Below are 72,089 nucleotides of genomic sequence, written 5' to 3'. Positions count from 1 at the left end.
CAACAAACACATGAAAGGATGCTCAACATCACTAATCATTAGAGAAATGCAAATCAAAACTACAATGAGGTATCACCTCACACCAGTCAGAATGGCAAGCATCAAAAAATCTACAAACAATAAATGCTGGAGAGGGTGTGGAAAAAAGGGGACCCTCTTGCACTGTTGGTGGGAATGTAAATTGATACAGTCACTGTGGAGAACAGTATGGAGGTTCGTTAAAAAATTAAAAATAGAACTACCATATGACCCAGCAATCACACTTCTGGGTAGCTGAGAAAACCATAATTCAAAAAGAGTCATGTACCACAACGTTCACTGAAGCCCTATTTACAATAGCCAGGTCATGGCAGCAACCTAAGTGTCCATCGACAGATGAATGGATAAAGAAGATGTGGCACATATATACAATGGAATATTACTCAGCCATAAAAGGAAACGAAATTGAGTTATTTGTAGTGGGATGGATAGACCTAGAGACTGTCATACAGAGTGAAGTAAGTCAGAAAGAGAAAAACAAATACCATATGCTAACACATACATATGGATTCCAAAAGAAAAAAAAAAGGTTCTGAGGAACCTAGGGGCAGGACAGGAATAAAGACGCAGATGTAGGGAATGGACTTGAGGCCATGGGGAGGGGGAAGAGTAAGCTGGGACGAAGTGAGAGAGTAGCATTGACATATATACGCTACCAAATGTAAGGTAGATAGCTAGTGGGAAGCAGCCGCATAGCACAGGGAGATCAGCTCCGTGCTTTGTGTCCACCTAGTGGGGTGGTATAGGGAGGGTGGGAGGGAGACACAAGAGGGAGGAGAAATGGGGATACATGTATATGTAACTAACTAACTAACTAACTAACTAACTAACACACCATTGTAAAGCAATTATATTCCAATAAAGATGTTAAAAAATAAGAAAGATTTCACTGATTCATATTTCTTTGGATGTTATTAAGGCTGAAAAGATTTTAAGTGTTAAGTGGTGACCTGTAGATAGCTTTATATCATTAAGTATTTTAGTGAATTGATATATATCAATTGTATATCATTTACATTTCAAATATGGTTAAGATGTCTTATTTCTTAATGGAAGATTGTGATGATGATGTTATTTCTGAGATATTTCCACCTTTTTCCTATCATATGGGTGATAAGACTTCTCAGATAGGACTTCTCCAAAATAACAAAACTCTCCTTGTGGTAGGCAAAATAATACCTCCTCCAGTGCTGTGCCACCTGCCCCCCCAGCAAGAGATGTCCACGTTCTAATTACTGGAAACTGTGAATATGTTATCTTATGTGGCAAAAAGGAATTAAGGTTGCAGATGGAATTTAGATAGCTAACAGTTGACCTCAAAATAGGAAAATTATCCTGGATGATCTGGTGGTCCTAATGTAATCACCAGGGCCCTTAAAAATAGAAAAGGAATGCAGAAGAAAAGGCCAGAGTGACACAATGAGATGTGAGAAGGATTAACCTCCATTGCTGGCTTTGCAGATAGAGGAAGTGGCTAAAAGCCAATGAATGCGGGCGGCCTCTAGAAGCCAGGAAAGGCAAGGAAACAGATTCTCCCCTAGGGCCTCCAGAAAGGAACACAGCCATGAGACCACCCTGATCTTAGTCCAGTGAGACCCACATCAGATTCAGAACTGTAAAATGAAAAATTTGTACTGTTTTTAAGCCACTAACTTTGTGTTAATTTGTTACCACAACAATAGAAAACTAATATAGATAGTAAATTGGTACACAGATATTACCAAAAAATGTGGAAGTGGGACACAGAGTTTGGGAAGCACTGTATGCTAAAAGAATACTGAGGGACACACGTGTGTCTAGAGTTGTAATTGGCAAGTAGAAAGCAGGGTTACCTTGGAGGTGGACAAAATTAGGAATTTCAATCTTTCTGTTTCTTTGAATTTTATTTATTTTTTTATACAGCAGGTTCTTATTACTTATCCATTTTATACGTACTAGTGTATATATGTCAATCCCAATATCCCAATTTATCACACACACACCCGGCCACTTTCCCCCCTTGATGTCCATATGTTTGCTCTCTACATCTGTGTCTCTATTTCTGCCCTGCCAACAGGTTCATCTATACCATTATTCTAGGTTCCACATATATGTGTTAATATGTACTTGTTTTTCTCTTTCTGCCTTACTTCACTCTGTATGATAGTCTCTAGATCCATCCACGTCTCTACATATGACCCACTTTTGTTCCTTTTCATGGCTGAGTAATATTCCATTGTATATATGTACCACATCTTCTTTATCCATTTGTCTGTCGATGGGCATTTAGGTTGCTTCCATGACCTGGCTATTGTAAACAGTGCTGCAATGAATGTTGGGGTGCATGTGTCTTTTTGAATTATAGTTTTCTCTGGGTATATGCACAGTAGTGGGATTGCTGGGTCATATGGTAATTCTATTTTTAGTTTTTTAAGGAACCTCCATACTGTTCTCCATAGTGGCTGTATCAATTTACATTCCCACCAACAGTGCAAGAGGGTTCCCTTTTCTCCACATCCTCTCCAGCATTTGTTTATAGATTTTCTGATGATGCCCATTCTAACTGGTGTGAGGTGATACCTCATTGTAGTTTCGCTTTGCATTTCTCTAATAATTAGTGATATTCAGCAGCTTTTCATGTGCTTCTTGGCCACCTGTATATCTTCTTTGGAGAAATGTCTATTTAAGTCTTCTGCCCCCTTTTTGATTGGGTTGTTTGTTTTTTTAATATTGAGCTGCATGAGCTGTTTATATATTTTGGAGATTAATCCTCTGCCATTAATTCATTTGCAAATATTTTCTCCCATTCTGAGGGTTGACTTTTCATCTTGTTTGTAGTTTCCTTTGCTGTGCAAAAGCTTTTAAGTTTCATTAGGTCCCATTTGTTTATTTTTGTTTTTATTTACATTACTCTAGAAGGTGGATCAAAAAAGATCTTGCTGTGATTTATGTCAGAGTGTTCTTCCTATGTTTTCCTCTAAGAGTTTTCTAGTGTCCAGTCTTACATTTAGATCTCTAATCCATTTTAGGTTTATTTTTGTGTATGGTGCTAGGGGTGTTCTAATTTCATTCTTTTACATGTAGCAGTCCAGTTTTCCCAGCACCACTTATTGAAGAGACTGTCTTCTCTCCATTGTATATCCTTGCCTCCCTTGTCATAGATTAGTTGACCAATGGTGTGTGGGTTTATCTCTGGGCTTTCTATCCTGTTCCACTGATCTATATTTATGTTTTTGTGCCAGTACCATACTGTCTTGATTACTGTAGCTTTGTAGTATAGTCTGAAGTCAGGGAGTCTGATTCCTCCTGCTCCGTTTTTTTTCCTCAAGACCACATTGGCTTTTAGGGGTCTTTTGTGTCTCCATACAAATTTTAAGATTTTTTGTTCTAGTTCTGTAAAAAATGCCATTGGTAATTTGATAGGGATTGCACTGAATCTGTAGATTGCTTTGGGTAGTATAGTCATTTTCACAATATTGATTCTTCCTATCAAAGAACATGGTATATCTCTCTATCTGTTTGTATCATCTTTAATTTCTTTCATCAGTGTCTTATAGTTTTGTGCATACAAGTCTTTTGTCTCCCTAGGTAGGTTTATTCCTAGGTATTTTATTCTTCTTGTTGCAATGGTAAATGGGAGTGTTTCCTTAATTTCTTTTTCAGATATTTCATCATTAGTGTATAGGAATGCAAGAGATTTCTGTGCATTAATTTTGTATCCTGTAACTTTACCAAATTCATTGATTGGCTCTAGTAGTTTTCGGGTCGCATCTTTAGGATTCTCTATGTATAGTACCATGTCATCTGCAAACATGACAGTTTTACTTCTTCTTTTCCAATTTGTATTCCTTTTATTTCTTTTTCTTCTCTGACTGCCATGGCTAGGCCTTCCAAAACCATGTTGAATAACAGTGGCAAGAGTGGACATGCTTGTTTTGTACCTGATCTTAGTGGAAATGCTTTCAGTTTTTCACCATTGAGAATGATGTTTGCTGTGGGCTCGTTGTATATGGCCTTTATTATTATGTGGAGGTAGATTCCCTCTATGCCCACTATCTGGAGTGTCTTTATCATAAATCGGTGGTGAATTTTGTCAAACGCTTTTTCTGCATCTATTGAGATGGTCATATGGTTTTTATTCTTCAATTTGTTAATATGGTGTATCACATTGATTGATTTGCATATATTGAAGAATCCTTGCATCCCTGGGATAAATCCCACTTGATCATGGTGTATGATCCTTTTAATGTGCTGTTGGATTCTGTTTGCTAGTATTCAGTTGAGGATTTTTGCATTTATATTCATCAGTGATATTGGTCTGTAATTTTCTTTTTTTGTAGTGTCTTTGTCTGGTTTTTGGTATCAGAGTGATGGTGGCCTCAGAGAATGAGTTTGGGAGTGTTCCTTCTTCTGCAATTTTTTGGAAGAGTTTGAGAAGGATGGGTGTTAGCTCTTCTCTGGATGTTTGATAGAATTCACCTGTGAAGCCATCCGGTCCCAGACTTCTGTTTATTGGAAGATTTTTAATCACAGTTTCAATTTCATTACTTGTGATTGGTCTGTTCATGTTGTCTATTTCTTCCTCATTCAGTCTTGGAAGGTTTTGCCTTTCTAAGAATTTGTCCATTTCTTCCAGGTTGTCCATTTTATTGGCATAGAGTTGCTTGTAGTAGTCTCTTAGGACGCGCTGTATTTCTGCGGTGTCTGCTGTAACTTCTTTTTCATTTCTAATTTTGTTGATTTGAGTCCCCTCCCTCTTTTTCTTGATGAGTCTGGCTAATGGTTTATCAGTTTTTTTTATCTTCTCAAAGAACCAGCTTTTAGTTTTATTGATCTTTGCTATTGTTTTCTTTGTTTCTATTTCATTTATTTGTGCTCTAATCTTTATGATTTCTTTCCTTCTGTTAACTTTCAGTTTTGTTTGTTCTTCTTTCTCTAGGTTCTTTAGGTGTAAGGTTAGATTGTTTATTTGAGATTTTTCTTGTTTCTTGAGGTAGGCTTGTATTGCTATAAACTTCCCTCTTTGAACTGCTTTTGCTGCATCCCATAAGTTTTGGATCATCTTGTTTTCATTGTCATTTGTCTCTAGGTATTTTTTGATTTCCTCTTTGATTTCTGCAGTGCTCTCTTGGTTATTTAGTAACATATTGTTTAGCCTCCATGTGTTTGTGTTTTTTACGTTTTTTTCCATGTAATTGATTTCTAATCTCATAGTGCTGTGGTCAGAAAAGATGCTTGATATGATTTCAATTTTGTTAAGTTTACTGAGGCTTGATTTGTGACCCAAGATGTGATATATCCTGGAGAATGTTCTGTGCGCACTTGAGAAGAAAGTGTAATCTGCTGGTTTTGGATGGAATGTCCTGTAAATATCAATGAAATCTATCTGGTCTATTGTGTCATTAAAAGCTTCTGTTTCCTTATTAATTTTCTGTTTGGATAATCTGTCCAACGGTTTAAGTGAGGTGTTTAATTCCCCCCCCCTTTTATTGTATTACTGTTGATTTCCTCTTTTATAGCTGTTAGCAGTTGCCTTATGCATTGAGGTGTTCCTATGTTGGGTATATATATATTTATAATTGTTATACCTTCTTCTTGGATTGATTCCTTGACCATTATGTAGTGTCCTTCCTTGTCTCTTGCAACATTCTTTCTTTTAAAGTCTATTTTATCTGATATGAGTATTTCTACTCCAGCTTTCTTTTGATTTCCATTTGCATGGAATATCTTTCTCCAACCCCTCACTTTCAGTCTGTATGTGTCCCTACGTCTGAAGTGGGTCTCTTTTCGACAGCATATAGATGGGTCTTGTTTTTGTATCCATTCAGCAAGCCTGTGTCTTTTGGCTGGAGCATTTAATCCATTCATGTTTAAGGTAATTATTGTTATGTATGTTCTTATTACCATTTTCTTAATTGTTATGGGTTTGTTTTTGTAGGTCCTTTTCTTCTCTTGTGTTTCCCACCTAGAGAAGTTTGTTTAGCATTTGTTTTAGAGCTGGTTTGGTGGTGCTGAATTCTCTTAGCTTTTGCTTGTCTGTAAAGCTTTTGATTTCTCCATCGAATCAAATGAGATCCTTGCTGGGTAAGGTAATGTTGGTTGTAGGTTCTTCCCTTTCATCACTTTAAATATTTCATACCACTCCTTTCTGGCTTGTAGACTTTCTGCTGAGAAATCAGCTGTTAACCTTAAGGGATTTCCCTTGTATGTTATTTGCTGTTTTTCTCTCGTTGCTTTCAATAATTTTTCTTTGTCTTTAATTTTGCCAATTTGATTATGTGTCTCAGCAGGTTTCTCCTTGTGTTTATCCTGCCTGGGACTCTCTGCACTTCCTGGACTTGGGTGGCTATTTCCTTTCCCATGTTAGGGAAGTTTTCGACTATAATCTCTTCAAATATTTTCTCTGGTCCTTTCTCTCTCTCTTCTTCTTCTTGGAGCCCTATAATGCAAGTGTTGTTGCGTTTAATGTTGTCCCAGAGGTCTCTTAGGCTGTCTTCATTTCTTTTCATTCATTTTTCTTTATTCTGTTCCGCAGCAGTGAATTCCACCATTCTGTCTTCCAGGTCACTTATCCATTCTTCTGCCTCAGTTATTCTGCTATTGATTCCTTCTAGTGTAGTTTTCATTTCAGTTATTGTATTGTTCATCTCTGTTTGTTTGTTCTTTAATTATTCTAGGTTTTTGTTCTCTAAATCTTCTAGATCTTTGTTAAACATTTCTTGCATCTTCTTGATCTTTGCCTCCATTCTTTTTCTAAGGTCCTGGATCATCTTCACTATAATTATTCTGATTTCTTTTTCTGGAAGGTTGCCTATCTCCACTTCATTTAGTTGTTTTTCTGGGGTTTTTACTTGTTCCTTCATCTGGTACATAGCTCTCTGCCTTTTCATCTTGTCTATCTTTCTGTGAATGTGGTTTTTGTTCCACAGGCTGCAGGATTGTAGTTCTTCCTGCTTCTGCTGTCTTCCCTCTCAGGAATTTCACCCTTTGGCTGAAACTTTCTGTTAACCTAACTACATTAGAGCAAACTGAGGTTAACCACAGTATGAGGCACCTTCTCTCTCTAGCCTTTGACTACACTGAGAACAACCACCACGGCAATTCCAAAGTCTTTGTGTTACATTCAAAATTGCACCTGGCTATCTACTAATATAATTTCAAGCATACAACATGATGCTCCTCCAATAGCAAAAAGCAACATGGGAGTGGTAAAAAAAAAAAGTTATTAGCTGCAGTTCAGGAAAAAGGGCACTATAAAAAGGATTGGTAATCTGCTAAAGGGCTCTAGTAAAACCCCAGTAAACTGAGATCACATATAACATCTAAATTATAGGGAAGATCCTCTATTCTCTATTTTTTGATTAGCTATGTACGTTGAGAAGCCAAACTACTCTCCTCTTTATAAAAGTTCACTTACTAAGGTAAGGAAGTGGTAGACTTGCCATTTTGCCTGAAGCAGTTACCTGATCTAAGGATATGTTTTTGTGTATAGTAGTCATCTGTGCTACTAAAAAAATAATGGGGAGAGGAGAAGGAAGTAACACTGATAGGGGAAAAACCTTGATTCCTACAAAAGAACAGAAAAAGAGTTGAGACTAATTTACTAATGTTTTTCTTTTGGGGGGAAAACCTATCTCTCTTTGTGTATACACATAGACACACACAAATATATACATATATATTACATATATTTGACAGATAATATTTTCCAAAGATATCTCCCAACCCACATTCTCTTACGCTAGGTGACCTTGCCATTCTGCCATTAAGAGATGGAGTCTTGTGACATCAGCAGCATGGCCAAGTGACACAGTCTCTCCCCTTCAATCTACAACCAGTAAAACACCCACAGCTCAACAAAGGTGCCTCTACCCAACATACCAGGGTGCCAAAGAATTCCACACACCTGTTCACCTAAAGGTGCATGGAGTGGAACACACAGAGGAGGTGGAAATAGGGGAATCTTGGAGGTGGTGCCTGCAATCCTGGCATTCCAGAGAACGCAGTAGTTGCAGGGGAGGTGGTGCATACAACTCCAGTCTCTTGGCCACAGTAGCACCTGTGGCCACAGGTAACTGGGCAGCAGTGGCAGTGGGGTGTGGGACCCCGACACTCCAACCACTGAGGTGCCCACGATGCCAGCCCCTTTCCTCTAATCCTGCAGCAGCAGAGCCCATGGAGCTTAAAACACCAGACACAGCAGAGGCTCCCATGCATCCTGACTCCCATCCTCTAGCCTCCCTCTCTCCCTGCAGCAGCAGAACCTGACACTCAGGGGAATCTGCACACAGCAGAAGAGCCCACCATCCTGGTGCCCCAGGCAGCAACACCAGTGATACTGACAGTAGCACAGCACCAATGACCCTAGAGGCAGAAGAAGCCATAACAAGGGCTCAGGGCAACACCTCCGAGAGGCAGTGGAGGGCATAAAGGGCCAACTCTCAATTCTAACCAGAGGCAGCTCAGGTAAGAGAAAACAAAAACCTGTGCTATAGTGCCACCTACTGGAATACAGAAGAAAAGCCTTTAATTTCTAACCTGTTGAATCATTAGAATCAAGTAGAATGGTGTTTGCTACTTCAAATGCATCAGTAGATAAACAACTAACTCATCAAGCACCATGAATACCCACCACAGTAACACTGTACCACAAAGAGAAAATGACAGTTCTCCAGAATCCAAACTTAAAGTCATGGAATACTGCAATCTAACTGATAGAGAATGCAAAATAGCTGCCATGGGGCTTCCCTGGTGGCGCAGTGGTTGAGAGTCCGCCTGCCGATGCAGGGGACACGGGTTTGTGCCCCGGTCCGGGAGGATCCCACGTGCCGTGGAGCGGCTGGGCCCGTGAGCCATGGCCACTGAGCCTGCGCGTCCGGAGCCTGTGCTCCGCAACGGGAGAGGCCACAACAGTGAGAGGCCCGCGTACCACAAAAAACAAAAACAAAATAGCTGCCATGAAGAAACTCAATGAGATACAAGAAAACTCAAAATCACAGTTCAGTGAACTCAAAAATAAAATTAATGAACAGAATACTTTACCAAAGATATTGAAACTCTAAAAAAGAAACAAACAGAAATTTGGGAGTTGAAGAACTCAATATATGAGATGAAGAATGCATTAGAAATCACTGGAAATAGGGCAGACCATAGGGAAGAGAGAATTAGTGAGCTCAAAGATAGAAGTGTAGAAGTGATACCAGTAGAAGAAAGAGAAGTGCATACTTAAAAAATGAGGAAATTCTATGAGCGCTATCTGACTTTTTTAGGAAGGGCAACAGAGTAATGGGTATCCCAGGAGAAGAAAGAGAGAGAAGGGAGCGAAGAGTGTATTTAAAAAAATAATAGCTGAGAACTTTCGAAACCTGGGGAAGGAGCTGGATATACAAGTCCATGAGGCAAAGAGAACACTTAATTAGCCCAACGCAAAAAGACCTCTTCCAAGACACACTGTATTAAAACTGTCAAAAGTCAATGACGAAGAATTTTAATGGCAGCCACGGAAAAAAGGATGGTAACTTACCATCCAGTAGGCTATCGGCAGATTCCTCAACAGAAACTCTACAGGCCAGGAGGGAGTAAAACAACACTCTCAAAATACTGAAAGATAAAAATTATCACCCTCAAATACTCTATCCAGCAAAGTTCCATGCAGATGTAAGGAGAAATAAAGACTTTACCAGACAAACAAAAGCTAAGGGAGTTCATTAACAGTAGACCTGACTTACAAGAAATGCTGAAAGCAGCTCTTCCACAAGAAACAAAAAGGCAAGAGTACACAAAAATTTGAGTAAGGTAATAAATAAACAGGCACAAGCAGAAAATCTCAACTCTTTATCAGAATAGGTTTTTATTTTTTATTCTTTTTGGCCATGCCACGTGGCCTGCAGGATCTTAGTTTCCCAACCAGGGATTGAACCCAGGCCCTCTGTAGTGAAAGCACAGAGTGCTCACCACTGGACCACTAGGGAATTCCCCAGAATAGGTTTTTAAACACTTTATTATAGCATAAAGTTTAAAGCAGAGGGGAAGAAGAAAAATAACTTTAGCTACTTCAATTTGGTAATAAACTTGCAATATAAAAAGGGATAATTTGAGATGACAAACACAAAAGGCAAGGGGAAAAGGATGAAACCCATATAGGTAAATAAAGATAAGATGCTATCAGCAGAAAAAGGACTATTTTATCCAAGAGAAAGTTTATACAACCTCATGGTAACCACAAAACATAAATCTAGAGCACAGACATGAAATAAAATATTTAAAAAGAGTAAACTGAGAAAAACATCATAGAAAACCTCAAACCAAAATGGCAGATGGAAACACAAGGAAAAAGAAACAATGGAGATATAGAGCAATTAGAAAACAAAAGATAAAATGGCAATACCAAGTTCTCATCTATAAGTAACTACTCTATGTTTAAACGGATTGAGGGAACCAATCAAAAGACAGAGAGTGCTTCAATGGATTAAAAAACAAGACTCAATGATATGCCGCCTCCAGGAGACTCACCTGAGCTCTAAGGACAAATATAGGCTCAAAGTGAAGAGATGTTATATGATACTCCAAGCAAATGGGAACCAAAAGAAAGCAAATGTAGCCATACTCATATCAGACAAAGTAGACTTGAAGCCAAAAAAAAAAGGTAACAAGAGACAAAGATGAACAGTATATAATGATAAAGGAGATAATTAATTGAGAAGACATAATAGTTATTAATATGTATACAACTAACATAGGAGCACCAAAATATATAAAACAATTATTAACAGACCTAAAGGGAGAAATTGACAGCAACACAGTAATAGTAGGGGACTTTAACACCCCACTTACATCAATGGATAGATCATCCAGATGGAAAGTCAACAAGGAAACAACAGCCTTAAATAAAGCATTATACAAAATGGATTAGATAGATTTGTACAGAACATTCCATCCAAATGCAGCAGAATATACATTCTTCTCAAGTGCAGATGGAACTTTTTCAAGGATAGACCATATGTTGGGGACAAAACAAACCTCAAGAAATTTAAGAAGACTGAAATCATATCAAACATCTTTTCCAATCACAATGGTATGAAACTAGAAATCAACTACAGGAAGAAAGCTGGATCAGTCACAAACATGAAGACTGAACAACATGCTGCAGAACAACTATCAGGTCAACAAAGACATCAAAGGAGAAATACAAAATTACCTGGGGCTTCCCTGGTGGCGCAGTGGTTGAGAGTCTGCCTGCCGATGCAGGGGACACGGATTCGTGCCCCGGTCCGGGAAGATCCCACATGCCGTGGAGAGGCTAGGCTTGTGAGCCATGGCCGCTGAGCTTGAGCGTCCAGAGCCTGTGCTCCCCAATGTGAGAAGCCACAACAGTGAGAGGCCCACGTACTGCAAAAAAAAAAAAAAAAAATTACCTGAAGACATATGAAAATAAAAATATGATACACCAAGACCTGTGGGATGCAGCAAAAGCAGTATTAAGAGGGAAGTTTATAGCAATACAGGCCTACCTCAAGAAACAAGAAAAATCTCAAATAAACAATCTAATATACACTTAAAGGAACTAGGAAAAGAAGAACAAGTGAAGCCAAAAATCAACAGAAGGAAGGAAATAATAAAGATCAGAGCAAAAATAAGTGAAATACAGTCTAAAAAGACAATAGAAAAATCAATGAAACTAAAAGCTGGTTCTCTGAAAAGATAAACAAAATTGATAAACCTGTAGCTAGACTCACTAAGAAAAAGAGAAGGTTCTGATAAGTAAAATCATAAATGAAAGAGGAGAAATAACGATGGATATCACAGAAATACAAAGGATTATAAAAGAATATTATGAACAGCTATATGCTAACAAACTGGACACCCTAGAAGACGTGGACAAATCTTCCAAGACTCACTCGCAGAGAAATGGAAAATCTGAATAGACTAATCACTAGTACAGAGATTGAAACAGTAATCAAAAACCTCCCCTAAAATAAAAGTCCAGAACCAAGTGGATTCACAGGCAAAAATTCAAAGACTTAATACCTATCCTTCTCAAACTCTTCCAAAAATCTGACATGGAGGGAACACTTCCTAACTCATTCTATGAGGGCAACATCACCCTGGTACCAAAACCAGACAGACACAACACACAAAAAAAGAAAATTACAGGCCAGTATCTCTGATGAACAGATGCAAAAATCCTCAACAAAATATCAGCAAACTGAATTCAACAATACATTATAAAGATCATATACCATGATCAAGTGGGATTTATTCCAGGGATGCAAGGATGGTTGAACATCTGCAAATCAACATGATACACCACATAAACAAAACGAAGGATAAAAACTATATGATCATCACAACAGATGCAGAAGAAAAAAAAAAAACGTGGCAAGGTTCAACACTCATTTACAATAAAAACTCTCAAAGTGGGTACAGAAGGAATGTACCTCAACATAATAAGGGACATATACGATAAACCCATAGTTAACACATACTCAATAGTGAAAAACTGAAAGCTCGCTCTCTAAACTCAGGAACAAAAAAGGATGCCCACTCTCACCACATAGTATTAGAAGTCCTAGCAAGAGCAATTAGACAAGAAAAAAATAAGTCATCCAAATTGGAAAGGAAGAAGCAAACCTGTCACTATTTGCAGATGACATGATATTATATATTGAAAACCCTAAAGACTTCACCAAAAACCCTTTGGAACTAATACATGAATTCAGTAATGTTGCAGGATACAAAATCAATATATAAAAATATACTGCAGTTCTATACACTAATAATGAATCATCAGATAGAGAAATAAAGACAACAATCCCATTTACAATTGCATCAAACAGAATAAAATACCTAGGAATAAATTTAACCAAGGAGGTAAAAGACCCGTACACTGAAAACTATAAGACACTGTTGAAAGGAAATGAAGGAAACACAAATAAATAGAAAGATATACTGTGTTCGTAGATTGAAAAAATTAATATTACCAGAATGTCCGTATTACCTAAAGAAATCTACAGATTCAGTGCAATTCCGATAAAAAAAAAAACAAGGACATTTTTCACAAAAATTGAACAAAAATTTCTACAACTTATATGGAATAACAAAAGGCCCAGAATAGCCAAAGCAATCCTGAGAAAAAAGAACAAAGCTGAAGGTATCACACTCCCTGATTTCAAACTATATTACAAAGACACAGTAATCAGAAGAGCATGGTGTTGGCAGAAAAACAGATACATAGATCAATGGAACAGAATTGAGAGCCCAGAAATAAACCCACACATATATGGACAAATAATTTATGACAAAGGAACAAAGAATATACAATGGAGAAAGGATAGTCTCTTCAATAAACAGTGTTGGGAAAACTGGACAGCCACATGCAAAAATACTAAACTAGAGCACTATCTCTCACCATACTCAAAAATAAACTCAAAATGGAGTAAAGACTTGAATATAAGACCTGAAACCATAAAACTCCTAGAAGAAAACATAGACAGTATGCTCTTTGACATCAGTCTTAGCCACATTTTTCTAGATATGTCTCCTCAAGCAAAGGAAACAAAAGCAAAAATAAACAAATTAGACTACATCAAATTAAAAAGCTTATGCACAGCAAAGGAAACCATCAACAAAACAAAAAGACAACCTACCAAATGGGAGAAGATACTTGTAAATCATATATCCAATAAGGGGTTAATATCCAAAATATACAAAGAACTCATACAACTTAACACTAAAATACCCCCAAACAATCCAATTAAAAAAATGGGCAGAGGAGCTGAACAGACATTTTTCCAAAGGAGACATACAGATGGCCAACAGGCACATGAAAAAATGTTAAACATCACAAATTATTAGGAAAATGCAAATCAAAACTACAATGAGATGTTATTACCATATGATCCAGCCAGCCCACTTCTGGGTATTTATCAAAAGAATACAAAAACACTAATTTGAAAAGATACCTGCATCTTTATGTTCTTCGAGGCATTATTTACAATAACCAAGATGTGGAAACAACCCACCAAGAGATGAATGCATAAAGAAGATGTGAGATATATACATATACATATACAATGGAATACTACTCAGCCATAAAAAAAGATGAAATCTTGCCATTTTTGACATCATGGTTGGACCTTGAGGGTATTATGTTAAAGTAAATAAATCAGATGGAGAAAGACAAAAACCATATGATTTCACTCATATGTGGAATATAAAAAAAAACCAACCAACAAACAAAATAAATGAACAAACCACACAAAAATGTAGATACATAGAACAGAGAAGTGGTTACTAGAGGGGAAGGTGCAGGGGGGAGGGCAAAATGGGTAAAGGTGGATCAACTATATGGTGAAGGATAGAAACTAAAATTTTGATGGTGAGCACCCTGTAGTGAATACAGAAGTAGAATATAAGGTTGTATGCATGAAACGTATAATGTTACAAATAAAATCTACCTCAATCAAAAATAAATTTTAAAAAAATCAGGAAATTCCCTGGCAGTCCAGCGGTTAGGACTCGGTGCTTTCATTGCCAAGGGCCTGGGTTCAATCCCTGGTCAGGGAACTAAGATCCCACAAACCAAGCAGGATGGCCAAAAAATAACCAAATGACAAAACAACAACAACAAAAGATAAGTCTTTTAAAAAATATTTTAATTTTAAAATCTTTTTCTCTATTTTTCTAAAACACTTTATTTTATTTTTTATAAAATTTTTAAAGGTTACTTTCCATTTACAGTTATTACAAATTATTAGCTATATTCCCTGTATCTTACACCCAATAGTTTGTACCTCCCACTCCCCCAGCCCAATATTGCCACTCCCCTCTCCTCCTCAATGGTAACCACTAGTTTGTTCCCCATATTTAAGTCAGCTTCTTTTTTTTTTATTCACTAGTTTGCTGTATTTTTTAGATTCCACATAGAAGTGATATCACACAGTGAGAGAGAGATGGAGTTTTAATTCCTCTCCTCTCCCCTTGAATCTGGGTTCAGCTGGCCTGAACAGGTACATGGTTTGCATGTACCTAACAGAATGCAACAGAGATGAACATGGGTTACTTTCAAGTCTAGATTTTTTTTAAAAAAAGTAATAGTTTCCACCTGGTTCACTTGGAACTCAGTCTCCAGATATTCCCTCTCAGAAGGTTCCCTTTGGGAATCCAGTACCATACTATGAGAAGCATGGAGGGTCACATGGAGGAACCATGAGTAGGTACCACAAAAATCGTTCCAGCCTAGGAAATAAATATGTGTATGAAGAAGCCTCAAAATATCCTAGTCCCCAGTCATTCAAATTTCCTTCCCATTGAGTAGGAAATGTGAGACTCCGAGTAGAAATATAAGACAAAACTGAGGACCAAGAAAGTGGGTAAAGTAAACAGGTGATAGAATAAAGAGACATTAAAGACACAAACTGAATAAGACCTTGGGGAACTCTGGTGGTGGTGGCTGAAGGAAGGTGAAGAGTGAAGAACAAAGCTTGGAAAAGAAATCAAATTTGGTTTTGAACATATGGAATTAGAAATGCCTAGGATGGAATACTGAAAAATACAGATTAATGAAAAGACCAAAGAAAACCATGAAGAAAAGTAAGAAAGAACTGCAAGCTAGAAAAAAGAAGAAGAAGAAGAAGAAGAAGAAGAAGAAGAAGCAGCATAATGGGTTTATGTAAGACAACAGGGTTTTTGAAAAGCATGAAGTCAGCATTGGTAGCATATACTATATAAAAGAGGGTATATAAAGTTGAGAAAGTATTGGATTTAGAAATTAGTGGATCACTGATGATACCAGTAAATGGGTAAGGAAGAAGCTGAAGCAACAAATTCATTATTTTTTTTTCAAGAGGTTCATAAGAGAAGGAAAAGAGAAAATTATTGGTGTATACCTGGTACTTTAAAACCCTTTTCTGTATGTTGTACCATAAAGATTACTAACATTTATCAGAGGATACAGTCCACTTTGAAGTTATTATAGTAATTATGGGAAATATACAATAATATGCTGTTCTTTACATAATATTCCTACAAGGAAAAGAGAACGTATAATATTTACTTAAGTTCATTCCAGTAGTTTTGTTGGGTTTAAGAGTATTGATTCCAGTATTTTCTGTCCGCTTGACTCCAACTGTGCCAACAGGTCAATTAGTATATTTGACAGGCCACCAGGGATAAGGCTTATAACCCTTCCCAAACACAGACTATTTTGTGTTTTAAATTAAGTGGCCTTTCTCCTTGGCCTCATTAGTATAATTAACTCAGATTGGAAGGCCTACCTCTGTTCCAAACCTTTATCCAAATTATGCTGCTTATGGACAAGACTGAGGATTGCAAAAGCAAACAAAGTGCCCAAGGTCACAAAGCAATTAAAGAAACTTATCTGGATTCCAGCTGGGGTATAACTAATTCTAAGACCTAATCCTTTCACAGTCATACCAGTGTCTACTTGCATTCCCTTGAGCAATGGAACAAGACCCCATACTCAGGACACTCAGTGTAGAACAGGGCACAAATACATAAGGAACACAACTGAATGTCATATATGCAGTGATACACAAAGCGTACGTAAAAAGAGCTGTAGAAACACAAAGGATAACTCATTGTAGTTTTGATTTGGATTTCTCTAATAATTAGTGATGTTGAGCATCTTTTCATGTGCTTTTTGGCCATCTGTACATCTTTTCTGGAGAAGTGTCTATTTAGATCTTCTGCCCATTTTTTGACTTAAAAAAATTTTTTTTATTGAGCTGCATGAACTGTTTGTATTTTGGAGATTAATCCCTTGTCAGTCACTTTATTTGCAAATATTTTCTCCCATTCTCTGGGTTGTCTTTTCATTTTGTTTATGGTTTCCTATCACCTCACACCAGTCAGAATGATCATCATTAAAAAGTCTACAAACAATAAATGCTGGAGAGAGTGTGGAAAAAATGGAACCCCCCTGCACTGTGGGTGGGAATGTAAATTGGTACACTGTTATGGAGAACAGTATAGAGGTTCCTTAAAAAACTAAAAATACAACTACCATATGATCCAGCAATCCCAGTCCTGGGCATATATCTGGAGAAAACCATAATTCAAAAACATACATGCATGCCAATGTTCACTGCAGCACTATTTACAATAGCCAAGACATGGAAGCAACCTAAATGTCCATCAACAGAGGAATGGATAAAGAAGATGTGATACATATATACAATGGAATAGTATTCAGTCATAAAAAAGAATGAAATAATGCCATCTGCAGCAACATGGATGGACCTAGAGATTATCCTACTAAGTGTAGTAAGCCAGAGAGAAAGACAAATATCATATGACATCACTTACATGTGGAATCTAAAAAAATGACACAAATGAACTTATTTACAAAACAGAAACAGACTTACAGACTTTGAAAACAAACCTGTCTTACCAAATGGAAAGGTTGGAGGAGGGATAAATTACGAGTTTGGGATTAACATATATACACTACTATATATAAAATAGATAATCAACAAGGACCTACTGTATAGCACAGGGAACTCTACTCAATATTCTGTAATAACCTATATGGGAAAAGAATCTGAAAAAGAATGGATATATGTATATGTATAACTGAATCACCGTGCTGTACACCTGAAACTAACACAACATTGTAAATCAACTATACTCTAATATAAAACAAAAATTAAATTAAAAAAAAAAAGAATCATCTGAAGGTCTTGTTAAAATACTGGTTCCTGGCCCCTTTCCCCAGAGATTCGGATTCAGAAGATATGAGGCGGGACCTAAAATTTGCACTTTTAACAAGTTTGCAAGAGATGCCGTTGATGCAGGTCCAAGGACCACCCTTTGAGACGTACTGCTCCACTTCAGTGCTTCTCAAACTTTCCTGTGGGAATGCCACTGAGAGCAGTGAAGGGGGAACTAGACCCCTGGGAGAAGTGGGGCATGGGATAAATAGACTCATTAAAAACTCAGAATTCCTTTGGGAAAAAAAAAGAAACACAAACAACACAGCTACCACTTTGGGAGTCCCTACCCTTTGGCAGACAGGGTGCTAAACACTGTATATGTCCTTACAACAACTACGTGAAATACGAACTAGGCCCATTTCACAAGCTAGGAAACTCACTCCTGGAGATGCCGAAAATTGTACAATTATTAAGTAACTAGATTTAATCCCAGAGGTCCTGAGAAGAGTCATGGTGTAGTAAGTAGAAGAATACAGGCTTTGTAATCACTCAGACTTAGGTTAAAATCTGCCTCTGATATGTTAATTTTGTTGCCTCCGGCAAGCCTCTTACCCTAGAAAAGACTAAAAAGTCCCAATCCACGGACTGCGGCGTCCCAGTCTTCTGGCCTCTCGCATTGCAGATTCCCTACAGTCTCCATCCGGCCAAGCCGGAGGCCCCACCCCTTCCGGAATCCCGCTGGACACTTCTTCCTCCAGACTCTTACTCTCACCTCTTCAATTCCATCACCACCATGGGGACTCTGAAGCGAAGGGGTCTCGTTCTTGAGTAAGGCGCCCATCACCACATGGGCGAACATGATGCCCTGCCAGACAAGCCCTTCGAGGCCTCCCGAATCCCAGAAGTTCAGAGTCCCTCCCAACAAGGACATCACAGAATCCTGGCCTTAAGGCAGCCTCGTTGTTCGTGGCCCTCATCTGATACGCCTCCATCAGGGAAAAGCAATCAGTCGGTCATCACGTACTCATACATCTGCCCTGAAACTGCAGCGTCCACAGTTCAGTTCCAGCATGTGGGCTTGCAGTTGGCATTTAGAGGCTCATATTAGGTTCGCCCTCGCCATCAAACTGATAGGGAAACTGGTAACTCCCACGTTCCAAGTCTTGACCAACCTCTTCTCAAAACACTCCCTAGCACATAGCTGCTAGATAAAATCAGCCAAGAGAAAAAGCTAGTATGTTAGCCAGTATGTTAGCCTCTATGACTATGCATGGCATGGACAGTTTATCAGATTAATTAAAAAAAAGTGCTATGAGAGTTTAGGTTGCATGGTAATTGGTGTAATGTCTTGGTATCGGTGAACCTTTAATGCTGGTGCTTTTACTGCCAGATAGCCTGTAATCTTCAGTCATTTATAAATGTCTAGTTTCCTCTCATTCAACAACCACCCAGCACACTTTTCTGTGGGTCATTAGAAGGCTCGAGGAACACAGAGATGAAAAGCTGATCCCTGCCTTACAGAGGCAATCTAATGGGCAATGCAAAGGAACGTGTGCCTGGGGTACATCCGTAGCTTGGGAAACAGCCCCACGAGTGCCATTTGCCAGGGTGAGTCAGAGAAAACCTCACCTATCAAGGGCTGTTTGAGATGACATAACAGTAGAGTGCAGGTGACAGGCTCACATTTCCCATGCTATCACTGAAATCCTTCCATCTGTTCCTGCCTCTCTACTGCCACCGAAACATTCCTGGCTTAATCCCTCATCATCTTTCCACCAATTAAAGTCGCCCCTAAGTGGTCTCCAGAGAAGAAACTCCGGATCTCCCTCCTGCCTTTACACTGATCTAATAATAGCCATGTCAACAGAACTACAGTGTCAAATATGGAGGAAAAAAAGAAAAGAAACTTATGATTTTCAAGTCTATCTTTGACACTGCCGAAAGTTACCTAAAAGATATAAATGATGATAGGATACTCCTGCTTTTGCCTTCAGTGTTCATTCTGATTTTCTTAGCAGGGGATATCAGGCTTCTTGTAATATGACTTTGACCCGACTTCCTGCCACTACCCGCTATTCACTCCATAACTCCATCCTGGAGGAGACACCATTCCTCGAGTATTCCATGAACTTCCGCTACTTCAAAATGCAGTTCCAAGGGAACCAGGATCATGAAGCCTCCCCTTCTCTGCAGGTGGTGTAAGTTAATCCTTCCTCAGAAACCTGGACTCATATATATCACAAGGCACATATCATAGTCTGCTTATTTTTAATGTATAAAGTCGGTGACTTCGCGATGCATTGATATAAGCAACATGAAAAGAGGAAAGAGCCTTACTGTTCAATCCCCAGCATCTAGAAAAGTCCCTAGGATATGGCAAGCGCTTAATAAATGTTCACTGAATGAATAATGATGTAGTTGATTTCATTAAGTCTTCTATGTCAGTGCCTTGATCAAGTGGGTGCTGTGAAGGAGCTGTGAGGCACACTTTGTTTGAAGGCAACTTCTTCCCTGTTTTGGAAAAAACACAGCTGGAATGAGCCAGAGTAGGTGAGTTGAGGTTTTAAGGCCTCTGATTCTATACTGCCCATTAGAAGGGCCTGAACTATACCAAGTGGGGCCTGTTTGACATCCTTGGAGTTGCACACTTGGACTAAGCACAATCTCTAGGACACAAAAATGGACAGCCACTGCAAAAAGGCTTAATACATGTTGGGAAATGTTTCTGAAATTTTAGCACAGGATTGTTCAAAACAATCCTCTTCATAGCTGACTCCCTAGCTGCCTTTAATTTTACTTCTTTTGCTGCCCATGTGCCTGTTTCTTTATTTAGATGTGAAATGTAAGAACATCTGCAGGAAGGCTTTGGCTCCAATCAGATGCATGCCTCAGCCCAGCAGGCAGAGAGATACTTGTATGTAAGTCAGATCATGTCATTCTTCTGCTCAGAACCCTCCAACAGCTCACCATTACCTTTAGAGAAAAGCCACAGACTTTAAAATAGCCAGAAAGCCTATGATCTGTCCCTTCTTCCCCCCTTTACCTCTCACTTCATCTCTCCTGGTCCTCTCCCTCTGAATCACTTGGCTTCAGTACTACTTACCTCCTGTGTTTCTCCAATCACACTCCCAATTCAGGACCTTTGCATGGCTGTTTCCTCTGCTTGGAATCCACTTAACCCAGATATGCACATGACCAATTTCCTTACTTACTTCAGATGTTTATTCAAATGTCACGTTCTCAATGAGGCCTACCCTGAGCAGCCTATTTAAAATTTTAACCTGCTGTCCCTCCCCTTACAGATTCCCAAATTCTGTCATCTTTCTTTACTTTTTTCCCTATAACACTCAGTTTCTAACATACCACAGAATTTAGTTATTTACATGTTTATTATGTCTACATCTTATCAGGTCCATGAGAGCAGGGATCTTTTTCTGTTGTTAACATTGTTGTATTCGAAATGGGAGAAATTCGAAATGTGGCCTGGCTCATAGTAGTCACTCAGAGAATAGTTGTCACATTAAGTAATCTTTGTCATCTCTTCTCTGCTGGAATTTGTCCGTAGCAGAAGCCCCCGATCTGCCTGACTGGTGACTTCCTAACATTTTATTCAGTCAAGGATCTCTAATGTTTTTGCTGCCAATAAAGCGTTTTGTGCCTTCCCTTAACCTCATACGGTGACACAAAGAAAAACTGATCAGCAATTGCTTTGCAAAATTCCCACAGTTGGGGACCGTATTTAAGTCAGCCTCATCCTGACCAGCCTCAGATGAAATATTTCCATTCCTAGCATATTTTTTCTTCATAGAACTTATTTTCACACTGTAACCATTGTGCCTATCAGGAATGTAATCCCTAGTACCCAGGTGTACTTCTGTGCACTGCAATGTACCATAAAACTGATTTGAGCAAAGAGGCTGGAACCTGAATTTAAATCTGATATCCATTAGTGGATGAGATCAAAGTGAACTTAATTGAGCCCATTCCCCGGCAAAAATTCAATGAAAATCATGGTGAGTCAGGGTGTATAACCTTTTAATTCATCCGATTTTTATGTTGCAGAGATTGGAATTAAGCTCAGGCTAATCCTCATTTCTAGAGAAACAAATTATACTTTGGCTCAGCACCAGGGATGCCCTCCAGCCATGGTATTACAGTTCCCTGTGCTAGGGATCACAGACCCAGCTGAAGCAGCTAAGCCTGCTCACAGATGTTGGAGGCAGGCAGCAGAGTTCGCCCAGCAAACCTTCCGAGACTTCCTCTCCTCTAACTGACTTGTCAAGTGCCAGGAGCTAGTCTCCAAAAGAGAACTGTTCTACGCTGGTACTCTTTTTCCAGCCCCCTCCCCTATGCCTCGCTGTCTACCTGATGCGGCATCACTGGACCTTTGGGGCAGATATAGCCATGAGTGACGGTGGGTGGTCTGGGAATGGCAGTGTGAGATGTAATTTAAGAAACCAGCTCCATTGGGGCGGGGGTACATTTTCCATAACAGGTAAAAGAATAAATAGTCACAGGACTTTGATTTCACTGGATATGGACTGGAATATGAAATGAAGTAAATGGGGCTTGGGATTTGGAAGTGGAACCAGATGGGTTGGAGGTTGAGAGGTAGAAATGCTCATTTTCTACCCATTACAAGTTCCAGCAAGACACCCACCTACCCACGCACACACACACAAACACACAAAACAGCACAGTGTCACAAGACCACAAGACATGTCAGTGAAATGAAATCCATTCCCTCCTTGAGGTCTGTGATCTGACACAGATCTGGGACAGTCCCTAGAGATCTAATCTAGTCACTTAATGTTCAGGAAGATAATGAAATGGAGCCCAAGGAGGTTAAGGCTAATCCTGGGTCACACACTGGACCCTCTGCACACCTGGTGCTTACAGACATCACTTATACACAGATACGCTCTCCCTCACCCAGGCTTTGTGCCCAGGGGACAAACACACTCCCTAACATTTATTTATGTGTCCCTGACTTGTCTGTTTTTGTGGAGTCATAGATAATATTGTACGTATGGTCACGGCCTGTCTCCTTGTTCACACACATCCATCCATTCATTCGATAAACATTCTTAGCACATGTTCACCTAGCATTGTTACAAATGCCAAAAGCACTGTACCAGCTCTCGGAGGCTTGTTTCCTCACCTACATTCACAAATAGAGACACGCAGACTTTATCACCTTTGGGAAAAACATAATGCTTCCCACTCAACCCTTTAAACTGAGGGTGAACAGAAGGACTGTCTTCTACTGGTAGTCAGGGTAACTGAATTTCAGTCCAGAATCTTCCACTAACCAGCTGTGTGACCTTGGGCACGTCGCCTTTCTTCTGTGGCCTCATCTCTCTCTTTTGTAAAGTGAGGATCTGTGTCAAAGATGGGTGATCTTAAGCTTCTTTCTCAATTTCACCTTCTCTAACTCTCTGACACTTTAATAAATGTAAATGACACTTTAATAAATAAATGTAACAACTGTACCAGTTGTCAGAAAAGCTGAAGTTATTAGCTGGGGGAGATTGATGAAGAACCTGGAATTTTTTTTTTCTTTAGTGGACTGTAGGAGATAGTATTTTCTGAGGCTGCATCAGAAACAGTGGCCTGAGCCTGTGGGATGGTATAGCTTGGCTATCTGTAAGGCCTCTCTGGTCTTCACATACTGCAACTTCAGAGAAAGTTCACGGTAAAAGCAATTAACAGAGCATAGCAAAGGAAGAAGGGGAAAAGGGTGACAACTGTGGCGGCTTCTTGTCCCTTGATGCGGAAGGATGAGGGAGGCAGCAGGTAGGGGAGCGAAGGGTGCCCTTGAGGCCTTCACAGTCTTGTAAAATCCAAGGAACTGGTTAAGAGTAGACACCTTTACAAGGGTTTTGTCAAGATTTTTTCCTGTGTGTTTGAAAAGTCTCATACTCCAGTATAAGTAGTCTGCTCACTCAGGCCCCCTCCCATAAAAAAATCACCAAATAAGCCTTACAGAACCTCACTGCTGAACCTTTGCTAGTGAAGTGCTGGAATTTCTGCAAGTTGGGCATCTTCTCCCAGACAGTGTCCAATGTAGGGTTTGCAGTTTCTCATCTTGTTCTCCCAGTGCCTGAGGAAAACTTTGATTTGCCCAAAAGAGATTCCCCAGGTCAAGGGAAATGCTATATGCAAGGACACTGTCTCTGCAGTGCACAGGAGTGAACACACCACTGGGTCTATGAAACAGACTGGTAACATATACTGAGGGCAGGCCTCAGAGCTAACTCCCAGGGCTGCTGCCCCAGATGGCCTCTTCCCACTCAGGCACCCACTGCGGGGGATTGGCTGGTGTGCTTGTGTGTGCGTGCATGTGTCTATATGTGTGTCAGTATGTTTGCGGAGCAGCAGGTTCAAGGACCAGCAGGAAGATTTGATTATGATTTCCTAGAGGCATCTGAGGTGAAGGAGCCCTGGTTTCTTGTGGTTAATTCACCTTGGCAAGGGGAGGGGAGCCAAGAAGGAATAGGAGAAAGGTGAGCACGAAGTGTGAAGGCAGAAGGATATAGATGAAGACAGAGAGTAGAGCCCAGCTCAGGCAGAGGTGGTTGGCGCCTCCTAGAAGCACCAGATGTGGAAGACGTTCTCATCTGTAGTTTCGTTGTGGAACCCAGGGTATATGTGGCTCTCCTGGGCTGCAGGCATCAGCCACTCTTTGGAGAGGCAGCTCTACACAGGAGGATGCAGTAGCTGAGGTAGCCAAGGCAATTCACCCAGTCTGGAGTCTCCTAGTCTCACAGTAGGTAAAGGGACAATGCAGAGAGAGAGAACAAGGCAGAACTGATGACTATGGGACCCCTGTGGAGAGCGCACCCTGCACCAGAGCTGGACTTTACTTAAGAGGTGGACCCCCAAATTCAGTGCTGTGCTTAGCACACCCTCCAGTGGTGATGGCGGTGACTCCAAAGCTTTCCCACACCAGGATGATTTCTGTAGGGAACACTACAGACTACTTATGCCTCTCAACACTTTCGCCCTCAAATTCTAGTCTCCACTTTCCCGGTCTAGAGGAAATCGAAAATCCCATTTCAGAAACCTTTTGTCCACCTTCCTTCTATCCTTTGGTGATGCTTCCAGCCGGTTAAATATTGTTTAAGAGTCAAAAGGCAGAAAACAAACCAGAGAACTATTTTAGAAACAATTACCGGAAGCAGTGATTTAGGACAGAATATCTATCATCTGTAAACAGACTATTTTTCATCCACTGGTCAATAATAATAGCCACTCTTTTATCACCTATGTTCCCTTTCCCGAGTCCCTTACATATCTCACTTAGGTTAACTGACATCGACAACTACAAAACTCCAATTCACAGACAAGGTAACTGAGACTCAAGTGGGTTATGTAATCTGTATAAGATTTGTACACAGTTTGTAATCTGACAAACTGACAAAGCCAAGATTCCAGTTCAGGTCTATCAGTTTGCATGCTTTCCCACTGAACTGCGCTGTCTACACAAGGGACAAGATTATTAAGGTAGATCTTTCCTTTTTTTCTTTTAAATTTTCCTTCTAAACCTTTATTTCAACAATCAATTTTAATATAAAAAGTATTTATCATATAAAACAAGTTTTGAGAAAAAACACAGAAACATAAGTTTGTTATTAATTTAATAGACTACTGAGCAATGCCGTTAAAATACTATCCTTGATGTGACATTTTGATGAGAATTTTTGTTGTTACTAATAATTCCTTCCTAACATCTGTAGAGAGCTTTCCCTATGCATAATTATTGGCATCATTAGCTTGACATCAGTTAGCTCCCATCAACTCTATGATGTCTCTACTGTGATTATTATTCCCATTTTCCACATGAGGAAACTGAGGCACCAAGTAGATCTTCTTTCCAAGATAATACTTGTGTATTTAATTTATAGAATATAACATTCTTCACTATGATTCCTCACTGGTCCCCTGTGGCAGAATTCTGGGGATGGGTGTTCTGGTTTGCAGGAGCTGGGGAAAAGCAAACTTGCTGTGCACATGAGAGTAATGAGTTTGAAGTGGGATGGGAAGAAGGGAATGAGCTGGGAGGCAGAGCAAAAGAAGATCCAGAAAGAGAAAAGATAGGCTCCATCAAGGCTGGGCCCTACAGAGGGAAATGACTAAGTGAGAAGAGGATACGGTACCCATGACGGACTCTGTGGGAACCAGAAATTTAGTAAGTGTATTTTTTGTTACTCTTTTATTACTCTTTTGTTACTCTTTATTTTATGGTATGCAGTGTAAACATTCTCTTCTTTATGAAATCTTCAGTAAATTTTACATTGGTTACTAATACTTTGTGTCAGAAAGCTGAGTTTTCTTTAGGGTGGAGAACTCAAAGACGATGATAGAACATAACCAATCAACTATAAACTGAAATGCTCCCATGGATTCTCAAAGGCGTACTGTCTTCAATTGGTATATCCATTCCTCACCAGGAGCTTGGCAAGACCTTACAAGGAAAAAGAACTTGCACATCAGGTCAGCTCTGAAAGCACTGTCTTTGGTATTGTGGTGGAGAGAGAAGAGGAGATCAGGCAGGACACTTAAATATTCTCTGGTCTTGAGGTTTACAGTCTTACCAAATCCTAATGCCACCCTAGAAGTGTCCTATACTCATATGAGTGCTGAACTCATTTATTAGTTACAATAATTTTTAGTGAATGCCTTAAAATGCTCTATATACAAGATCATGTCATCTGCAAACAGAGATAGCTTTACTTCTTCCTTTCCAATCTGGATGCTTTTTCCTTATTTTTTCCCCTCCTAATTGTCCTGGCTAAAACCTACAGCTCAGTGTTGAATAGCAGTGGTGACAGCATACATTCTTGTCTTCTTTCTGATCTTTGGGGGAGAGCACTCATTCTTTGCTCTTAAACATGTTAGCTGTGAGGGGTTTTTCTGCTTTGTTTTGTTTTTATTTGTTTGGTTTTTTTGTAGATGCCTTTTGTGAGTCTGAAGATGTTTCTTTCTATTCCTAGTTTGCTGAGTATTTTTTTATCATAAAGAGGTGTTGAATTCTGTCAAGGGTTTTTCTGCATCTTGATATGATAATGTGGTTTTTGTCAATTCTATTGATAGTCTCTTACATAATTTAAAAATATTAAATCAATATTGCATTCCTGAGATAAACCTCACTTGATCATGATGTATAATCCTTTCTATACATTACTGGATTCAGTTTGCTAGTATTTTTTTGAGGATTTTTACATCTACAATTCATAAAAGATATTGGAGTGTAACTTTCTTATGATGTCTTTGCCTGCTTTTTGTATCAGGATGATACCAGTTTCATAGAATGAGTTGGGAAGTGTTCTGTCCTCTTCTTTTTTGGAGGTAAAGTTTGTGAATAATTGGTATTAATTCTTCTCTTGAATATTTGGTATTATGTGCCAATGAAGCTATTTGGGTCTGGGCTTCTCTTTGTGGGTATTTTTTAAATACTAATTCAGTTTCTTTATTTGGTATAGGTATATTCAGATTTATATTTCTTCTTGAGTCAGTTTTGATAATTTGCCTCTTTCTAAAATTCATTTATTTAATCTAAATTATTTAACCTATTGGCATAGAATTGTTCATAGCACATTCCCTTATAGTTCTTTTTTAAAAATTTCTGTAAGGTTGCTAGTAATGTCCCCTTTTTCGTTTTTGATGTGAACAATTTGAGTCTTTTTTTAATCTAAAGACTAAAAAATCAAAACTTTTGGTTTCATTGGTTTCTGTTGTTTTTCTATTCTCTTTCATTTACTTCTGTTATAATCTTTATTATTTACTTTCTTCTGCTTTTAGTTTTTTGTTTTGTTGCTCTTCTTTTTCAAATATGTTAAGGTAGAAAGTTAGGTTACTAAATTTGAGATCTCTCTTTTTTTTTTCTTTTGTAATATGGGTGTTTACAGCTATGCATTTCCTTCTAAGTACTGTTTAGATGCATCCCACAGTTTTGGTATGTTGTGTCTTTATTGTAATTCATCTCAAAGTATTTCTCACTTCCCTTGTGACTTCTTCTCAAATGGCCAGTTGGACATTTAATTACATTTAAGTTTCAGATACTTGCAAATTTCCAACATTTCCTTTATGGTTGATTTCTAATTTAGTTCCCAGGATGTTGTATGATTGAAATCCTTTTAAATTTACTGAGGCTTGTTTTACGTCCAGGCATAAGGTCTATCCTGGAGAATGTTCCAGGTACACTTGAGAATATGGATTCTGCTGTTGTCAGGTAGAGCGAGCCATAGATGTCTGTCAAGTTTAGCTGGCTTACAGTGTTCTTCAAGTCTTCTATTTACTTGACCTTCTGCTTAGCTGTTCTATCCATTATTGAAAGTAGGGTATTGAAGTCTCCAACTATTATTGTAGAGTTGCCTTTTCCTAAGTTGCCTTTTTGGCTTCCTGTATTACTGGGCTATGTTATTAGTTGTATATATGTTTTATAATTGTTATATCTTATCTAGATTATCTTTTTTCTTTCTGTGTTTCAGATTTCATAATCAATTTGTCTTCATGTTACTCAAATCTTTCTTCTATACTCAAAACTACTGTTTTGCCTCTCTAGTGAATTTTTCATCTTGGTCATTGAGTTTTTCAACTCTGTAATTTCCATTTGTTTCTATTTTGTAATTTCTAATTCTTTATCAGTGTTCTCTATTTGATGAATCATTCTCATCATGTATGATTCTTTCCATGAAACTTTAGAATAAGTTTGTTTATATCCGCAAAATAACTCACTAGAATTTTGAATGGGATTACACTGACCCTATATATCAGATTGTGAAGAACTGGGGTTTTTTTGTTTGTTTTTTGGCTGCATTGGGTCTTCATTGCTGCACGCAGGCTTTCTCTAGTTGCAGTGAGTGGGGGCTGCTCTTCGTTGTGGTGTGCGTGCTTCTCACTGCAGTGGCTTCTCTTGTTCGTTCCCAAGTACAGGCTCTAGGCACATGGGCTTCAGTAGTTGTGGCACGAGGGCTCAGTAGTTGTGGCTCATGGGCTCTAGAGTGCAGGCTCAGTAGTTGTGGAGCATAAGCTTAGTTGCTCCACAGCATGTGGTATCTTCCCGGACCAGGGATCGAACCCATGTCCCCTGCATTGGCAGGAGGATTCTTAACCACTGCACCACCAGGAAGGTCCCAAGAACTGGCATCTTAATATTGAGTCCTCCTAACCATGAACATGGCATATCACTCCATTTATTTAAATCTTCCCGGATCTCTTTCATCAGAGGGTTTGTAGTTTTCTTCATTTAGATCTCGTACGTGTTTTGTTAGTTATACCAAAGGGGTTTTTTATGCTAATAAATGAAACTGTGCTTTTAATTTCAAATTCCAGTTGTTCATTGCTGGCATATAGGAAAGTGATTGACTTTTGTATATTAACCATGTATTCTGCATCCTTGTTTTAATTTCTTATTTGTTCCAGGTTGTTTTTGTTGATTCTCCAAGATATTCTCCATGTCACCTGTTAACAAAGACATTTACTTCTTCCTTTCTAATCTACATACCTTTTATTTTATTTTCTTGTCTTATTGTATTAGCTAGAACTTTCCATATGATGTTAAATAGGAGTGATGAGAGGGGACATTGTGTATTGTTCCTGATCTTACTGAGAAAGCATCTAGTTTTTCACCATTAAATATAATGTCAGCTGTAGATTTTTTGTAGATGTTCTTTATCAGTTTGAAGAAGCTCCCCTTCATTCTTAGTTTGCTGAGAGTTTTTATCATGAATTGGTGTTGGAGTTTGTCAAATGCTTTTTCTGCATGTATTTATATGATCATATGATTTTTCTTCTTTACCCATTGATGTGATGGATTACAGTAATTGATTTTTGAATGTTAAACCAGCCTTCTGTACCACCCCAGGAATACGTGGGATAAATCCCACTTGGTCGTGGTGTATAATTGTTTTTATACATTGTTGGATTTGACTTGCTAATAATTTCTTGAGGCTTTTTGCATCTATCTTCATGAGTGATATTGGTCTATCGTTTTACTTTCTTGCAATGTCTTTGTTTGCTTTTGGTATTATGATAATGTGGACCTCAGAGAATGAGTTAGGAAGTATTTCCTCTGCTTGTATTTCCTGGAAGAGGTTGAAGAGAACTGATATAAGTTCTTTCTTAAATATTTGGTAGAATTCACCACTGAACTCATCTGTGTTTGGTGCCTTCTGTTTTGGGAGGTTAATTATTGATTCAATTTCTTTAAAAGATATGGGCTTATTCAGATTACCTATTTCTTCTTGTGTGAGTTTTGGCAGATTGTGTCTTTCAAGGAATGAAATTTCAAGTAATTGAAAGGTAATGGAATTGATCCATTTTATCTAGGTTATCAAATTTGTGGGCATAAATTTGTTCACAATATTCCTTTATTATCCTTTAATGTTGTTACAGAGTCAATAGTGATGGCCCCTCTTTTATTTCTGGTATTAGTAATTTGTGTCTTCTCTCTTTTTTTTCTTACTCTGGCTAGAGGTTTATCAATTGTATTGATCTTTTTAAAGAACCAGGTTTTGGTTTTGTTGATTTTCTCTACAGATTTTGGCTCTAATTTATTATTTATTTTCTTCTCCTTGCTTTGAATTTAAGTGGTGCTTTTTTCTTGTTTCCTAAATTAGAAGCTTAGATTAATAATGTTAGAGTTTTTTCCTAATACATGTATTCAATGCTTCTAATTTCCCTCAAAGCACTGCTTTTGCTGCACCCAACAAACTTTGATAAGTTGTATTTTCAACTTCATTTAGCTCAAAATATTTTAAGTTTCTCTATAGACTTCTTGGACATGTGTTATTTAGAAGTGTACCGATTCATCTCCAAGTATTTGGGAATTTCCAAGTAGCTTTCTGTTACTGATTTCTAACTTAATTTCATTGTGGTTTGAGAGTATACTTTGTATAATTTCTGTTCTTTTAAATTTGTTAAGGTGTGTTTTATGACCAAGAATATTGTCTTGAAAAATGTTATGAGTTTGAGAAGAGTGTATTCTGTTGTTGTTGGATGAGGTATTCTAGAGATTTCAATTAGACCAGTTGATTGATGCTACTGTTGAGTTCAACTATGTTCTTACTGATTTTCTGACTGCTGGATATATCCATTTCTGACAGAGGGCAGTTGAAATCTCCAACAGTAATAGTGGATTCATCTATTAGTCTTTGCCTTTTTGTCAGTTTTTGCTTCATGTATTTTGCTGCTCTGTCATTAGGTACAAACACATTAAAGATTGTTGTCTTCTTAGAGAATTGACTCATTTATCACTATGTAATTCTCCCTCTTTATCCCTGATAATTTTCCTTGCTTTAAATTTTAATTTTCCTACTTTGCCTGAATTAAATAGCTACTTCAGCTTTCTTTTGATTAGTGTTAACATGGTATATGTATCCTTCTCCCTCCTTTTTCTCCCTCCCTCAACCATATCTACTCTACTGATGACTACATCATTCTTCATTTCTGTTATATTGATATCCTTATGATTCCTTAGAACTTCCTTCTCTCTGCTGACATTACCCAACTGTCCATGCATGTCGTGTACTTTTTTTCATGAGAGCTCTAAGCATACTGACCATACTTATTTTAAATTCTCAGTATGATGATTCCAATCCCTGCCATTTATGAATCTGATTCTCTTGCTTAGTTTGTCTTTTCAAACTGTGCTTTTTGCCTTTTAGTATGCCTTATAGTTTCTGTTGTTGTGGAAAGTTGGACATGATAACCATTTGGACTGCGTAAAAGAAACTCCAGTGAGTGGGCCTTTGGCGATGTGGCAGTAATGTGGAAAGTGAGGGGAACCTTCTATACTCTTTTGATTAGATCTTAGTCTTTTAGTGATCATGGGATCCTGGTATGTGACCTGCACAACTGCTTCTCAGTCTTACTCCCCACCCCTCTTCCTCCATTTAGGTGAGACAGAAAGCCTAGAGGGAGGCAGAGTTGGGTATTTCCCTTACGCCAGTTGGTTAGGCTCTGGTAAAACCCAGTATAATTAAGCTCTAACAAAATAGTTTCCTTTGAGACCAGGCTTTTGTTAAGTACAGAATTCGGAGGGCACATTTCAAAATGGTTACCTTCCCCTCCCCTTGTTAGAAGAACAAGATTTTTCTCTGACATTCACTGTGAGAACTTGGTGGGGTTCCAGGAAGTAAAAGTGTGTCCCTGGCCTGGTCTCCAGGAGTTTTTATCTCTCAGGTTAGTCCATGCTCAGTCTCTAATAATTAGTGAATTACCCTTTAGGTATTCCTATCTGATGCTGGGCCCAGAAGTGGTTTCCAGGTGTTTTCTCCTCCAGGTAAACTGTGATTCTTTATATTTCTCTGTGTCTCAAGTTTTCAGGGTGATGGTTTTGTCCTGTACCTCAGTTCTCTCATGGATCAAAGCATACTGTTTTCAGTTTTTCAGCATTTTTCTTTTTTTTTTTTTGTATATTAGGATGGAAGTTATGACCTCATGATTTTTCCTTTAACTTGGAGCAATAAAACTATCTTAATGCATTTTAATGGTATCAACACCATCATCAGGTGATGCTTTGGAGACTGATTAGCCTGACATGTGAGGTATTACAAATAAAACCAAGGCTCTTACCAGACTGATCAACATTATTTTCCACATAGGTCTGACATAAAATTGTGCTTGATGTTACTGTGAAAATTTGGATCCAGACCTATTATTCTCATTAGGAATCAGATTGCCCTACTGGCTAGGGGAAAAGAAATATGGGTGGGTACCTGGGAGTAGAATAAATGACACTGTTTAAGTGGCAGTATTCACATTTTTATTGAGCAGTAAAAAATATATGTGGTCAACATTGTTACTTTCATTTGCAAATAAAAGAGTTGGGAAGTATAGAAACCTGTACTTAACTTTTTATCAAGAGTACTTATCATCAAATTACTCCCATCCAGGCTTCTGCAGGTCTGTAATTTTCTTTCCAATGTACAGGAGTATGTGGTGGGAATTCCAGTTGATAACATTTTTATTTAAAAAAAAAAAAAGAATCAGCATAGTCAAGTTGTCTTAGTGTTACGGATTTCTGGATTTTTGTCCTTGGAGGAGGTCAGGATCTTCCCAAGGCCTGGGTCCTCGAATATTCTTCCAGTCATCAAAAGTGGAGTCTTTTATTTTCTATAGAGCCACAAATATTAGAGGATAAATATTAGTATAGGAGCCCTGTGGGTTCGATTAGGACCTCAGTGAATGAATGAATAAATGAGTAGAAAGAATTCAATAGGCCCTCACTTATAATTCTAATAAATAACTGCATATCAAGCTTAATAATTAAAGAAATGTCATATTTCTTAGGACTTAAAATTTTTCTTACTTCCTATTGATGTTACTGCCTATCTTTCCCCTCATCAGAATTAAACTATTAAAACAGAAAAACTCTATATTTTTTAAAAATTTATTTTATTAAATTATAGCTTATTTACAATGTTGTGTTAATTTCTGCTATACAGCAAAGTGATTCGGTTATACATATATATGTATATACACACACATACATTCTTTTTCATATTCTTTTCCATTATGATTTATCACAAAATACTATAGCTCCCTGTGCTATACAGTAGGACCTGGTTGTTTATCCATTCTATATATAATAGTTTGCATCTGCTAATCAAAAACTCCCAATCCATCCCTCCCCCATGCTCCCCCTTGGCAGCCACAAGTCTGTTCTCTATGTCTGTGAGTCTGTTTCTGTTTTGTAGATGTGTTCATTTGCATCATATTTTAGATACCATAATAAGTGATATCATATGGTATTTGTCTTCCTCTTTCTGATTTACTTCACTTAGTATGATAATCTCTAGGTCCATCCATGTTGCTGCAAATGGCATTATTTCATTCTTTTTCATGACTGAGTAGTATTCCATTGTATATATTAATATGCACCACATCTTCTTTATCTATTCATCTGTTGATGGACATTTAGGTTGTTTCCATGTCTTGGCTATTGTGAATACTGCTGCTATGACATAGGGGTGCATGTATCTTTTAGAATTATAGTTTTCTCCAGATATATGCTCAGGATTGCTGGATCATATGGCAACTCTATTTTTAGTTTTTTGTGGAACCTCCATACTGTCTTCCATAGTGGCTACACCAATTTACATTCCCACCAACAGTGTACAAGGGTTATCTTTTCCCTAAACCCTCTTCAGCATTTGTTATTTGTAGATTTTTTTAATGATGGCTATTCTGACCTCTGTGAGGTGGTACCTCATTGTAGTTTTAACTTGCGTTTCTTGAATAATGTACATGTTTTATTTTTGAGAGCACAAAGAAAGGGAAGAAGCTGGGAAAACAAAACTCCAGGTCCGAACGCTAATCCAGCATAATAATGACTAGCATGGGTTAACATGGGTGATGGCAGTAAATGAAGAGAACAAAAGTGGAGAATCTAGAGTCTGCTAGAAGGAATAGAGACCAAGATGATTTGTTCTGCACCTAAGAAATGAGCCTGGGCTTAAGAATGAAAAGATATTCCCCATAGCTGCCATAAGCAAAGCTCTTTTGGGGCAATAAAAACTAGCTTCAACCACAGTTTGGATCACCATATCTTTAGTTAGTGTGAAGTGTCTCTCAAGCACAGGAATGAAAATAGGAAAAAAAGGGAAGAACATAAACCTTTCTTTACCCTTCTGACACCACTCTGACAGTAACTTTCATATATCTGCTTTGGTTATTCTGGAATAATTAAGTGAACAAGATAGAAAAAGAAACACAGAGAACACAGGACAGCTTTTATTCAGAGACAGGGAAAATGATATCAATTTACCTTGACACTTGGATACTAAGCACTACTGTTTTACTAACAAGCTATATAACCCTGGGCTAGTGATTTGAGCTATCTGGGCACTAATTCTCTCAAAAGTAATGATGAAAAGGCTAGACCAAATGGTCTATATAATTTCTTCAGCTCTCAAACTCTACGGCTTCTAAAAGAACTTTAAGGAACGTCCACTCCCAGACAAACCCTCCATAGCTATATACTGAGAAGTAGCAAATTAGAGGTTTTGACAAGATAATGGGGAAATAGTAAATGAACCATTCTCTAAATTTCACTTACAGTTTTACCAGGAGTTTACTAAATCTACATAGATGAACAAAATTCTACTAATTTAGTGTCAAGAACAGAGTAAATTATTTTCAAGTATAGTTATGAAATGATACAAAGTTATAAAAAGGTTTTAAGAAAGAATAATGGCCTTCACTCAGATAACATAAGACCTATATGCTCAAGAGAATTTGAGAATAATTCTTAAATGGGATGCAAGGTTGGCAGAACAACTTCATGCAAAAGTGGTCCAGTCCCAAACTAAACTAAAAAACAACAACAATAAAACAAAAACAAACAACAACAACAAAAAAGTGGTCTAGTCTTAAGCTCTGACGAGATCCTCTGGGTAAACAATTTGGAGACTGAATGCCACAGTTTGAGGGGTTTAGGAAACATCAAAACCTTTCTACAGATCCTCCCTTATGAAGCATAAAATCAAGCTCAAAATGATCAGCCAATGATTGAAATGCTAAAATGAGAATCAACACTCTTCACACGTCTCTTCAATGTATATTATTCACAATGTCCACCTTTCAATCAAAAATGACCAAACATGAAAAGAAATGGGAAAATATGATCAGAGATGGAGAACACCCTCTCTCTCCACATCCTATAATAAAACATGCTATTAAGCTCTTTGATTTCATTAATAAGATAGGTGGAAAATGATACCTCGTTATAATTTTAATTAACATTCCTATTATAAGTTGAGCATCTCTTTATCTGTTTAAAAATGGTATTTATTTCCTTGTCTCTGAACTCATTACATGCTCTGCCCATGTTCCTACTGATCAAGTGAGTTGTTGAAATTTTCCATACTGATTTGCTCTTCATATTTAAATAAATTAATTCATCGTGTTAAGATAAAAAATATTTTTAGAATTTCACATTTAACTAGTAACTTTATATACACTATTTTTTTAGGTTGAACTTTTGAACTTTTGAATTTTTATGTATGAATTCTGCCATCTTTACTTTACTGGGTTTTCTATATTTAAATAGGGTTTTCTGACTCAAGACCACTAAAAAGAATCTTCATTGTTTACTCCTAGTACTTTTACCTTTTGTTTTTTATTTTTAAATTCTTGATCCATCTAGAATATGGATATGAAACAGTATATGAAATATAGATCCATCTTTATTTTCTTTTCAAACGACTACATAGTTGTTCTAATAACATATATTTAAGGTAAATATTTTTTTCCTGTACTGATAATAATTTGAATTTACCTTAAAGCAGACAGAACCAGTCACTGACTAGGAAGATTGCTACATTAGCATACTGTACCTCATACTCGGACTCCAATGACACTTTATTCATTTTCAGTTTTTTTTCTAACTCAGGATCAATCTGTAGAAAAGAAAGAGCAGCCGTAAGTTATTTAAGTCTGTTAGATTCCATTTTCAATTTTAAAAAGTAATATAAGGCATGGCTGGGATGGCATGGCAGATTACAAAAGCATGGGAAAATCTCCACAAAACATACAATTGCATAATGATAACTAATATAGTACTACCACCACTACTACAACTAATAGCAGCTAATATTTACTGAGGACTTGGTGTATGCCACGTATTTTGACATTTATTACCTCCTTTAATCCTCAAAAAATCCTATGACATAAGTATTAGTATTATGATCAAAGTAAGGATAATGGAATACAGGGAGTTTGAATAGCTTGTCAAAGAGGCAGAACTTGGCTTTGAGCCTCAGCCCTCTGCCTCCAGAGTCTATGCTATTAACCACCACAATAAATTATGTTATTACATAGAATCATTACAAAAATACTAATAAATGTAACACTGCTCTTGAAAACAAAAAAGAACATTTTATATACACCAGAAATTAAAAAGTTAGCTATGAAAAAATTAGACAGGATTCCATAGTGGTAAACAGAAACTGATGCCATGTTACCTGTGTGTAGCAAAGTCTTTAGGAAAGAAGAATGTGATTGCTGAAATTAATTAACAACCATCACCATCAACAAAACCCAAATTAAATTCAGTGGAATAGCTGAATAATGACTAACACAGCTTAAGACCAAAGTAGTACACAAGAAACACAACATGAGGATTCCACTAGAATGATGCACAAACAGATGGGATAAATGAAAGAAAAGGCATATTATGAAAGCTAGATCCAAAACAGGTCTATTAGGGGTTTCAGAATTACAGGATAAAGAGAATGGAGGAAGGGCAATAACTAATCAATAATTAATGAATAATATATAAAAATACATGATTCCTCAGACTGAAAGAGCACAATAAAAAAATAACCACAACAGGAATTCCCTGGTGATCCAGTGCTTAAGATTCATTGATTTCACTGTTGTGGGCTGAAGTTCGATCCCTGGTCAGGGACCTAAGACCCTATAAGCCATGAGGCGCAGCCAAAATAAGTAAATAAATAAAATTTAAAAATAACCACAACAAAACAAAGCCAGCCCACTCTTCATCAACTAATAGTAAAGCCTTAGGATATTAAGGATAAAAAGAAAATCTCAAAAGCAAAAAGAGTGAAAAGACAAAGGGATGAGGATTAGAAAAAAGACTTCATCAGCAACTTAAAACGCTAAAATAAAATGAAATTATATCTACAATGTTGATATTAAAAGGATTACTTTGAACCTCAGTTTTTTTGGGGGAGGGTTTGGGTTTTTTTTGCGGTACGCAGGCCTCTCACTGCTGTGGCCTCTCCCGCTGTGGAGCACAGGCTCCAGACGCGCAGGCTCAGCGGCCATGGCTCATGGGCCCAGCCGCTCTGCAGCATGTGGGATCCTCCTGGACCGGGGCACGAACCCATATCCCCTGCATCAGCAGGTGGACTCTCAACCACTGCACCACCAGGGAAGCCCTGAACCTCAGTTTTATTTTGACTATTTTCTCTCTTCTTTCTCAGCTTCTACTTGATTGAGTTTTTCTCAATCAGTGTTTTGAGTGGTGGAAATACATACAAACATCTCAACAATCTCAGTAACTGCTGAACTCATCTATTAACTAATAAAGATTTTCTGACTGACATTTTTAGAAATCCAGTTATATATTACTTACAAAAAATGCACTTAAAAAAAAAGAATGAAAACACAAGATTGAAGGCAGAGGTTACAAAAAATGATACACTACACACACACACACACACACACACACACACACACACACAAAACTGGTGGGGGCAGGAGGATCAATACATAACAATATTTTTAATGGACAAAACAGAATTCAAGGCAAACAGCATCAAAAAGGAACATTTAGGACTTCCCTGGCGGTCCAGTGGTTAGGACTCCGCGCAATGCGCGGGTTCAATCCCTGACTGGGGAGCTAGGATCCTGCATGCATGAGGCACGGCCAAAAAAAAAAAAAAAAAAAAAAAAATTCAATACTGGAAAATGGAACAATTTTTAAAGAAAATGTTAGAATTATTAAATATTATGTGAATGTATTGCTTTGAACTGTATGCAGCAAAATGGATAAAAATTTAAGAAATAAATACACAAAATATCCTAAAGGAGCTTAACATACCTCTCCCAGAAACTAACTGATCAAGCAGATTATAAATAAAATTATTGAAGATGAGTAAAATGATTAAGTTCTTTCTAATAGATATATATAGAATTTTGAGCCCAGCAAATTTGGATTGCTATTTTCTCCTCAAACACACACAAAATATTAATAAAAATTAAACTTATTATAGGGCATAATGGAAAACTAGGCAAATTCACATATAAAAAATAGTCATATATAACATATTCAATGACTACAATCGATAATATTTAAAATCAATAGCAAAGAGATAACTGCAGAAAGAATTCATATATATGGAAGCTGAAAACGTTTTAAAATACATTAACATGTTAGAGAAGAAATCAAAATGAAAATTACAAAGTATTTACAAGTGAAGAGCTATCTGTTGCATGATCTTTTTCATTCTAATAGGTTTAATCTTCTTGTGTATAAAATTTCTTGGTAGAGAACATTTCATCTGCACATAATGACATTTTCACTCCTTTCTATCTAAACCCACTTAGTTCAGATTAGCTTAAGATGGCAGAGTGGAAGGATGTGAGCTCGCCCCCTTCTTACAAAAATACCAAAATCACTACTGTAGAATAACCATCAACAAAAAAACACAGGAATCTACTAAAAATGATACCCTACATCCAAAGACAAAGAAGCCACAATAAGATGGGAGGAGGGGGCGCAATCGTGATAAAATCAAACCCCATACCCACCAGATGGGTGACCCACAAACTGGAAAATAATTATACCACAGAAGTTATCCCACAGGAGTGAAAATTCTGAGCCCCAAGTCAGGCTTTCCAGCCTGGGCGTCCAGCAATGGGAGAAGGAGTCCCCAGAGAATCTGGCTTTGAAGGCCAATGGGGTTGATCACAGGACTTCCACAGGTCTGGGGAAAACAGAACTTCACTCTTGGAGGGCATGCATAAAGTCTTGAGGGTACCAGGACCCAGAGGAAAAAAGCAGTGACCTCAGAATAGACTGGGTCAGACCTACCTGCTAGCATTGGAGGGTCTCCTGGGGAGGCAGGGGGTGTCTGTGGCTCAGTGTGGGGACAAAGACACTAGCAGCAGCAGTTCTTGGAACTACTCATTGGCATGAACCCTCCCAAAGGCCACCATTACAACCAAACAGCCTGTAGGCTCCAGTGCTGGATCACCTCAGGCCAAATAACCAATGGCACGGGAACACAGCCCTTCCCATCAGCACACAAGTGGCTTAAAGTCTCCCTGAGCACAGCCCTGCCCACCAGAGGGACAAGATCCAGCTCCCCACCACTGGGAACCAGTCCCTCCCATCAGGAACCCTGCACAGGCCTCTTAAACAGCCTCATCCACCAGAGGGCAGGCAACGGAAGCAAGAACTACAATCCTGCAGCCTGTGGATGGAAACTGCATTCACAGAAATTTAGTCAAAACGAGAAGGCAGAGGAATATGTCCCAGATGAAGGAACAAAATGAAACCCCAGAAGAAAAATTAAGTGGAGTGGAGATAGCCAAGCTACTAGAAAAATAATTCAGAATAACGACAGTGAAGATGATCCAAGATCTTGGAAAAAGAATAGAGGCAAGGATTAAGAAGATGCAAGAAATGTTTCACAAAGACCTAGAAGAATTAAGAACAAACAGAGATGAACAATATGATAACTGAAATGAAAAATACATTTGAAGGAATCAATAGTACAATAAGTGAGTCAGAAGAACAGATAAGTGACCTGAAAGACAGAATGGTGGAAATCATTACCACAGAACAGAATAAAGAAAATAGAATGAAAAGAAATGTAGACAGTCTAAGAGATCTTTTAAATGCACCAACATTCCCATTATAGGGGTCCCAAAAGGAGAAGAGAGAAAGGACCTGAGAAAATATTTGAGGAGATAATAGCTGAAAACTTCACACAGTCATCCAAGTCCAGGAAGCACAAAGAGTCCCAGGCACATAAACCCAAGGAGGAACACGCCAAGACTCCTAGTAATGAAACTGACAAATACTAAAGACAAAGAAAAAATATTAAAAGTAACAAGTGAAAAACAACAAATAACATACAAGGGAACTCCCATAAGGTTATCAGCTGATTTCTCAGCAGAAACTCTGCAGGCCAGAAGGAAGTAGCATAATATACTGTATTTAGAGTGATGAAAGGGAAGAACCTACGACCAAGAATACTCTACCCAGCAAGCCTCTCATTCAGATTTGATGGAGAAATCAAAGGCTTTACACACCCCAATATGTTCACTGCAGCACTATTTACAACAGCCAGGTCATGGAAGCAACCTAAATATTCATTGACAGATGAATGGATAAAGAAGATGTGGTATATATATACAATGGAATATTACTCAGCCATAAAAATGAATGAAATTGGGTCATCTGTAGAGACGTGGATGGACCTAGACACTGTCATACAGAGTGAAGTAAGTCAGAAGGAGAAAAACACACATTGTAAATTAATGTATATTTGTGGAATCTACAAAAATGTCACAGATGAACCAGTTTGTAAGGCAGAAACAGAAACACAGAGGTAGAGAACAAACATATGGACATCAAGAGGGGAAAGGGCAGGTGGGATGAATTGGGAGATTGGGACTAACATATATACACTAATGTATAAAATAGATAACTAATGAGAACCTGTTGTATAGCACAGGAAACTCCACTTCACTGTAGAGAAGAAACAAACAACCCTGTAAAACAACTATATCCCAATTTAAAAAAAAAAAAAGAAACTTTACAGACAAGCAAAAGCTAAGAGAACTCAGCACCACCAGACCAGCTCTGCAACAAATGCTAAAGGAACTTCTCTAGATGGGAAAGAAACTAGAAAGTTAAAACAACCTTGTACCTATACAGACTGCTATATCAAAACCTCACAGGAGGGATTTCGCTGGTGGCAGGGTGATTAAAAATCCACCTGCCAATGCAGACGACATGGGTTCAAACCCTGGTCTGGGAAGATCCCACATGCCACAGAGCAACTAAGCCCATGTGCCACAATTACTGAGCCTGTGCTCTAGAGCCCATGAGCCACAGCTATTGAAGTCTGTGCACCTAGAGCCTGTGCTCCACAACAAGAGAAGCCATCGCAATGAAAAGCCTGCACACCACAACAAAGAGTAGCCTCCACTGGCCACAACTAGACAAAGCCCGTGCACAGCAACAAAGAACCAATGCAGCCAAAAATAAATAAATAAATAAATTAATTAATTAAAAACAAAAAAACCTCATGGGAACAGCAAACCCCAAAACTATAAATATACACACACAAAAAAGAAAAAGCAACACAAACAGAACAATAAAGATGGCCATCAAACCACAAGAGAACAAAAGAGAAAGGGAAGAAAAAAGACCTACAAAAACAAACCCCAAACAAGAAAATGGCAATAGCAATTTACATACCAATAATTACCTTAGTACAGTGGAGAAAGGACAGCCTCTTCAATAAGTGGTGCTGGGAAAACTGGACAGGTACATGTAAAAGTATGAGATTAGATCACTCCCTAACACCATACACAAAAATAAGCTCAAAATGGATTAAAGACCTAAATGTAAGGCCAGAAACTATCAAACTCTTAGAGGTAAACATAGGCAGAACACTCTATGACATAAATCACAGCAAGATCTTTTTTGACCCACTTCCTAGAGAAATGGAAATAAAAATAAACAAATGGGACCTAATGAAACTTCAAAGCTTTTGCACAGCAAAGGAAACCATAAACAAGACCAAAAGACAACCCTCAGAATGGGAGAAAATATTTGCAAACAAAGCAACTGACAAAGGATTAATCTCCAAAATTTATAAGCAGCTCATGCAGCTCAATATCAAAAAACAAACAACCCAATCCAAAAATGGGCAGAAGACTTAAATAGACATTTCTCCAAAGAAGATATACAGACTGCCAACAAACACATGAAAGAATGCTCAACATCATTAATCATTAGAGAAATGCAAATCGAAACTACAATGAGATATCATCTCACACCAGTCAGAATGGCCATCATCAAAAAATCTAGAAACAATAAATGCTGGAGAGGGTGTGGAGAAAAGGGAACACTCTTGCACTGCTGGTGGGAATGTGAATTGGTACAGCCACTATGCAGAACAGTATGGAGGTTCCTTAAAAAACTACAAATAGAACTACCATATGACCCAGCAATCCCACTACTGGGCATATACCCTGAGAAAACCAAAATTCAAAAAGAGTCATGTACCAAAATGTTCATTGCAGCTCTATTTACAATAGCCCGGAGATGGAAACAACCTAAGTGCCCATCATCAGATGAACGGATAAAGAAGATGTGGCATATATATACAATGGAATATTACTCAGCCATAAAAAGAAATGAAATTGAGCTATTTGTAATGAGGTGGATAGACCTAGAGTCTGTCATACAGAGGGAAGTAAGTCAGAAAGAAAAAGACAAATACCGTATGCTAACACGTATATATGGAATTTAAGAAAAAAAATGTCATGAAGAACCTAGGGGTAAGGCAGGAATAAAGATGCAGACCTACTAGAGAACGGACGTGAGGATATGGGGAGGGGGAAGGGTGAGCTGTGACAGGGCGAGAGAGAGTCATGGACATATACACACTAACAAACGTAGTAAGGTAGATAGCTAGTGGGAAGCAGCCGCATGGCACAGGGATATTGGCTCGGTGCTTTGTGACAGCCCGGAGGGGTGGGATAGGGAGGGTGGGAGGGAGGGAGACGCAAGAGGGAAGACATATGGCAACATATGTATATGTATAACTGATTCACTTTGTTATAAAGCAGAAACTAACACACCATTGTAAAGCAATTATACCCCAATAAAGATGTTAAAAAAAAAAAAAAGCAGCAGACTACACATTCTTTTCATGTGCACATGGAACATTCTCCAGGATTGACCACATGCTGGGCCACAAAGAGAGCCTCGGTAACTTTAAGAGAACTGAAATCATATCAAGCATCTTTTCCAACCACGCTATGAGATTAGAAATCAACTACAAGAAAAAAAAAACTGTAAAAAACACAAATGTGGAGCCTAAACAATATGCTACTAAACCACCAATGGATCACTGAAGAAATGAAAGAGGAAATCAAATAATACCTAGCGACAAATGGAAACAAAAGCACAATGAATCAAAACCTATGGGATGCAGCAAAAGCAGTCTAATAACCAATGGGGTGGGAACACAGCCCCACCCATCAGCACACAAGTGGCTTAAAGTCTCCCTGAGCACAGTCCTGCCCACCAGAAGGACAAGACCCAGCTCCACCCACCACTGGACGGGAACAGGCTCCTCCCATCAGGAAGCCTGCACAAGCCTCCTAGACAGTTTAGAGCAATACAATCTTACCTCAGGAAACAAGAAAAATTTCAAACAACCTAACCTTACAGCTAGAGCAACTAGAGAAAGAAGAACATAAAGATCAGAGAAGGAAAGAAATCATAAAGATCAGAGCAGAAATAAATGAAATAGAGATGAAAAAAACAACAGCAAAGATCAATGAAACTAAAAGCTGGTTCTTTGACAAGATAACAAAATTGATAAACCTTTAGCCAGACTCATCAAGAAAAAAATGGAGAGGACTCCAATCAGTAAAATTAGAAATGAAAAAGAAGTTAAGATGGACACCACAGAAATGTAAGGATCATAAGAGACTACTACAAGCGACTATATGCCAATAAAATGGACAACCTGAAAGAAACAGATAAATTCTTAGAAAGGTACAAGCTCCCAAGACTGAACCAGAAAAAAACAGAAAACATGAACAGCCCAATCACAAGTATGGTAAGTACCCTACATACGAGCCTTCAAGTTGCCATCTTTCAAAGATACAAACTTATGTTCACATGTCTAATCACATAAGTTACTTCACGTGTCTGGTGTACATTGTCACATGAATGCATCCTCTACAAGTGGTTGTGCTTTTGTGTACCTTACTATACAGTACTGTATAGAGTACAGTAGTACAGTATCTTTATTTCAAGCCCAGGATGTCTGGAAGCAAGTGTAAAAGGAGCGGGTGATGTAGCTGGCACTGCTAAGAAGTGCCAAGAGATAACAATGGAAACAAAAGTGAAAAAAATTGAGAGTGAAGCGAGGAGAAAAGATGGTAGACGTCACTTGTTCTTATAACATGAATCATTCAACCATCAGCACAATTCTAATGAACAAAGACAAGATCATGGAATATGAGCAGTGTGCTGTGCCGATGATGTCAACAATAATATCAAAGAAGTGTGGAAGAATGATGGAAGAGATGGAGAAACTTCTCAGTGTATGGATGCAGGATCAGCAACAGTGTTGAGCCCCACTCAGCTTTATGCTGATTCAAGACAAAGCTAAAAGCCTTTACAAAGACTTAAAGAAGAAACTCAGCAAAAAATCAGAGGGCACATCTTTTAATGTCAGCAATGGCTGGTTTCACGGGTTCAAGGTTAGAGCCAAACTTCACAACGTAAAAGTAAGTGGCAAGGCAGTGAGTGCAGATACGGTAGCTGCCCGGGAATTTCCTGAAACTCTTTGAGAAATTACTGATGAAGGCGTGTATTCAACAGAGCAAGTTTTTAATGTGGATGAGATAGTACTGTACTGGAAGAGGATGGCAGACCAAAGTTACATCAGTAAGGAGGAAAAGTTAATGCCAGGCTATAGAGCAGCAAAGGGCAGACTAACTCTGTTGATTGGTGGCAGTGCTTCCTGCAATATGAAGCTGAAGGCTCTCTTAGTTTATCATTCAGAGACCCAAGAGCCCGTAAAAACAAAGCCAAGGGATCTCTTCCTGTTGTGTGGAAGAGTAACCCCAAAGCCTGGGTTACACAGGCCATTTTCTAGGACTGGTTTTTCCACCACTTTATCCCGGAGGTAGGGAAATATTGCTTGGAGAAGGACATCCCATTCGACATTCCTTTGCTGCTTGACAGTGCTCGGGGCCAACCCCCATTCATGGATGACTTTCATCCCAACGTCAAAGTAGTGCATCTGCCACCAAATACTATATTGTTCATTCAACCTATGGACCAGGGCGTTATAGTGACTTTCAAGAAATATTATTTACATCACACTTTTCGCAGTAAAGGCGAGTGACAGGAATCAGAAACCACCTTTTGACAATTTTGGAAGGACTACAAAGCCATAAAAACACTGACTTTGCATGGCGTGAAGTTACGGCCATCACCACGAATAGGGTTTGGAAGAACCTTTGCCTGCAGTTTGTTCACGATTTTCGTGGATTTGAGAAGGTGGATGAGGAGCCCAAAGAGGTCTTCAGCAACTCAGTGACCCTAAGCAAGAAGCTGGAGCTAGATCTGCAACAGGATGGCTTCATTGAATTCCTTGCTGTGCAACACAAGGAGGTTACAGTACTAATTGAAGACCTGATGGAATTGGAGGCCCAGAGAAAGGACAAAGAGAGACAAGAGGAAGAAGTAACTGAAGAACCAAAGAGATTCACAACAAGGGAAATGGCAAGGGGATTTTCTTTATTTGAGGAGGCACTGTTAGGTTTTGAGGCACAGGACCCAAACATAGAATGGTGCACAAAGGTTGCAGCAGACGTTCAGAATTCAGTCCAGTGCTACCATATCATCTATGACAAGAAAAAAAGAGCTACTACCCAGACATCAATGGATCATTTTTTCAAGAGGGTGGATAGAACTGAATCCAGCAAGGAACCAGAACCTGCGCCATCAACATCAGGCGTGAGTGAAACTGCACCTTGCCCTGCACCTCCTACTGCTGACAATCCTTCCTCCTATTGCTCTACCATCGCCCCCCTCCTCTCCCTCCTCCAGTCAGTAACTCTTCTTGCCTGTTCACTTGATGCCAGCCTCTGTGTCAGCTGTTGTACTGTACTACTGTACTTTTCAAGGTACTGTACTGTAAGATTAAAAATGCTTTAGTTTTTTGAGATGTTTGATTTTTATGTATTATTTGTGTGAAAAGTATTATAAACCTATTACAGTACAGTACTATATAGCCGACTTTGTTAGTTAGGTACCTAGGCTAACTTTGTTGGATTTACGAACAAAGTGGACTTACAAATGCACTCTTGGAACAAAACTCACTCATGTGTAGGGGACTTACTGTACTGAAAATGAAACTGTGATTGAAAAACTCCCAACAAACAAAAACCCAGGACCAGATGGCTTCACAGGCAAATTCTATCAAACATCTAGAGAAGAGTTAACACCTATCCTTCTGAAACTGTTCCAAAAAAATTGCACAGGAAGGAAAACTCCCAAACTCATTCTATGAGTCCACCATAGCCCTAATACCAAAACCAGACAAACATATCACAAAAAAAGAAAATTACAGGCCAATATCACTGATGAACACAGACACAAAAATCCTCAACCAACTACTAGCAATCTGAATCCAACAATACATTAAAGGATTACACACCATGATCAAGTGGGATTTATCACAGGGATGCAAGGATTTTTCAGTATCCACAAATCAATCAGTGTGATACACCACATCAACAAACTGAAGAATAAAAACCATATGATCATCTCAATAGATGAAGAAAAAGCTTTTGACAAAATTCAGCACCCATTTATGAAAAACACTCTCCAGAAAGTGGGCATAGAGGGAACCATACCTCAACATAATAAAGGCCGTATACTACAAACCTACAGCTATTCAGTGTTCAAAAGCTAAAAGCAGGGACTTCCTTGGTGGTCCAGTGGGTAAAACTCCACACTCCCAATGTAGGGGGCCCGGGTTCAATCCCTGGTCAGGGAACTAGATCCCGCATGCATGCCGCAACTAAGAGTCCGCATGCCACATCTAAAAAGTCTGCATGCCGCAATGCGGAGCCTGCGTGCCTCAATGAAGACCCAGCACAGCCAAAATAATAATTTAAAAATAAATAAATATTTCAAAAAAAAGCTGAAAGTATTTCCTCTAAGATCAGGAAGAAGACATGGATGTCCACTCTCATCACTTTCATTCAACACAGCTTTGGAAGTCCTAGCTGTGGCAATCAGAGAATAAAAAGAAATAAAAGGAATCCAAATTAGAAAAGAAGTAAACTGTCACTGTTTGCAGATGACATGATTCTGTACATAGAAAATCCTAAAAACGCTACCAGAAAACTACTACAGCTCATCAATGAATCTGGTAAAGTTGCAGGTTACAAAATTAATACACAAAAATCTGTTGCATTTCTATACACTAACAACGAAAGATCAGAAACAGAAATTAAAGAAAAAATCCCATTTACCACCACATCAAAAAGAATAAAATACCTAGGAATAAACCTACCTAAGGAGACAAAAGACCTGTACTCTGAAAACTATAAGACGCTGATGAAAGAAATCGAAGACGACACAATAGAGGGAAAGATATACCATATACTTGGATTGGAAGAATCAATGTTGTCAAAATAAGTATACTAACCAACGCAATCTAGATTCAATGCAAACCCTATCAAATTACCAATGGCATTTTTCACAGAACTAGAACAAAAAATCTTAAAATTTGTATGGAGACACAAAAGACCCTGAATAGTGAAAGCAATCTTGAGAAAGAAAAATGGAGCTGGAAAATTCAGGCTCCCCAACTTCAGACTAAACTACAAAGCTACAGTCATCAAAACAGTCTGGTACTGGCACAAAAATAGAAATGTAGATCAATGGAACAGGATAGAAAGCCCAGAAATAAACCCACGCACCTATGGTCAATTAATCTATGACAAAAGAGGTAAGACTATACAATGGAGGAAAGACAGTCTCTTCAAGAAATGGTGCTGGGAAAACTGGACAGCTACCTGTAAAAAAATGAAATTAGAATGCTCTTTAACACCATACACAAAAATAAACTTAAAATGGATTAAAGACCTAAATATAAGACTGGACACACACAATGTATTACAGGAAAACATAGGCAGAACACTCTCTGACATAAATCACAGCAATATCCTTTTCAATCCATCTCCCAGAGTAATGGAAATAAAAAACAAAAATAAACAAATGGGACCTAATGAAATTTAAAAGCTTTAGCACAGCAAAGGAAACCATAAACAAAACAAAAAGACAACCCACAGAATGGGTGCAAATATTTTCAAACAATGCAACAACAAAGAATTAGTCTCCAAAATTTATGAACATCACATGCAGCTTAATATCATAAACACAAATAACCCAATCAAAAAATAGGCAGAAGACCTAAATAGACATTTCTCCAAAGAAGACATACAAATGGCAAGAGGTGCATGAAAAGATGTTCAGCATCACTGATTATTAGAGAAATGCAAATCAAAACTACAGTGAGATATTACCTCACATAAGTCAGAATGGCTATCATCAAAAAATCCACAAACAACAAATGCTAGAGAGGGTGTGGAGAGAAGGGAACCCTCCTACACTGTTTGTTGGAATGTAAATTGGTGCAGCCACTGTGGAGAACAGTATGGAGATTCCTTAAAAAACTAAAAATAGAGGTACCATATGATCCTGCAATCCCACTCCTGGGTATATATCTGTAGAAAAACATGGTCCAAAAGGATACACGCACCCAAATGTTCATTGCAGCACTGTTTACAATAGCCAAAACATGGAAGAAACCTAAATCTCCAACGACAGATGAATGGATAAAGAAGATGTGGTACATATATACAATGGGATATTACTCTGACATTAAAAAGAATGAAATAATGCCATTTGCAACAACAGGGATGGACCTAGAGATCACCATACTGAGTGAAGTAAGTCAGACAAAGACAAATATTGTATAATACTGCTTATATGCAGAATCTTAAAAACAAATGATACAAATGAACTTATTTACAAAACAGAAACAGACTCACGACTTAGAGAATGAATTTATGGTTGGGGGGGTGGGGAGGCTGGGGGGTGGAAAGGATAGTTAGGGAGTTTGAGATTGACATGTACACACTACTATATTTAAAATGGATAACCAACAAGGACCTACTGTATAGCACAGGGAACTCTGCTCAATATTATGTAACAACCTAAATGGGAAAAGAATTTGAAAAAGAACAGCTACATATATATGTATAACTGAATCACTTTGCCGTACACCTGAAACTAACACAATATTGCTAACCAACTACAGTTCAATATAAAATAAAATTTAAAAAAACAGTGTGCTGTTCAATTTTATAGGCTACGCTGTCCAAAATATTACTTAAAAAGTAGCTACAATTACGGATATTCCTTTATTGTTCCTAGCTTTAATAGGAATGCTTTTAATGTTTCTCTATTAAGAATATTTACTATGATTACTGCTTGTTAAAGAGAATTCAACAAGGTAGTTAAATCAACATCCACAAATCAAAGGGCATGGATCCACATACAAAATCAATATAGTTTCTTTATGCAAGTAAAAACCGATTAGAAAATGTAAGAGAAAGAAGAATACATAGCCAGAATAGTCTCATCTATTTAGAAAATTAAATTCATAGCTAAAAACATTTTGAAAAAGAAAACGAGATGCCCAGATGGTTTCACTAGCAAACTTCTATAAAATATTTAAGGAAGAAGTAACACCAGTTCTACATAATCACTTCCAGAAAATAAAAAAGAGGAAACACTTCCCAGCTCATGTTATGAAGTCAACATTATCCCAATACCAAAACCAGACTGTTGGGGAGGAACAATTTTCCCTTCTTCCCTTCTAGGGTCGTTGGCTGGTTTAATAATTAAACTGACATAAAACAGATTTAACAGGAGAAAAACGTTTAATTATGTATGTATGGGAGCCCCACAAACACATAAGACTCACAGGTAGTCAACTTAGACTTATATGCCATCCTGAGCTAAGGGGGTAGGGGTCTGGGGCTTCAAAGAGGAAGAAGCAGGAAGATGAGAAGACCAAATGTTTGGTAAACAAACGTTTCCATGCCATGCAGATAAGTCCTTCTGATATAAAAAGTTCTCTCTCATAATAGCTATCTTCCTGTACAGGCTTCCTACCTAAATCCTTTTGGGCAGTTAAGGAAGAGATAAAAAGCTTTTCCTGAGTCTGTTGGGTCATAATTGCCTTCAGCTTAAAACAATCCACATGCCAAAGTGGCACATTGTGGGGTGGTGTATTCTGCTCCCCATCAAAAACAAAACAGTAGAAGGAAAAAAAAAAAATCTGTAGATCACAACAGTCTCTAGTGAAACTTCTAGTGGAAGAGTAAGACTACAGCTCCCAAACTAATGGAACAACAGCAAAATAATATAATGTTATTAATCCAAAAGAGAACAACAAGACAGAAATAATTATAACAATAGCACATAAAAGGAAGGCATATTTAAACCCAAATATATTTTTAAATTACATTAAATGTAAATATATTTAATGAGCCAATTATAAAACAAAACTATTAAAACATATTTTCTGTTTATAAGAGATATATCTAAAACTTAAGTTTACAGAAAGGTTGAGATTAAAAAGAAAGCTGGTGAAGCCATATTAATATCCAACAAAATAGGTTGTAAGGGGAAAAAGCATTATTACCACGCAAAGTTTCATTACAATGAAAATTCAATTCACCAGAAGACATAATAATTCTGAAATTATATGTACCTAAAAGCACGGTGAAATAGGTAAACAGTCATAATGAGAGATGTTAACACAATTCTCTTGGTAGGAGAACAGATATAAAAAGTCAAAAACACAGAAATTTGAAAAAACACAAATAACAAACTTGACCAAATGAATGTATAAACTTTTAGTATGTACCCAACAACGTACTTTTATTATGTACCCAACAAGCATACATCATTCATACAAACTGATCATGTGTTAGCTCATAAAGCCAGTCTCAACAAATATCAAAAGAAAGAACTCAATGAAAATTTTCTTTGATTACAACACACTCAAGTTAGAAATCAATAAAAAATAGTAACTAGAAAATTCCCTATGTTTATAAGTTAAGGAAAACCACTTCGAAATAGCTCACGGATAAATAAAAACAAATTTAATTCGATTGATTATGAATATATTACATATTAAAACTTTCATGACATAGCCATGGCCATGCTTAAAAGGAAATTCATCACATTACAAGCATATATTACAAAAGAAGATGGAATTAATCATCTTCTTAATTGCAGTTTTGAGAGTCAAGATGTCTTTTGTTTATGATTCTCTGCCCAGGCAGTCCATGGCTCAGGGGTCTGTGAGCTAGTCTTGCCCTAGAGAAACAACCTGAGTTTCTACATTAATGATGATATCTATAATAGCAATTTTAGTACATTAATAATGTTACTAACAACGGCAATTTTTTAGTCATCTGACTCTGGTTGATTAGTGTTCAGTTAGCTCAAGATTGAGGTCAGATGGGACAAGAAAGGGACTAGAGTTCTGGATAGAGAGATTAATCAGACTCAATACAAGAACCTTTAGGGGGACTCAGTTTCATCATCACGAAAATTTCAAATTCATCACATAATTAGGTAACAATTCATAACACACCCACCAAAACAGCTTTAAAAACCAAAATGAGGAAAACTACCCCAACCTATAATAGCAAGTATTGGCAAGTATTTGGAGCCTGGGGTACAAAAAACTGTTAGCAGTGTTGACTGAAAGAAAAACGCACAATATAAGAGCTCTCGGTTGAGTATCCAGTGTCTCACTGAGGACTATAGCCCAGGAGACAACCTCCCAGATAAATCTGAAGAATTTCTCTGAAGAGGTAGGGGAAGAGGCTAGTATATAGAGAGTATATATATGGCTAAGGAATACGTGCAATCAAGCATACAGCTCGGTAGAAGGTTATTGCTAGTCGTGAGGAAGAGACATCTCAGTTAATGATTTTAGTGCTCTTCTGAGTATGGGAAGATGCAAGAATCCAGGTTCATAAAAATCTTTTTCCAAAATATATCTAACTAAGGGCCTGTTTTGCCAAAGCAGAGTGTCTCATCCTGTTCTTTGTCTTGAATTCCTTTCAGGGTGTATGGTAAGGTCAGTGATTGTAGTGGCTAATTACCTGATTCCTATGAGGCAGGAGACAGATGGGCCCCAGGCTGAGCAGCTCGAGACTATCCTGTTGGGGGACAGAATCAAGGAGGAGCTGAGCCCTGCCCAGATAAAAGATAAAGAGACCACATATTTCTCATTCTCGAGGTCAAGGAGACCTTCCTGACTATGCATGTGCAGAAAGGCTCCTCGGGGGTCAAAAAGGGAGGGGGCGTCACCCCACAGTAAGTGATGTCAACCTACCCATAGCCCTCTTCACTAGAATCCATCTTGGCTAAGAGATGCGTGTGCACACAGGGGAGGACCCTGACATAAACAAATATGGACTCAGAGCCAGGCAAAGGCAAGATGACTGGCCAGAGGAAACCCAGAAGAAATGCCCCGTGTAAGTGATTCCAACTACCACGAGGGCGCGACTCTTTCTCTGAGTCCACCTGTGTTAAGTTTTTTCACACATACTCTTTTCCTCCTAATAAACACTTTATTTGTTTCACTACTTGCCATCTCTTTGTGGAAATTCACTTCTACAAACCCTACTGGCCACTGGCCTAGTGGCTAGGATTCACCACTCTCACTGCCACAGCCTGAGTTCAGTCTCTGGCCAGGGAACCGAAATCCTGTTTCAAGCCACTGCAGTCCAAGGCCACCCAAGATCACCTACAGAACTGGATGGAGGACGACATTCTTTGTTTTAAAGCAGCAGTGCAGAATGTGAAGGGAAGCAGAATATGACACCCCAAAATATGTCTCTTTGGCATAAAGGTTATCTTGAGCTGATTGTTTTTAGGAAACACCAAACGCGCAAGCTCTGAAAATCAGTACAAGTTACACTTTTGTGAGGGACACATACATTTACAAAGGAAATCTCCATTTATAAGTATCTCCCTTTTAGTACCAGGAAGAGAAGGATGATTCTAAATCACAAGAAACTTCTACCAATCGAGAAGGTACCCACTTAAATCTGTGTAACAACCTTACCCTTTTACTGTGCTTTTCCCAGTAACCTCTCATAACTGCCCTCCCCCTCCAACATCCTTCTTCTGTCTTAAGATAGTATTTAAGGTGGTGGTAGGGAAAGTTTTACTCACTTTTCCTGGGTATCTCACATGTATACAAGAGGTATACATGTTATTAAACTTCTGTTTGTTTTTCTCTTATTAATCTGTATTTTATTACAGAAGGATCTCAGACAAGAATGTAGAAGGGTAAAGGGAAAATTATTTTTTCTTCCCTACAACTGATTCAATCACTCTGAAAAACAGTTTGGAAATTATCAAATGAAGGTGATAATCCAGCAATGCCTTTTTTGCACACATGCAGCAAGAAAAATATACAAGAATGTTCACAGCAACATTATTTTCAGTAACCAAAACTGCCAAGCAACTCAAATGTCTAAGAGTAAAATGGATAAATAAATTATGGTATAATTAGTGGAATACCATACAGCAATGAAAAAATCATGGGGTCAGCAACTATGGTCCATGGACCAAATCTAGTCTAATATCCATTTTTGTCAGTAAAGTTTTATTTGAACACAGCCATGCTCATTTGTTTTTGTCCATGGCTGCTTTTATGATACAACACCAGATTTCAACAGTTGTGGAAGAGTGTAGCTCACAAAGCCTAAAACACTTACTACCTGGTTCCTTACAGGAAAAGCTTGCTGACCCTGAATTTAGAGCTAAAATAGAGATGAATTTCACATACATAATACTGGGGGGAGGAAAAGGCAATCAACACAATGATAAGGCAACCTACTGAATGAAAGAAAATAAGTGCAAATCATATAACTCATAGAAGGTTAATATCCAAAATATATAAAGAACTCATACAACTCAGTAGCACCCCCTCCAAAAACAAAATCTGCTTAAAAAAATGGGCAGAGGATCAGAACATTTTTCCAGAGACAATATACAGATGACCAACAGGTACATGAAAAGATGCTCAACATGACTAATCATCAGGAAAATGCAAATCAAAACCACAATGAGATATCACCTCATACTTGTTGGAATGGCTATTATCAAAAGGACAAGAAATGATAACTGATGGAGAGGATGTGGAAAAAGGGAGTCCTTGTGCACTGTTGGTGGGAATATAAATTTGTACAGCTATTGTGGAAAACACTATGGAGATTCCTGCAAAAAATGGAAAATAGAGCTACCATATGGCCCAGGAATTTCACCTCTGGGTATTTATCTGAAGGAAATGAAATCACTATCTTGAAGAGGTATCTGCACCCCATGTTCACTACAGCATTGTTCATAATAGCCAAGACATGGAAACAACTTAAGTTGTTTAAAAGGGAAAAAATTAAACAAGCACTATTTCTTTACAAACTACAACAGTCAAGCAAAGGTTTAAAAAAAAAGACTGTTAATGCTCAGGATTACAGTGCACTTAATTGTACACTTAAATCATATTACTTGGAATGATGCAAAAGCAGATAATCTATTACTGTGGAGCCACAGTTGTTAGCATTAGGAGTCAGGAGAAAACAAGAGCAACAGCCATAATGAAGGCAGATGAGCTATGTCACGTCTATTTCACACTAATTGAAAGCTATTGCTTTCAGCTTATTTGTTTAAGCCCGCCTCACGGGTTCTGTACTTTCCTTTCAAACTTCCATACCCACAACTGAAGAGCAGGAATTTTTACATCCTGGGACACTGGATTTTCAGTCCTAAAATCAGGACAGCTCCAGGCAACCTAAAACGGCTGGTCACTCTGAATCAATAGTCTTTTTCCACCCTCCTCAAAACTTCTCAGCTGTACTTATCCTTGATCTTTCTTAACTGAATTTGTCCTCTCAACCACAGTCTTGACCCCCAGCCCTTGACCTCAGCAATCTTTCCCTCGACTCCTCCTTAATCTCAACCTCTCAACCCTTGTAAGAGCTGTCAGCCTCAACCAATCTTACCTTCTCAATTCCTCTCAAATTTAATCCACCTTACCCTCTCAACCTTATTTGAACTCAACCTCACCTAAACACTGACTCTTGACTTCACCTGAGTCTGACTTCTCAACATCAACCAACCTGGACATCTCAGTCTCAGTAGGTCTTGTTCTCTGATCCTTCTCACCTCAACTTTGTCCTCTCAGCCTCCTTCCATAGACCTTGACCAATCTCATCCTCTTAATTTCAATCAGCCTCATTTCTCCCACCTTTGTTCTCTTTACTTCGACCCCCTCGTCTAGACCTCTTCTGTTATTGCAATCTCCCTCACTCTCTCTTGCTACGAAAATTTACCCAGTCCTCAAAAGCAAAGACTCAAGTCATCTGATATTTATTCAGGTTTTAATATTACATCACTATCAATTTGCTGCTAAAAATTTTTCTGGAACCCGTTCATTTCTATCTTCATTGCAAATGTTTTATTTCAGATTCCATTATTGTTCATCTATACTCTACTGCCAAAGTGTCTTAACAGGTCTCTGCATCTCCACTTGAAACAATCTCCTCCCTCCTATCTTGCTCCCCCAACCTCCCCTCTATGTTAGCCACTCTATGTTATATAATACTAATCATTTCCATCATTTAGCTAACTCTTACTCATTCTTCACCTTAATTCAAAGGTTGATACCTCTAGCAGACCTTCTCTGATACCCCTTTGCCAAGTCTAAACCGTATGCTTCTCCTTGAAGTTCTAGTAATGTTTTATGCAGAGTTCTAATACAGCATTTCACTGGGCATTGTTATATTGTATGTTTGGATACATTTTTATATTAGATGTCTCCCAGCCTTGATGATGCTATAAACTTTATAAGAACCAGTTTCATGAATCTTTATCTGTAGGATCTAACATATGATAAACACATGACAAATATTCAATTATTTTTCAAATATGTACATGCCATCCCATTTCTAAAAGTCAGATTATTATAACTTTCATCTTAAAGCAAAAGGGAAAAAATTCCTTAATAAAATAATTGGAATGCTAACAGAAACTTTAAAACTCAGTTATAATTGCTCTATTCCCTCATAGAAAGTATATATTCCTTTTAAATTTACTATTTTTTCTAATACCTACTGTCTTTAAGACTAGCTAGGGCTTCCCCAGTGGTGCAGTGGTTGGGGGTCCGCCTGCCGGTGCAGGGGACGCGGGTTCGTGCCCCGGTGCGGGGGGATCCCACATGCCGCGGGGCGGCTGGGTGCATGAGCCATGGCCGCTGGGCCTTTGCGTCCGGAGCCTGTGCTCCGCAGCGGGAGGGGCCGCAGCGGTGAGAGGCCCGCGTACCGCAAAAAATAATAATAAGAAGAAGACTAGCTAGCGTTGGTATTTCTCTTAAACCATAAAATTAACTGAAAAAATTGAATAGGCCTTTAATACTCTCCCACCAACGTTACTGAGGTCTGCTAATGAAATACACCTGACCCTTGAAAACACGAGTTTGAACCTCGAGGGTCCACTTATACAAGGATTTTCCTCAATAAATAACAGTTGGCCCGCCATGCCATATCTGCGAGTTCTGCATCCGTGGATTCAACCAACTGCAGATCGTGTAGTACTGTAGTATTTATTGAAAAAAATCTGGGTATCAGTGGACCAGCACAGTTCAAACCCCTGTTGTTCAAGGGTCACCCGTACTCAGGAAAAAACCCTCAAATATCAGAGGTGTGCCACGAACAAAAGCTACATACTTCTGAATGAATGAGCCAGAATTGGTCTGTAACAACAGACCTGAATTTGACAGTAATTGTGTAATCACAGAGGTGGGAAACCTAGTTCTAGCCCTAAACAGCCACATGGCCTTAAGCAAGTTACTTAAGCTCTCTGAGACTCAGATTCCTCACCTGTAAAAATAAAGACAGTCATATATCTACGCAGGAACCACTACAGTCCTACCACAAATGCATACGCGTTAAAAGGATCGCTATGAAAAGACAGGTATCACTATAATGAAAGATAATTTTCCTTTCTTTTAGTATTAGTTACTAAAGATACACATCAATATAATTTATAATTCACTGGTATTAATACAAAATAGCCAATTTACAATTAGAATAATAAAATGGAGTGAAATTATTGTCCCCTGTTCTTTAGTCCCTTCTAGATCCTAAAAATGGCTACATCAGAGCATATTTATGGGAAAAAGCTAACAGAACTGCAAAGTTTCTAGTGAGTGAGGAGAAAGATAACTAAATTCTATACATTTCATGATTCACTTCCATGTGATCATTAATGTTATTTTAAAGAGTAAGAAAGAGCCCAAAGATCATATATCAGCCTTGAAAAGCAAGATAAAACTCAGACTGCTTAGTATATTGAGTATACATGATATCATCTCACACCTGTCAGGATGGCTACCATCAAAATAACACAACAAATGTTGGTGAGGATGTGGAGAAAAGGGAACCCCCCTACACGGTTGGTGGGAATGTAAATCGGTGCAGCCACTGTGGAAAACAGTATGGAGGGCTCTCAAAAAACTAAAAATAGAACTACAGTATGACCCCAAAATTCCACTCCTGTGTATATATCAAAAAAAAAACCAAAAACACTGATTCAAAAAGATACATGCACCCCAATGTTCATAGCAGCATCACTTACAGTTGCCAAGATATGGGAGCAACCTAAGTGTCCATCAACAGATGAATGGATAAAGAAGATGTGTGTCAGACCTACTAGAGCATGGACTTGAGGATCTGGGGAGGGGAAAGGGTAAGCTGTGACAAAGTGAGAGAGTGGCATGGACATATATACACTACCAAACGTAAAATAGATAGCTAGTGGGAAGCAGCCGCACAGGGAGATCAGCTCGGTGCTTTGTGACCACCTAGAGGGGTGGGATAGGGAGGGTGGGAGGGAGACGCAAGAGGGAGGAGATATGGGGATACGTGTATATGTATAGCTGATTCACTTTGTTACACAGCAGAAACTAACACACCATTGTAAAGCAATTATACTCCAATAAAGATCTTAAAAAAAAACCCATAATTTGCAAAAAAAAAAAATGCGTGTGTGTCTGTGTGTGTGTGTATATATATATATATATATATATATACATACACACACACAGACACACACGTATGTTTTACTTAGCCATAAAAAAAAGAATGAAATTTTGCCATTTGCAGCAACATGGATGGACTTGGAGGGCATTATGCTAAGTGAAATAAATCAGAGAAAGATAAATACTGTATGATAACGTATATGTGGATTCTAAAAAATATCACAAACTAGTGAATACAACAAAAAAGGAAGCAGACTCACAAATATAAAAAACAAACTAGAGGTTACCAGTGGGGAGGGGGGAGGGGCAACAGGGGTGAAGGCATGGGCAGTACACACTGTTGGGTGTAAGACAGGCTCAAGGATATAATGTGCGACATAGGGAATATAGCCAATATTTTGTAATAACTGTAAAAGCAAAGTAACCTTTAGAAATTGTATAAAAAAATTTTTTTAAAGAGTCCAAAGATCATATATCAGTCTTTTTGTTTAAACAGCTGTTTGTATTATTTTTATTATATTTAGTTAGTTAGTTATTTTATTTTTTGGCATCACCATGCAGCATGTGGGATCTTAGTTCCCTGACCAGGGATCGAACCCATGTCCCCTGCATTGGAAGAGCAGAGTCTTAACCACTGCATCACCAGGGAAGTCCCCATGTATCAGTCATAAAAAACAAGATAAAACTCAAGACAGCTTAGTTTACTGAATATTCGTGTCTCATAAACCAGAACATACATGTACACATGTCAAACACCAATGACAGTTCTTACTTTAATCTTTACAGCATCATAACGGATTTGTGAAAACTCACGAAGACCAAAAGAACCTCCAACAATCAGCAACTGAAACAAGACAGGGAAACGATTAAACAAAATAGAAGGGCAGAATTCAGTCTATCTATACATTACTTATCTGAACACCAACCGTGGCAGATTATACAAAATCTTATAGATTATTTTCCCTGGTGAGTTACCATTCATCTTCTCAGAGTAGATATAGTACACACTATCACTGGGAAACATTTTAGCACATGAGCAAATACCAAAATCATTACCCCCACCTGTACTTGACCTTATTTAAATATCACCATCAGAAGCATTATATTAGTTGATTCTTACAAAAGACCTATGAGCTAGGGGAAAAAATATACACTTAATAGATGAGGAAATAAAAGTACAGCGAACTAAATGACTTGCCCATGATTGTAATGGGTAAATCCAGGAATAAAATCCTGGCCTTGCTTCTTCAAGACTAGAATTCTTTCAATTTTATGATTTTGCAAAATAGGCCAATTAGAGAGCATTTTTCTCCATTTTCTAACCAAGTGATAAAACAATCTCATGAAGTATGTTTCCCTTCTCAGTATGTGGTACACCTTAAAAGAGCCCATGAATGGCCATTGCTGCTTAGCATCTCCTCCGATAATCTAACGGGCTTCACTCTCATCCTCAAGCTGTAAGTTTAGCAATTTGGAAAAAAATTAAGTTTGATCCCTACCATCAATATTTTAATATTACCAATTAAAGTAATACAAACAGATAAAAACACTGTAAAATATAAAATTCTACAATTTTGAAGTTGGAATACCAACAAAACCTTGAGGCTATGAATTTAAAAACCCAATAAACCTGACCACATAAAAATTTAGTCTCTTATCTGCAAATAAATAAAACAAAAATGACACCAAATCAAAAGACAAGAAACCAGGAAAAATATCTGTTATATATAACCAGCTAATACTTCCAATGTCAATATGTAATCATTCTTTGTATAAGTAAAGTAACTTTTTTGTCTCTTGGTTCCAATGAAAATGGGACACGCTGGGACCTGGGACCTGGGACCCTTTGCTGCAGTGCTTGCACCTGGACAAACTTCTCCTCCAGCAACAAAATGCAAAGAAAGTATTAGGGACTAAAAATTACTGCAAGCATGCACAGTTGGGACAAATTATGCACAACAAGATACAAAAAGACCAAAAACCCAACTGCCGCTTCTGAAGAGCCGGGAGCAAAAACACGGTGTCAGGAGTAAAAGCAGGGTACTGCACATGCCCCCTACACTCAACACCACACAGGGGTGGGCAGACCACCTAAGCCACCCCTTTAGCCCCACCCATGGACACATCCCTACGCTCTCCCCATATAAGCAATCAGCTGGCCCCCACCCTAGGGGTTCGAGCGAGCGAGGGAACCTGTTACCTGTTTTCGCTCCCCCCGCTAATAAAGTCTTGCCTGAATTTCTTGTCTGGCCTCTTATCAATATCTGTTGATTAAGGAAGGCCAAGAACCCTGGTTGGTGACAAAAAAAACACACCTGTGATTTTCCTAACTCCTCTCAGCCTCCCTTTATTCATTCTTCCTCACCTTCCCATCTCAAATTGTTGGAGTATTTCAAAAGGCTCAGTCTTCACACCTTTTTTACCTATTCACAACCAAAAGAGTCCCTAGGTGATGCCATCCAGTTCCACGGATTTAAATAGCTTCTATAACCTAACAACTTCCACATGTACATTTTCAGTGGGAAACATCCCACTGAAGTGAAGACCTGCCCTCCTACCTGACATCTCCACTTGAAAGTTTAACAGGTATATATAAATTAACATGAAAAAATTCTTGATTTTTTACCCCAACACTCTTTCTGCCCCAATCTGCTGCTAATCAATCTTCCACATCCCAATTAAGTCAAATACTTTCATCCAATTACTCAAGCCAGCTTCTCTGGAGTCATCTTTAGCTCCTCTAATTCCTATCTCACATCTAATCCATCACTGAGTTCTGTCAAAATATTTCTTAAATCTGACAATTTCGGACTATATCTTCTTCTAATATTCTAGTCTAGGCCCCCATCATCTCTTTTCTGCACAACTGCCATCGCAATACCCACGTGTTACATAATAAAGAATTTGTCTGGTCTTGGTCCTGGGTTCTTGGGAGGGAGCTACTCACTTGGAATTTCCTGAGTGACAGGAGCATCTTTATTATTGGGACCACATCTGAGTTTATACCAATGAGGTGACTCATTGTGGGTCCCTACATAATCACAGCATAGAGGTTGACCATGCTGGAATGATCAACCATGTGACTAGAGGGTGGGGGCCTTGAGCCATGTGATAGCAACCTGATCTCCTGACCTCCAAGGAGGAAAGAGTGGGGCTGGAGATTGAGTTCAGTCACACAGCCAATGATCCAATCAACCATAGATGATGAAAATCCCAATGAAAACCTCTTGATGAGCTTCCTGGTTGGTGAACACATCAGTGTGCTGAGATGGTGGCATACCCTGATTCCACAGGGAGAAAACAGGGAAACTCTGCCTTTGGGACATTCCCCAGACCTTGCCCTAAGGGTCTCTTCTTTCAACTGCTCTTAATTCATAACCTTTATGATAAAACAATAATCCTAAGTATAGTGCTTTCCTGAGTTCTGTGAGTCATTCTACTGAATTATTGAACCTGAGGGGCTATTAGGAACCACTGAATTTGTAACCAGTTGATCAGAAGCACAGGTGGCCTAATATCGCACAGCTTTCAGCTGGTGTCTGATGAGGGGAGTTTTACGGAGAACTGTGCACTTAATCTATGAAGTCTGTACTAATGCTACATAGTTAGTGTCAACATGGCACTGTACTACCGACCACTCATTACCATGGTATCTACACTCCTAGCTAAATATCTTCATTTCTGCACTAGATCCCAACCATCTTATATACTGAAGGGCAGTGATTCATCAAAAATCTTGCTCACCACACTGCATGATTCATCATAAAAAATGCTATCATTTCTCCCATCTTATTACCAGATTTCTCTAGACCTTACTTCCCCATGTTCTTAGCCCGTTTCTTTGTTCTCACCTGCAGTAAAATTTCTCAAACAAGTTGTCTGTGCTTGCTGCTCTTTCCACTTTCTCTCAGACCCATTCCAACCATCACTGACATCATATTACTAAATGCAACGTTTAGCTCTCTGTTCTCATCTTATTTCATGAGCAAAATTGGACACCGTTGATCACATTTTCCTTCTCTTCCCTTAAACCTGGTTTTCCTTTTACCTCACTGAGAACCCTTCTCAGTCTCCTGTATTGGTCCCTCCTGTACACCCCAACCCTCTGAACTTGGAGTACCCCCAGGGCACAGTGTTTGATCTACTCTGCCTACATTAACTTCTATCCACAAGCTTAATGCAAGCATGGTGACCGCTGCTAAAGTAGAAGACCTAAAGAGAATATAAAGTTTCCTAACATACTATACAGAACGTCCAAGATAAAATAAACATTCACTTGTTACAAGAATCAGGAAACAGCAACTTGAATTAGGAAAGACTATCAAGTGACATTAGCAAAGATTTTAAAGGAACCATCATAAAAGTGCCTCAAAGAGCAATAAACAAGTGAAAAATTAGAAAATTTCAGCAAAGACAAAAAAAAAAAAAACCAACAAAAAAGGTGACATCAGTGAAACAGAGTAAGAATCTCCAAAAACCCTCTCCATTAAAGCAATGAGAACACTGGCAAAAGTTGTCAAATCTACTTTTTCAGAACTTTGGAAATTAAAAAAGGCCTGCAGTAATGTTGGGAACATTTATGTAAGGAGAATGACTGAATCTCGGTTAAAGCAGAAAGCTTGGTGGCATTTTTAGCCTACCTGTTCCCACGACTCGATCCACACTCCTTGGTAAACATGAAAACCAGCAGTCTAAAATCATGATATAAAGCAGTAACCGCTGGAAGGGGCATAATGGGGTGGAGCTCCTTGAAGTCTTATTCCCTGAGAATTTTCATTATTTGACCAGTCTGGTGGTTCCCTGGAAGACCCACTCACAAGGCTGTCTTTAGTTTTCCTGACTTGGAGTTCAACTAGTGCAAACAGACTTCTCCCTGGAAGTGTTTGCTGAAAAACTTCAGAGGCCATTGTTTAACATCATACTGCCTGAGGTGGTAGAAAACAGGGCAAGGAATAGTCTAACCAAAAAACTCAAAGGAAAATATGAGGCATAAGGTGTCCATAGCGGACTCTGAAAAGCTCAAACATATTCCTGACACTCTGGAAGGACATGCACATGAGCAGAACTGTCCACGTGCCCAGAGCAGCGCGTAAGCTCAGGAGAGATCTGAGAAGGCCCTAAACACTCACCTGTGGCTAACCTTGAGGCTCTGAGCAAGCAAGAAGTAACAGCTTAAGGCGAAGTGTAACCTGCCTGGGTACTGAAGGCATACCCAATCAAGCACACAGAGCCCCTTGACAAACACTGGGAAACTTACTGCTTCCAGGTGTTTAAGAAAACCTCTGCCCAATAAAAACAAAAACAGCCCCATTTAAAAATGGGCAAAGGACTTGAATAGACATTTCCCCAAAGAAGATATACAGATAAACAATAATCCACTGTATGAACGAATGTCCTGCATCATTAGTCATTAGGGAAATGCAAATCAAAACCACAGTGAGATACCACTTCACACCCACTAGTAAGGGTTTAATTTAAAAACAAAAGTGGACAATGAAAACTGTTGGCAAGAATGGAAAAATCAGAAGCCTCATATATTGCTGGTGGGAACGTAAAATGACGTAGTTTTTGGGAAATAGCTTGGCAGTTCCTCAAAATGTTAAACATGGAGTTACCATATGACCCAGCATTTCTACTACTAGGTATTTACTCAAGAGAAATGAAAACACATCCATACAAAAATCCGTACATGAATGTTCATAGCAGCATCATTCATAATAGCCAAGAAATGAAAACAACCTAAATGTTCATCAATGAAAAATAAATATTCCAACTGATGGAATATTAGCCATTAAAAGGAATGAAGTTTTGATACGTTACATGAATGAACCCTGAAAACATTATGCTAAGTGAACAAAGTCAGTCACAAAAGACCATAAGTTATATTATCTATGAAATCTATAGACAGAAGTAGATTAGTGGTTAACTAGGATGGGAGAAGGGTAGGGGACAACACGAAGTGGCTACTAGTGAGTATGGTGTTTCTCTTAGGGTGATGAAAATGTTCTAAAATTAGACTGTGGTGATAGTTGCATAACACTGAATAAACTAAAAACAACTGAACAGAAAACATTAAACGGGCTCATTTTTTAGAATGTAGAAACCAGTAGTCACTGGTCAGATTAGAAAGGTAAATTCTGCCGACTAAATGCACAGTGTGGAAACTGAAACAACAAACATACTCTCTTTTTCAAGTGGTTTGGGAGACAACAAATATATTCTCTTTTTCAAGTGGTTTGGGAGAGCAGGGAAGGACAGTATTATTGGCCTATACCTGGTACTCTAAGTCCTCTTCTGTATGTTGCTGAATAAAGATTCTTATGAAGCAAGCATTAACATTTATCTAAGAGAGGAAATAATTTCAACTTGAAGTATAGTAGTATACTATAGTAATTACGGAATATTTGACTGATACATGATGAAGACGATGTATCTTTTGAGGTCTTTCTAGTAGTGTTGGGTTTTAGAGTACTGAATTCAACATTTTCCTCTACAAAAGTAGTTATATGTCTAGGACCCATATTTTGAAACAGCACAGACCTAGGTCCAGTATAGTACAGGTCCAATATAGACACAGAGACCAGTATAGAGAAATACACTTGGGAAGAAGTCTACTGTGGTAGTCTCCACTCCATGAAATAAAACAAATGAGGGAAACCTTAGAAGGTACTTTAATACTACTGGTTTTAAGAGCTTAGCTTTGATGATTTTGAAAGATAAGAAACAAAATCAAACTGTCTTCCAGTGGGACATGCAGGTGACCTCAAGGTAATGACTACAATCACAGTATTTTTGAATGGATCTCTATTTTGTGGCAGGGGAATCTACAGGGAGGATAGTTTTTACACATTCCCCATCAGCTACATTGTCTTACAGCTTTCTTTAAACTTTTAGAAAGATAGATAAAAAGGAGTTTCCGAAGATGAGCAAGAAATCCGCATTCATCAAAGATGAGTAAAAAAACTCATTACTTTTCTAAGGTCATTTCTTTCCTTTAGTCCTGCTTAAATGCAAAAGCTAGTAACTTCACCTGTACCAAATCCATACCAAAGCAATAAACTATTTAAAAGAAAGTGGACTTTGTCCACATGCTTTTCATTTAAATTGTTTCATTTACTATGACATCAAGGCTTGCTGAAGCAAAGTAACTTGCCAAGGTCAAACTGAAAAGAAACGGAGTGGTCTCGCTGGATTCCCACTCGGGTTGGTGGTGTGTTAAGCCAACAACAATCTAAATTTCAAGACGAACGCAACCTTCTGGGAACTCCGCGTAGGAACAGATGCAAAGAAATAGACACCCAAACTACTTTCAACGTGCTTTAAAAATATCAACTATAATTCAGCGACCATGTTTTGAGGGCTGCTACAACGTGCTTCGTTCAATTCACAAGGATTTCTTTAACTCATCACAAGCCTGGAAGAATTAAGCCAGTTCACAAACTAATAAGCTGACACCTGAAGATGCCCGAAATTATACAGTTAAATTAAGTAAATACAACTAGTTCCAATGATGCAGAGTATCGTCAAGCTGTAGCTGGGGGCGGGCGGGCGCGGAGCGGGGTAGGATGGAAGGTTAGTAATCACCCAGACTTGGGTTAAAATCTGGTTCTGACATCACTCCAGAAGCACATCCAGGTAACTACCAAAGAGGTAAAAGGGGGACTCGAGATCCCACTACCAGCGCGGGGAGAGACTAGGAGACTAGGACCGCCTAAACGCCAGCCCCTTCCTAGCCCAGACTGCGGTTCCCGGTCGCACGCGCTACAGTTTCACAGAACTCTCCTTCCAGCCAGACTTGTGGTCCCACCCCTTCCGGAATCCCTCCCCCACTTTTTCTCACGGCGCTCACCAACATGGGAACTCCGTAGCGAAGAGTCTTATTCTTGCGCAGGGCGCGCATCACCGCGGGGGCGAACATGACTGAACTCTCCGACCCGCTTGGATGCCCAGCCAAACAGGCCAGCGTGGCCTTCCGAATCTCAGTGGCTCTGGGTCCCTCCCGAGGAGTACGTCCTTTACTAACCTCCTTTCCTTTGCCTCCCAGTGCAGGGCCCTTCCAGATAGGTCTCCGCCAGGCAAAAGCAATCGATCCGTAGTAACATACTCACGCTTCCCCCCGGAAATTCGAGCGTCAGAGGTTTGGTCCGGCAAGCTGGTTTGCAATCGGGACTTAGGGACTTACGTCGTGTGTGTAGTAACCGTCAAAGGATATAGAAACCTGTACCTCCTGTGTTGTGGGTCTCTTCTTAGAACACTCCCTGGCACATAAAATCCGCTCAATAAAATCTGTTTAAAAAAAGTTACTTTGAAGCCAGTACTTTAGCCTCTATAGTTACGTGTGGGATGGGTAGTTTACCAGCTTAAAAAAGATGGGGGGAAAAAGTGCTGTGAAAGTTTAGGTTTAACGTTAATTGGTGTAGTGTCTTGCTATCCGTGAATTTTTAATGTTAGTGCTTTTATTGCCAGGTTGCGTGTAATCTTCAGTCATTTATGAATGTCTAGTTTCCACTCATTCATCAACCATCCAGCACACCATTCTGTGGGACACAGAGAAGAAGAGATATGATCCCTGCCTTAAAGAGACTGGCAATCTACTGGGCACACGAATGAACCATAGGTAGCTTGGGAAACAGACCTCCCCGCAATGTGTGCCATTTGCCAGGATGAGTCAGAGGAAGCCTCAACTGTCAAGTGTTTGAGGTTACATAATAGTATAGAGTGCAGGTGACATGACTCACATTTCCCATGCTATCCCTGAAATCTTTCCATCTATCCCTGCCTCTTTATTGCCACTGAAATATTCCTGGTTTAATCCCTTATCATCTTTCCATCTATTAAATTCACCCCTAAGTGTCTGTAGAAAAGAAATTCCTGATCTCCTTCCTGCCTTTAGGCTGATCTAGTTAACACTCATATCTAGGCCCAAAAACAACAACAGAAACACACAAAAAACCTTAATTATAGGGACTTCCCCGGCAGACCAGTGGTTAAGACTCTGCACTTCCAATGCAGAGGGTGCCGGTTCTATCCCTGGTGGGGGGAACTGAGATCCCACATGCCATGGGTGCGGCCAAAAAACTTAAAAAACAAAAACAAAACCTTAATTATGAACTCAAGTCTATCTCCCACACTGCTGACAGTTATCTAAGAGACATAGATAATGATGAGATTCTCCTCTTTTTTTCTGCCTACAATAGTCACTCCAATTTTCTTAGCAAGTAATTGAAGGGCGTTTGTAATATGACTTTGGCCTGCCTTTACTACCACTGTTCTTCATTCACTCCATGCTCCATCCTGGAGGAGATATTAACTCCCTGAGTATTGCATGAACTTCCACATCTTCCAGATGCAGCTTTAGGGACACCAGGTTCTTGAAGCCTCCCTTACTCCACAGGCAATGTAAATTATTTCCTCTTCAGAGCTCCACTAGGCTTTGACTAAAATATATCACAGAGCTCTATGACACTGTATTGTCGGTTTTGGTGTACAAAGTCATTGTAAGTCCAAACAGTATATAAGAAAGATGAAAAAAAGGAGAGTGGAAAGAATAGTTCAGGGTTTGAATTTGAACTTCGGGGTTTTGTTTTGAGTTTTGGGGCTGAGCAAATGTATCAACCCCCTCCCCCAGAGCATCACCTGAACTGAACCAGGAAGATTTTAAAGTGATCAGGGTAAGGTTTATTAAAGTAAGACTGCTAATCCCTTCTCTTACCCCTATTTCTCCAATCTTCCCCAACCCCAATCTCTCCAAAAAAGAGACACCTTGCAAACCTGGGGACTGGAGCAGTAAGAAAGGTGGGAAGACTTAGCCTGAGAGGTTAAGTCACACTACATAGTTGCTGGGAGAAAATTATTTAGATTCATGGGAAAGAGTCTGGAGCAGTTGTAGAATACAGGAGAATTTAGGATTGCAGAGATGGTCTTGTGAACAGGGTTGCTAAGGTTTATGAATAGTCTCCTTCAGTGCTGTGATTCCTTTGTATTTTATTTTGAATTGTTTGGCTTACATTTTTTGTTGTATGTTTGTTTGTTTAACTTATCTCTGTGCAGAGACAGAAACATATAGGGCCATAGGATTTATTAGAGAATGTATTGTGAAGTGTGCAAGAATTTGTATATGGCATTGCCTCTCGCCTTAGTCACTTCTTTTGATACTTCAGAACTCATACAGCATCCAGGTTAGTCAAGTGTATTACTTCTCCAACTTTTCCTCATATCTTAAATGCCGAGGGAACTGTTCTAAAAGTCCAGACCTTTTCCTACCTTTTCACTACATAAAATGTCACCTTATGGATCTGACTCCAATAAAGGCTGGCACTCAATGAATAGTCAATAATGGATTAAACCATATACATGTATTCTAGGTAATGCCATAGCTAATAATCTGTTACCCTTATCAGATAAAGCATATATTCAATTTAAGAGAATATAGGTCTTCAGTCTTCCATTTATTCCATCATCCAAATAAGCCCTTATTAAGAACCTTGAAATGATCTCGAAGGAGCAACTAAATAGTAGGTATTACAAGTATGCTGGAAAGTTTTCATGAGATAAAATTGGGGGCAGTGTGGCATTTAAGCACTTAAGAAATGTTTTGCCGAAAGCCTGCTTTCAGTTTTAAGGTTCGTTGGATTCGCTGGCAAAATTACCACTCATTTGACACAAATAAACAGCTTTAATCCACTCTTTAATGAAAGCTGATTTAACTTAATTTTAATATACAATCATTAGAAGGAAAGGAATAAGAATATTAGAGAAATACAACAGGGCATATGCATCACTGGATTGGGCCAACACCTACTTCCAGATCCAAACAGAAGCTGGGAGGTTCTGAGTAACAGCAATCTGGACCCCCAGTAGGGAAGGGTCCCGGGTGGTGCGTCCACCCAACGGGTGAGACTTTAGATTAGAGTTCTGGGGGCTTCCGTTTGTAATTCCAGGCCACAAACTGATATCAGTTTGCGTGCAAAAATGCAGCTCGGGGGCTTCCCTGGTGGCGCAGTGGTTGAAAGTCTGCCTGCCAATGCAGGGCACACGGGTTTGTGCCCCGGTCCGGGAAGATCCCACATGCCGCGGAGGGGCTAGGCCCGTGAGCCATGGCCGCTGAGCCTGCGCGTCCGGAGCCTGTGCTCCGCAGCGGGAGAGGCCACAACAGTGAGAGGCCTGCGTACCGCAAAAAAAAAAAAAAAAAAAAAAAAAAAAAAATTGCAGCTCGGGATTCACTTTAACAATGCTGTTGATTTCACCATGTGAGTCACAAGGTTTTCCAGACTCCAGGGGACTGGCCAGGTCCTCAGGGCTCAAGACATTGCAAGACCCACTCCCTTTCTTATTGTAAGCACCATTTGACTTGCTAGCAATAATTGTTAGGTGTGCAAGCAGGCGTGCAGTCCAGGCAAGGTCACAGGTCGCTCAGAGGCCTGCTTCTGCCTCTGAAGGCAGAACAAGATTATTTTACTAGTTTTCCCAACAACAAATAACACGTATCCTCACCTTAAGCATCACTACTGTATACCTCACTTTACCTATTTGTTAAATCAAAGTGATATTTGTTGTCACTTTTACAATTCTCACAAAAAACACAAAATAGCTCATCAGTATGGCTTCTGTTGCTTTCCCATAAATATGACTCAAATCTCAACTGTGTGTTTCTAGTGTTAATAAACAGAAAAATAGTTGACCCAGCCATCTTAACTGTCACGCTTCCACGTGGCAGTTTATAAAAATTTACATCCAGAAAACAAGGCATCTCCACCGTCCATGCCAGTCCCTCAGCACTAGTATGTTCTTGATATCTAGCCAAGTTACATAATCCTCCAGTATCTGCTCTACCATCACTTAACTCATGCAAGTATATGGCAGTGTTGTTATCAAAATCACCAATTCAAGGGGCTTCCCTGGTGGCACAATGGTTGAGAGTCCGCCTGCCGATGCAGCGGACGCGTGTTCGTGCCCTGGTCTGGGAAGATCCCACATGCCGTGGAGCCGCTAGGCCCGTGAGCCATGGCCACTGAGCCTGCGCGTCTGGAGCCTGTGCTCCGCAACGGGAGAGGCCACAACAGTGAGAGGCCCAAGTACCGCAAAAAAAACAAACCAAAAAAATCACCAATCTTGAGAGCTTTAATACCAAAGTTAGGTTTTAGAACTATGGCCAAATTTAATGGCTATGGTACAGAAAGATTACTTCATGAATCATCTGGTTTCATAATTGACATCTAGTATATAATTTAATTCACTAAAAATCTTAAAATTTTGGAAGAGCATGATTCCAGACTCATTTTACAGGTGCACACATTGAGGCTCAGAAAGGTTAAGAAGCTTGCACAACAGTTCACATCTGTACTATTTGTGAACTAGTACAAATGCCCCAACTTGAATTAAACTTCCTATAACATTTCACAATACTATCTCCTTCTTGAACTTCTCTCCTCCCATGGCTTCCATGAATGTTTGGCTCCCATGGATCCTCTCCAACTTTGAGACTTCCTTTTGTCTTCTGCAGCCTTATAAAGCTTCAACTGGGGTCTTTAGCTCTCTTCCATTTTTTTTATTTGTCCCAGTGACTCTCAAACTGTAGTGTGCACAGGATCCCCTGGAGACTTTATCAAAACACAGATTGCTGTGTTCCATCCCCAAGATTTCTGATTCAGTAGATCTGGAATGGGACCTGAAAAACTGGGTTTTCTAACAAGCATCCAGATGCTGCTGGTGGTGGTGGTGGTCCAGGGACTACACTATGAGAACTATTGCTGTATCCTCTTTTGCTAGGTAAACTCAACTTTCACCTTGGCTTCAAATTTTATCACAGTGTGGATGACTTCCGGTACATTTTCAGTAACCTAAATGGTTTTCTAACACCTCAAAGTCAACATTCCACAAAGATCTGCTTCTGGACGGGGTCGGGAGTCTTTCCCTCCATTCTATCTAACTTCTATGGCTAGAACTAGAGAGTTGGCTACTCAGTTTCCAATTCAGTCCAATTTCAAACCACTTAAAATTAGTACTTTACATTATTCAACTAGGAAATTCACTGTTTTGCCCTTTATTGTATATTTCTCCTATGGTAGTGATCATTAACATCTAGTTTTAGAATAATTCATGTTTTGTCCTATTATTTTTTAAGTATTTAAATATTTATTTATCTGTGCTGGGTCTTAGTTGTGGCATGTGAGATATGCGTTGTGGCGTGCAGGGCACTTAGTTGCAGCATGCAGGATCTAGTTCCGTTATCAAGGATTGAACCCAGGCCCCCTGCATTGGGAGTGCTGAGTCTTAACCCCTAGACCACCAGGGAAGTACTGTATCTTATTACTTTTTATAGAGTATAGGCTACGGGATGAATGGGACTGTGCCTAATACATTTCTGTCCTCCATGACTTTTTTCATAGTCCTAAACCATAATTCACACTTTTTGGAAAAACAAATGAAATGGCAACTGGAAAGGTGGCAAGAGTTTCCCATACCATGCTATACAGTGAAGAATCCCCCATTACTGATTCCTAAACCAAACAAAAATCTGCTGCATAACACTTTGCAGAGAATCAAAGGTAACTCTTCTATACAAAAGTGCTAGAGATCTCTTCTGTACAGATTAGTGAAAGCAAAAGGAATTCAAAGTTAAATGAATTGTCTTGAAGTACACTTACTACCTTGGTTAAAATTAAGTTTCGGGCTTCCCTGGTGGTGCAGTGGTTAAGAATCCGCCTGCCAATGCAGGGGACACGGGTTCGAGCCCTGGTCCAGGAAGATCCCACATGCCACGGAGAAACTAAGTCCATGCGCCACAACTACTGAGCCTGTGCTCTAGAGCCCGTGAGCCACAAATACTGAAGTCTGTGCACCTAGAGCCCGTGCTCTGCAACAAGAGAAGCCACTGCAATGAGAAGCCCGCGCACCACAACAAAGAGTAGCACCTGCTCGCCGCGACTACAGAAAGCCCACGTGC

General features: G+C 38.8%; 1 protein-coding gene across 1 annotated transcript; it reads right to left on the bottom strand.

Annotated features, from left to right (window-relative positions):
• Window positions 1-32,669: 32,669 nt before the first annotated feature.
• COX16 (cytochrome c oxidase assembly factor COX16) lies at window positions 32,670-66,203 on the bottom strand. Its single transcript, XM_079908369.1, is given in 5 exon segments — window positions 32,670-32,728; window positions 32,730-32,810; window positions 36,035-36,097; window positions 58,917-58,988; window positions 65,994-66,203. Coding segments are annotated over 5 exon segments (321 nt in total). The 5' UTR covers window positions 66,063-66,203; the 3' UTR covers window positions 32,670-32,692.
• Window positions 66,204-72,089: the final 5,886 nt, after the last annotated feature.

Source organism: Stenella coeruleoalba (assembly GCF_951394435.1).
Source record: "Stenella coeruleoalba genome assembly, chromosome: 2".
NCBI lineage: Eukaryota > Metazoa > Chordata > Mammalia > Artiodactyla > Delphinidae > Stenella > Stenella coeruleoalba.
The sequence above is the reverse complement of the archived record's forward strand: the minus strand, read 5'-3'. Positions and strand labels throughout refer to the sequence as shown.